Source organism: Colius striatus, chromosome 5 (genome assembly GCF_028858725.1).
Source record: "Colius striatus isolate bColStr4 chromosome 5, bColStr4.1.hap1, whole genome shotgun sequence".
NCBI classification, from domain to species: domain Eukaryota; kingdom Metazoa; phylum Chordata; class Aves; order Coliiformes; family Coliidae; genus Colius; species Colius striatus.
Genome location: NC_084763.1, coordinates 39,020,420 through 39,081,367, shown reverse-complemented (window position 1 = coordinate 39,081,367; position 60,948 = coordinate 39,020,420). Strand labels below are relative to the sequence as shown.

At 43.1% G+C, this 60,948-nt stretch overlaps 1 protein-coding gene across 1 annotated transcript; it reads left to right on the top strand.

The window, feature by feature from the left end:
* The first annotated feature begins 6,015 nt into the window (after positions 1–6,015).
* On the top strand, positions 6,016–28,101 carry EXOG (exo/endonuclease G). The gene is made up of 6 exons (XM_061996814.1): positions 6,016–6,189; positions 7,399–7,548; positions 10,413–10,552; positions 12,144–12,220; positions 15,437–15,551; positions 27,510–28,101. Exons 1-6 carry the CDS (start codon positions 6,042–6,044, stop codon positions 27,969–27,971), a joined length of 1,092 nt encoding a protein of 363 aa, XP_061852798.1. The 5' UTR covers positions 6,016–6,041; the 3' UTR covers positions 27,972–28,101.
* Positions 28,102–60,948: the final 32,847 nt, after the last annotated feature.

Below are 60,948 nucleotides of genomic sequence, written 5' to 3'. Positions count from 1 at the left end.
TTTTATTCCTCTTGTGCTACTTCCTAGGCAGACTGTCAGAACTTGCTCTGGTTTGCAGGGGAGAGATCTGGTTTCATTTAGTATGGAAGGAACTCGTATTGCAGAGGAAGGTGCTGGTTGCTAAGGTGATAGTGCTGTTGTTGCAGTCCTCTTCACGCCACACTCCACTTGAGAAGTTGCTAAGCAGGAAGTGTCCCGCAAGCTATTATCACTTTTACATACAGAATATTGTTTGGTAACATTGTAAATAAAATAGACTATATAATAGAGGAAAATAAGGACATTTTGACTTTTTTACTTTTGGAAAAAAATATATATATATATTTTAGTTACATATACAAACAAAAATTCTACATTGTGTGAGAATTCTTTTATACCACAAATTATTTTTGTAATGTCTAATGTGTTTCTGCAGGGAAAAGGGAGAAAGGTGTGTGTACACACAGCAAATAAATATATATATAAAAATGTTTAAATTAAGTGTGCACTACGTAAAAGTCTAGAGGATAGAAAAAGTTTAGCTTGAAACCAGTTTGAGGAACAAGTTTGGATGTACTTGGACATGCTTTGAGGATGGCACTGAGTATGGATTTAGGTTATCTTGCATGTCACATCCCTTCTGCTAAAGATACTTATTGCTTTTCGATGGCCATCTTCACTTTAACCAGGAAGAGTTTGTGTATTCATGCGAGTATCCATGTGTGAGCAGTGTGTCTTTTGGCATGTGCCGTGATGCTGCAGTGAGTTGTGAAGTCAGGATGTTAAGAATTTACTGAGACCAAATAGCCAGGCTGATCCCGCTTGCTGCTGTATCCATTTCTAGCAGCTGCATCTGCTGCATTGACAATATGATCTGTAAGGAGCTGTTGGCCAGTCAAGTCCTGATAAAAGCAATTCCTAGAAGTTCCTTCTTTTAAGTGACACAACTAATCAGGGCTTCACCAGAACATGCAGATACACACTCTGTGTTCCCAATGTCAAATTTTGTGTGCTGAGTTGGAGGCACTAAAGGAGCACTGTCATGTCCAAAGTCCTACTTAAGAAAACGAGCATTCCAAATTTGTGGAACCAATCCCATGTATTCTAAAAGTATTAAAGAAAAAAAAACAAAACCCAACACCCACAATTTTAAACAGATTCTTTTCACTTAAGCTAACTTTTCCCATTGGACCTAACAATCACTCTGGTCTTTTTGATTCCCTTCACCTTGACAGCACAGTGTCCGTGAAGTAAGAGTTACTAGGCAAAGCTTTAAACTGATCAGTGTATTGTGCTCTCTTGAAGCTGATTTGACAGTGTGCCTTTTGAAATTAGTGCCTGCGTGACTTCCAGCAGGCTCCTGCCACCGCCCAGTCCTAAACCTTTGTCTTTGGTGAAGTCCTGGCGCAGAGGAAGCCTGAGAGGGAAGCACTTGCCATCAATTCTGTGAGGCCATGAGTGTGCATGTGTTGCTGGAATGCTTCCTCAATGCGCCTGGTCCCTTACTTACATGGGATGTCTGTTTTAAAACTCTAGTTTTAGGGTGATATCCCGTTCCCTGACTAAAGTAGTAACCCATCGAGTAAGCAGCAATCTTTTTTGTCAGGACACTTCCACAGAAAGAGATCATACTTGTGTTCTCTCCATCCAGCTGTTCTGAACTGTAATGCTAGTCTGTTGTGCCTTTATTTTTCCATGTAAAAGCAACTGCTGTAAGCTATTTCTTTTCTTTAACTGGTTTTGAGTTGTTTTTTCTGTCTGAAAAAAACCCAGTTTTCATTGCCCAGCTGTTATTTCTGGATGCAGTCTAAGATCCAGGTATTTCAAGAACCAATTACCTCAAACTTCACATTAAACAGTGTTGCTATCTGGACTCTCCTTGATACTACAATATTGTAACATACACAAACAGGAACCTTGCTATATATGGGTGTTTATATATATGTATCATATACATATATCCACGTATAGATATGATATATATATGTAAATGGAAAGCGATCTCCAAGGACTGAAGGAAAAAAAAAAAGCAAAACTTTTGTGTTCCAACATTCAAACCAAAAGGGCTTCTCTGAAGCTCTGTAATGGCATTGTGCTGGATATCTATCAAGACAGTGTTTTTCTGAAAAGTGCTTCCTTTGTTAGCCTTTTATTTCAGTATTTTAATGGGGCAGATGATGTGATTAAAACACCATTTCTGCATTTTTTGGCCAATTTTGGAGCAGAGGCTTCTTAATCTTTCCAGTCATTAAAGAAGATTTTAAAAAACAACTCAGTGTACAGCATTCCAGTAAAGTTAGTATTGCAAAACTAAAGTATATTCTGGGAAGACTTCATGGCTTCTTTTTTTTTTTTTTTTTTTTTTTTTTTTTTTTTTTTTTTTTGTGGAAAGGAAGGCATTGGCCATACTTTATTCAGCTTTTCTAATGTTTTGAGGAACCAAAGTTTAACCAGTAACCTATCTTAATTCAGAAGTCACTGTCATCTCTGCATTGCTGTCCCTCTTAAAAACAAAACACCCAAAAAACCCTCCAAAAACACCCTACCCAAACCAAAAATCCAGCCATGACAGATGAGTATGTTGGAGCATTTCATAGCTCTAGAAGGTGGACTTAGCACCAGAGCAATTTCATGGATACTAAAAGAAGGTGTTGGCAAGACTTAGAACCTGTCTGGCTCTTTCCTTTTTCCAGCTACCTTCTCCCAAGTACCTTCTCATAAAATCAGACCTTCAATCAGAGTGACTTCTCTTTAATGGTACTTTGCAGAAGAGAATTCTGTTCAGGATATATTTTCTGGGGAAAAACAATGGTTAGACCATTCTTTTCATTAACTGTGCGTGTTCCCCTCCCAAATGTCTTGGTTTATAAAAAATACGTGTCCACATAGATGATGTAACATTACAATATGTATTTTACTTGGCCAAAATAGTAGCTTTCCAATCCAATGAATTTACTATTACTAGTAATTCCTATAATTAACTACTATGAAATTACTGGTATTAGGGAAAAGGAGGTGCTTCTCTTTCTCCATTTTTTTCCTCAAGTGTCAGACGTTTCTATAGCTATTGACGGTTTATGATTATCTTCGGTAAATCGTTTACAGAAGTACTGAAATCTCCCAGCAGGAGGTATTTTGCAATGCTGCTGGCCTTCCAATGGAATAACCAGGATGCAAAAGTCAATCTGTTGGTGGATGAGAATTGAAGGAGGTGGTTACTGCAAACTAAGTAACATTCTTAACCTCAATTCTATGCCATGAGTCCGCACAATGCCATTGTCAATCTGCTTAAGCTATCTGCTTATGAATTCTGCATGATCTTCATGATAGAGTTGAAAGCCTGATCTTTCACCTGTTAATATTTTCACATTTGCCCTTAAGTTTGACAAATTTTGTACTGTAAAGTTGACTTGAGTACAGTGATGTCAATTCTTGTGGAAAGAGCTTTCTGCATGTAACATTAGATGCATACAGTTAAACAACACAGCATAGTACAAAACTCACAAGAAAATGTTTTGGCACCAGCAGGAATAAATCTCAACCTAATCATTTGTCATTTTAAACCATCTTATCGTAAGTTTTACCAGCTACTTCTAAATTTGTGCTTTATTTAAAGAAAGAAAATAAAAATCCTAAGACTTGTCTAGCGTAGTGAAATATGTGTATATCAGTTTTAGGATAAATAGCTAAGTCTTATTACGCTGTGTTACTTAACTTGTATATATAGAATATACATAAGAGTTTGCAGTAACCTGTTTCTCCAGGATTTCCAGTTTGAATGGATTTAAACTCAAACTATGAGATTAAGTAAATGATTTAGAAGATTGCAGAATAAGTGTAAATTACAGGAAGCTCTATCAGATGGTGAAATAATTTTTAAAGAGTCTTTTGGTCCTTGGCTCAAATTCAATAAGTACTGTTTGTATACCAAGATATGTGAAATGTAAATGTTGTAGGTTATATTTCACTCTCGTAGCTATAAAAATGTAGAACAGAGATAGCTTGTACTACTGAGTTAACAAAAGTTATACTAAAATATCCTGTTAAAGAAAAAAGTATACAGAGAGTTAAGCTTGTTGCTGTAACCCCTTTTGGATTGAAGTGTGCTGATTTTTTATATATGTATGTTTTATATATATATATTCTGCAAAAGGGTATATATATAAAATGTATGTATAAAATGGCCTAATGCAGACATCCATTGTATTGCAGTTATGAAATGAAGACATTTTGGAAAGAACATTGTATCATAGTTCATGAATTTGCAGTGGATCTTTGTTCCTTTTTACTGTGGTATTTTAGAAATGAGTCTCAAGTTTGAAATTAGTTCTGCCAAGTTGGAGTTTTGCTGCTTCAGCTTTGCACTGGGTGTCTGAATAAACCAGTATGAATGTAGTATTTGCCCTGTGTGAAGCAGCTACACCCCAACAGATAGGAGGAAAAAAACTAGAAGGAACTATTTCAAGTTTATCTTTTTGTATATGAAAATAAACAGTAAATTACAAATAACTGCTTCTCTTGTTGGTGCGCCGTTAAAAGTCATTGTTTTTTTAATGTCTTTGGCATCTAGCTGGAATATTTCCTTTTTTAATAGGAAGTATGTTTTGGTGTTTTAATGGCGTCTCTGCTGTCCAGAATCCCCGTGGAGGCATAGCTAAGGCCTCTACTATCCATTGCTTGCGAATCCTCCAAAGGGATGATAGAGTTAGCCTGAATCGCTGTGTCCTTTTAAGTGCCTCTTGTAACACTGTGGTAACACTGATTATCATTCCCAGCAAAGAACCATTTTCACAGAGCGTTATGTGCATGTTAAGCTCTAGCAATAAAGTCCAGCATCATAGCTGCAACTGCCAGTGATGGAGGGTTTAAGCTAAATCCCAGGACCATGCTGTGAAGTGTCTGCCCTTTCTTTCCACCAGTTCTATCAGAGAAGCAGAGCAGGGAGCAAGGGACAAAGATGGCCTAAATGGTTCCAACCTGATTTACAAAAAGTTGCCCACTAATAGCTTAACAGTTGCTGGAAGTGAAAGTTACACTTAATGCTATTAGAGCCATGAACAGTACAAACCAGCATGCATCTTCATGGAATACCTGCAGCAACTGCACAGCCAAGACCTTGATGAGGACAGTTGGGTATTTCCTTGGTCAAGTGAGGCTGTTGGAAAACACACAGCATGTACAAGTGCTGCTGCAGGGTTCCCGGTCAGGAAAGTAACTTCAGTGTGATATACCTGCTGTCAGGGAAAGCATTTGGCCTGGGACTGAGATGCAGCTTCCATATACCATGGGATTTGGGTTTTTTTCCCCACTTCATCTGAGCACCAGACAAGCTTTAGTGAGGCATAGGGACTGGGCATGGAAAAAGCTCGAGATAAAATAATAAAAAGCCCAAGTTCCCTGAACTCATAGCAACTCAGTGAGTTCTGTAATCCCTACTGCATGACGCAAGATGTTCTCAGCCACAAACTGACACATGGCCAGACCTTTCTGGCCAAGCTGCCTGCAGTGCAATGATGGCGTGGTGATGAAGACATCATGTTTTGGTGTTTTCCATTGCTACATGCGTCCTCCTGAAAAAATGCCTCTTGCTTGGTGCTGGATTGAAAATGCTTACAGTGGACCCAGATGAGGCCAATATGAACACTAACAGGCACCTATGAGGGAAAAGTAGTAAAATTGGGGCTGCTGGTTTTACTGGCACCTATGAAGGAAAAGTAGTAAAATTGGGGTTGGTGGTTTTACTGACATAAAGCCTGATGTCAAGTTACGAAATGGTGACTAAACCCACCATGGGGCTGGAACCCAATGCCATCGGCCCTGGCCTTGTTGGCTGAGGTCTAGTTTAGCCATTCCTCTCAGGGCAGCCCCCGTAGTCTTTATAAGGGCGAGCATCGCGCCTTCGTTCTCCCATTTGCCCAGCTTTCGGGAAAATCCCCCTTCCCTCGTTCCTCCTCTGTGGCTTCCCGGCCACCACGCTGAAGCGATGCCGCCATGGCGACCGCGCGGGCGGGCCGCCAGGGGGCGCCGCGGAGTAGCGCCGCCAGCCTCCCCCACCCTCCGCCATGGCGGCCTTACCCCGCCACCGCCGCTTCCTCGGCGGTTTCGTCTGCGGGGCTGCAGCAGGGGCTGCAGCATCGTGCTGGGCAGCGTGGCGGCTGCTCCGTAGCCAGAGCCAGCCGGAGCCGGTCCCCGGACGAGCTCTTCTAGAGGGTAAGAACCGCGGGCAGAGGGGAGGCCGAGCGCGGCGGCCTCGTGGCTCTCGGAGGCGGGAGCGTGGGCGGCTCTACGAGGTACCGCTTCCCACAGCCGCCACTGCCCTTAAACCCGCTCCCTCGTTTAGAGAGACCTTCTCCTAGCTGCCTCCGTCCTGGGGAGGGCGGGGAGTGCCCCCAGTACCCTACTTCGGGCAGCGGGGGAGGGGCGGTTATTTGAGGATGCTGGGCCGCAGCTTCTCCTTGCTGCATCTGCTCACACCGAAATGAGGGTTACGGAGGCTGCAAACGGCCTGTGTCGCAGTGTGGGGCGCAGAGCACTTGTCCAGTGTGATTTGGTAACATCCACAGAATGTATATATGTTGTGTGTATATATATATAATTTTAATTCGTGTCAGGCCATAACTATATTTCAGCTTTTGCTTTCCCTGCATTTCCTGAGGAGACGAGGCCAGCTCGAGGGGTGGCTGAGGGCTTGGGAAAGCCCTGGCCTGGTCGCAGTGGGGGCTGGAGGGGATGCGAGGTGTGTGGAGAAAGCTATGGGGGTTGGGGAGTGTGCTAGGTGTGGAGGAAAGCCCAGGGGAACTTGGAAGTATGAGAGCATTGGAAAGGGCCTCTAAAAATACAAGTTGCTGTAAAACAGCTGGAGCATGAAGAAGTTAGCAAGATGGATGCAAATATTTCTCCATTAGATAAAAATCTTACTTGCAAAAAATAAATCTGCAAGTGCAGGTTTTATTCATTGGTCAGAGTGTGAGTGCTTCCAGTGAGGGCAGGACTTCTGCTTGCACCAAACTCAGTTTGTCTCAGTTTGTGAGGAGGAGTGTGATTTCTAGCTCTGAAATGTGTGTATTGATCTCCTGTGTCCCTAACTCCTTGTTGCCTGATTTGTCCCTAAATACCTGGTAGCTTTCTTTCTAAAGGCCAGCTCAGAGCAATTGCTGGGTAGATGTGTGTAGGCATTAGAGTGGATGAGTTCATCCTAGAGCACAGATCTTCATGTGAAGACGTGATGGAAAGTACCTTTTTGGTAGAAGAGAGGTTCATTGGATAGCTCTCCTAATGTTTGTTTAGATCTTAATTGTGACAGTAACCTCAAGTAACTCCTTGTACAGTGTGTTTACTTCCACAGGGGTGCTTTCCTTACTGTCTTGTTTAGGGTAATTTTTCATCTTTGAGTGGCTTTCTGTTTACTTTTCTCCCTAGAACCAGTGGAAGAGTCTCTACTGGAAAAATATGGATTCCCTGAAGCTGGAACAGAGACCAGATGTTACACGAATCATGCACTATCTTACGACCAGGCCAAACGGGTTCCTAGATGGGTGATTGAACATATTTCAAAACAGAAGACACTGGGTATGTAGGTGTTTGTTTGTTTAATTATATTTATGATGCCCAGAACCGGCTCGGCTGTTCACAGGAGAAAAATCATATAGTTGTCTCTAGGTATGGATCTTTTTTTTCACACATTCACAATCCCACTGGAAGCCGGAGGCCTCTCAGTGGATGTCAGCTTTGTGACAGTGTTAAGACTGATGCTGCCAGTGATTTTTAATTAAAAGAGATGCAGGTTGGCAGGCCTCTTCGTTATTCTTTGTCTTGTTTGGACTAGTCTGGTTTTGAAGAACTAGAGCTACCTTCTGTGAGAAACTGGCATTTATGAAAAAGTCTGTAAACACTGGGTCAATGTATCTGTGTCAGTGTAAACACTTAAGTCATGTTGCAGGAGGGAAGCTGAGCTTAATTATTTTAAATATGAATGTAAAGAAGATGAAACACTGAAAGTTAACCTTTCCTTACCTGATTCAGACTGTCACAGTGTTGTTAGTGGCCCAATTTTGTCAGTTGAGGTACTGGCACATGGGTGTGAATGGTTGTGGAGTTAACATCTTTAGCAGCCAAACTGATTCATCTACAGATATTTAAAAGATTTGTGCAGAGTGGCAAGAAAAGATGGATGTCCATTTGTGAGTTAAAAATGAGGCAAAGGACATCAGCATTTGTTGTTGTTCAAAGCTAGAGAGGGCATTACCTACTCACTGCAGCCATTATTTACTTTGATGCAATTCTGTTGTGTTTTCTGATCTGCATTATCTAATGCTCTCTGCCCTGTTCTTCATGCAAGTCAGAGGCTCAGTGATTTTTTTTGTTGTCAATGGTGAATGAAATACGAGTGGTATACAGTCACATAAATTAAGTTTATAGCATTAGTTCAGTTTTATAAGGCAAATTATTAGTAATGGAGATAACTGTATAATTGTAAAATGTTTTATGAAGGCAGTAGCCCTCTAAATATATCTTAATCACAGTCTCCTAATCACCTTTCAAAATTAAAAGTGTGATCCTGAAAATATTTATAACCAACCCCTAAGTAGCTTCATTGATTCCCCTTCTTTCTGAGAAGAAAGCAATAATTCCAAGCTTAGTTTTAAGTGGGCCTTAACAGATAAGTTGTTAAAATGTTTTCCAGGTGATCAGATGCAATAACCTGAGAGTTGAAATTAATGCCTTACGATGCTTCAGCTCTGATTTATGTCTGGTAGCTACTCTAATTGAGATTTGAGGTGGAACTGTGTCGTTCAAGGAAGGTCACAAAAAACTTCCATGTCCTAGAGTTTTGAAAGGACAGAATTAAAAAAAAAAAAAATTATTGATAAGTAAGAACTTAAACGTTTAAAAAACACAGTGGAAAGAAATTCGCTTTACATGTGAGATGTACAAAACTGGTTACAGAAAAAATTAGTTGTTTTTTATCGAATCAGTGAACACAGAATAAGTGAGGATACATTTTTTCCATTTTCCAGGTTTCCTTGGTAAATTACATTTTGACTTAGATTAAATACAATTTTTTTCAAAATAAGAATTCTGTTGTTTTGCACACTGACAAACTTGTCAGTGTTGCTTCTTAAGCATCAATCCTGTGTTAAAGGTGTCATGTGCTTTACCAAAAAAGAAAAGTGAAGCCCCTTCCTAAACTAAGTCTGAGGAATATTATCTCTGGTGTGTACAGGCCCTGATTCATGCTTAAATTAAAAAATACTATATAATGAACCTGCATATTGCATCTGTAAAATTACACCTAAGATGACACCCATTCAATATGCTGTAGATACATTGAATTACATTGTCATTTGGGAAAAAAACATATGGACAACAATGATGGTGCTGTAAAACAGTTAGTTTCCAGTTCTGTCCACCCATTGCACAGGCACAGCTGAGTGAGCTCTTGTGTGTGCCTCAGTGCTGTTCTGCAGCACTTTGTTTCACTATGGATGTTCTTGGGTCACAAGCCATTCACTAAGAAATATAGTGTCTTACTGGAGGGTGTTGGTGCCAAACTAATTCATGCAAGCCTCTTCTGGTCATCATTTTTCCAAGGAAGCGGTCTGTGTTTGGGATGAAGTGGTCTCAAAGTTGCAGCCTACTCTGAGTACTGTCTTTTCCAAGGAATTGGCTGGGACTCTACACAGTGCAAGGATGCAAATGTATGGCCACTGGGAAGAGGACACAGGCTCCTCAGCAAAGACAGCAGCTTGGAATGGACTGGCATCTCTGCAACAGCTAACTTAGCTCCCTCCACGGCCCTCCTCCCAAAATGTTTTTGTCTACCAGAAGAGTTCAGGCCTAGCCATTTTTCTGCAAAATTCCCAAATGTCTGGAAAGGCAGAAAGGGAATCTTGAAAAGGAATAGGGGAGAGCTACATTTCTTTCTGTGCCCGTGAAGAGCAAAACACTTAAGATTTCCTATTGGGTGGATTAATTGTTTTACCAAGTGTAACTTTTTCAAGGTATACCCAATCTGCTTCCAAGCTAAAAAAGAAATGCTTGTAGTGAATCAAACATAAAAATGGAACTGCAGCTGCTGAAGATCTCTGTATCTTCGTTGTCCTAAGAAGTGAATCACTACTAGTTTATACCTTTAGCAATCTTGCCTTTAACATTGATCTGATTTTATCATAAGACTAACATATTTTGCTTTGTTTTTTTGTCTATAAAACAATAAGCGTATTAGAGTTTCTACTGTGTAATGGAAATGAATTTACAACTGGAGAAGAGATATTTTCATTGAATTCCTCTCTTTTATGGTTGAGAAGAAAAATACTCATTTTCTTCTGAATCTCTAAGCACAGGTCGTTTGGCAAGATGTTACAGAGCCAGTTCTTTTTGTCTTGCTGTGATGATTTAATGATAACCTAACAATTTAGCATGTTATTCCTCAGGCAATGCAGACCGAAGACACTGTAAATTCAGACCAGATCCTAATATTCCTCTAATGTTTAGTGCTGTCAATGAAGACTACCTTGGAAGTGGATGGTCACGAGGACACATGGCACCAGCAGGAGATAACAAATTTTCAACTGTAAGATTTTATCCCTTTCTTTTTAATATGTCTTTTAGCAGTTGGAAAGGGTCAACAGACCCTTAAAAGTGATATGTAATGTTCCTTTTGCAGTTTATTTTGAGATGGAACATGATCTCATTATTGATGCACAGACCTGGGCTTGGATTTACAAGGTCTTTTCTGCCTGAATACTGGAGGATGCTCTCACAGTCTCCTTCAGGCATCTAAATCAGGTGCATCCTCTGGTGACATACTTCTGTCTTCATTAGATCACACCTTGATTAGCTTCTTTGCCAGAGATGATGTGAGTATGTGTTGTACAGCATAGTGTTAAGCAAGTGTTTTCAGCCTCTTTTACATCACATTGTCTACCTGTAAAATGAAGATGATGACCTTCAGCAAACAAGGCTCAAAAGTGTCTCCTGAGGCTCTGTTTAAAGGAGGCCAGGAACAATGACTTCATTCTGGCCAACAGGTGCTGGATGTTTAAGGCTAGGTTGAGCAAAGCAATGATGCTGTTAAGTACTGTTCTGTATAGCCAAGGGGATTGCCTGGGTGATTTAGAAGGCTTTTTCCTTTCTGGGAGTGTATATGAGGTAAATTAGAACCCTTTTTTGCCATAATTCTTTCAGTCTATAAAATATCTTCACCTGCTATTTATTTGAGCTGTAAGAAAGGCATGCCCTAATGCCTTGGCTGACTAACAAAGCAGCATTGGAATTATTGGATCGTCATGTGAAATGTGCCTAATGCAGCAATTTGTCAATTAAGGAGCAGTTTGAATTTGTATTTCTACCAGGCAAAATAGTTTGCAGTTGACAGAGCGGTGACATGTGATGGGTGAAAGAACCAGGCATTTCATTTCTACTGGGTGCGTCTTAACGTGATTTGGGATATCTGAGAACTTTTTGCTGGTGAACTACTTGTGCAGACATATCTTGGACCTGGCTTCAAATGCAGTGAGATGGTACAATCTTTCAAATACAGCATTACAAGAATTTAGTTTGACTGTTTAATTAGTGCAGGTAGTGTTTGCTCATCCTGAGGATTTCTGTTTAGCCCCTTCACTTTCAAGAAATAGTATGTTAAAAATATTGACAAATACAAGACCTGTGAAGTTTCCAAGTTAAGATCTTGGAATTCTGTGTTGCCTTTCATATGTGTAGTTTTTTGGTGACAGAAAGGTTTATGACACTTTTAAAAGGTAAAATGATCAAAAATCTATACATTTGACCATTATAGTCTCATAAATACCTTAATCACCAGCATGGTATGTATTTGTAAAATACTGATGAATATTTTTAATAAAATGTTTTCTTGGGAGCAAAAGAAAAAGCTTAACTATAAGACAGTCAAATGAATGTAAAGCATGGGTGAAAGCATCCTTCCAGTTCAAAATGAAGAGTAACTAGTTGTTTCCAAAAGCATAGTGAAACTGACTGGGTGACAGTAATTCCTGTGCCTCTGCAATTGGACATTGTGGTAGGTTTCTGGTAAAGAAAAATAAAGGTAGATACGGGGTAAACTAGAAGTGGATTCTGAGATAAAAACTTCTAAAGTGTATTTTCAGCTTGTCTCAATAGATTTGGGTTATTTTCTTTCTCTGCAGACAGCTATGGCCGAAACATTTTATCTCTCTAACATCGTGCCTCAGAATTATGAAAATAATGCTGGATTTTGGAACAGGTGAGAAATTACTTTTAAGTGAACTAAGTGAAAAGTAACAGTGGCACAAATGAAAAGTGCTGTATTTATAAATCCCCTTCACATCAAAATACGCTAAGAGTACTATAGCCTATAGAGATCATAGCAGCTTTCTCTGAAATGAAAGGTAACTCATTCCTCATATTGCAAGGACAGTATAATGACTACTTTAGTTCTTTATTCAATCAAACTGTAGAGGATATTAGAATAGATAAAATTACTTCTTCTGGCTGATATGGGTAAAGGTACCAGATTTAACATCTCTATCCTTAGGGAAAATTCAGTATAAGAAAGGAAAGGATTAGATCTTTGGGGATTTCATTAATATTTACAAATATCTAAATGGTGGGTGTCAGGAGGTTGGGGCAGCATTTTTTTCTGTTGTAGCTAGCAACGGGACAAGGGGTAATGGGATGAAGCTAGAACACAAAAAGTTCCGTTTAAATATAAGGAAAAAACTATTTCACTGTGAGGGTGGCAGAGCAGTGGAACAGGCTGCCCAGGGAGGGTGTGGAGTTTCCTTCCTTGGAGGTCTTCAAGACCTGCCTGGACATGTTCCTATGCGACCTGATCTAGGTGAACCTGCTTCTGCATGGAGATTGGAATAGATGATGTCTAAAGGTCCCTTCCAACCCTTACCATTCTATGATTCTATCTTGCTTTAACACCTCTTCCTCAGAAAAGTTCTTCCAGAGTGAGAGTATTCATATCTCTGTATGTGGACATGGGTTCAGTTTGAAATGGAGAACCAAGCACTCCCCACTGAGTCACGAATACTTCAAGTCTTGGGTGTTTCTTCAAGTGCTGGCTTCCAAGCGGCAGTCAGGCAGAGTGAGTGCTAGCTGGATTGGCTTTGAGGTGAAGTAGTTGATAGTTTAAAACTTTCTTCTTGTAGGATTTTTATTCTTTCCTTCTTTTGAGCAGAGAAGAACATTAATAAAAGTAGCGTTCATCCAGTGCTTCTTGCTTAGGACTTACAGAATGTTAAGAGTCATAAACAGGAGAGGAAAATTACAAATATCACAAGGTTTGCTCAAGGGAATGTTAGCAAAGTTGTGTTTAGTATGGTATTAGAAGTCCCATCAAAAATGTAACTACACACTGCTTTCCAGTTGTACAAGAATGCATATAAAATCATGACATTCAGTAAGGTTATAATGTTTCAGAGGCAAATAAAATGCTATGATACTTCAAGATTTTTTTTTTTAATTAATACATCAAGTATTTGAGCATAAAAGTGCCTTATACCAAAGTTAGGCATTTGTGCCGATTGAAGGCTGGAAACTCTCTTTTATTTCCCTTGAGCAGCATGTCTGGATAATCAGAAAATCCCATTAACCCCACAGTTTAAGCAACTATTATCACTTTCTCCCAAACTCAGCACCCTATCCCGACAGTTCAAATACACGAATAAGGTATTTGAGCAACTTGTTTTTATCAGCCACTTCAATGGTAGATAGTTAAGGATGCCATGTTTCACGTGTATCCCTTCCTGGCTTCAGTACTCTCTTCCTTTGTCTTTTTAAATGCTTGCTTTTTGAATTGTCCTCTGAGGTGTCCTATGTTAGTCAGCTTAACATTGTGTTGTTTTTCAAAGAGTATATGCCGTCCAGTCCCGTGTTTTTGCTGCTTTCCTAGTTCCAGCTCTGGTACTAGCCTGATTATGGCAAGTCACTTCCATTTGCTAACCCAGTTAAGCTGATTCACGTTTTGTTTTGCTAGGTTATATTTCTGACAGATTAGAAAATTGAATCAACTGGTGAAATCAGTGCCTGAGCCAACATGGAAGATAGAGTAGGAGTGTTCAGCTGGGGCAGACAAAGGGAGCAGTAGGAAAAGAGAGAGCAGGACTACATCTTTCAACAAGCTATTAGATAGTAAGCAATTGGATTGGTTCAGTGATGTGGTCTGACAGCACCATAGTATTTATTCTTCATTCTCTTCCCACCAACATGCATGTTTCTTTCATTCCCAAAGTTTAACTGTAATTTTCTGTCTTTTTCATGGTCACTGTAATCTGATCTCTGGCCATGTGCCAGCAAAAACGTTTTGTTGTGTTAGGTGGTTGTTAGTTTTGCTGTGCTGTGAGACAGCCTGGGGAGCTGAGGTGCTTGGAAGCTAAGCTGACAAGAGCAGGAAAAAAATCAGCTAGTGGTCAATGCTTTGGGTTATCACATGGCAGATCACTAATAACAGAGAAGAAAGGGCTTGTTTCTGCTAATTTGTCTTCTTGGTCCTCATTGCTGCTAATTCAGATTTGTGTGAGCTGATTGAACTCATTAACCCTGCACAGGAAAAAAAAAAGTGGTTTTATTCAGACTTATTGGTGGGTGAAGAATGCTGAAGGTGGCCCAGAGGTATGAGGAGCAGGGATGAGACAGAGGAGATGGTGAAACCTCCCCCTTTCAGAGGCAGTCAGATTAGCTGTCTCACGTTCTGCTCTGTTTGTTCATTTGAGGGAAGTGTAGCTTTGTCTTTAGTAAAGGGCCAGTGGGTGCTCACTGCAACACTTGGGGTGTTAGATCAAAAACAGGATGTAATCTCATGTTTGATATAAAATAGGCATGATCCAGAAACCATCACATTTGGAGAAATACGCTGTAAATTGAGTCAATTGGTTTAAAAAGCAAAAATTATGTTAGTATTTCTGGAGTTATTACTTTATTTTTAACCAGTTTTAATATAAAACCTAATATAGTGGGAATGGCACATAGAAACTTTCCTAAATACTCGGAGCTGTGGGAATAGCTGTCTGTTGCAGGATATTCACTGCTTGGGAAGGAACATATAAATCCAGTATTGTGGTAAAACCTTTTGAAGTAAGAATATCACAACCTGCTGTTTAAAACAAGTATTTTGCTAAACCCAAGTGACTATCAACAGTGTCTTTGGAGTGTCAAGTGTGGAAGTAAGAAAGAATTCAGATTTTCAGGACAGATAGTAAGGCTACAGGAACCACTTTCAAATGTATTTGATAACTTGAAAGGTTTACTGAAATGTGTGTGATAAGTGAACCTGGGACAAGTGGGAAGTGTGACTTGGGCCTCCATTTTATCTTTTTTTTGCTTATCGGTCAGTCACATAAATTTAGAGAAATGCCCCCAAACTGGCAGTGGTTCATCTTGCCCTTCACACTATCTTTCAAAGTTTATTATGTTAAATTTTTCCAGCTGACTTTATCTGACCAATATGTTCTAGAATGGAAATGTATTGTCGGGAGTTGACTGAGAGATTTGAGGATGTTTGGGTAGTTTCTGGACCACTGACCTTACCTCAAACGAATGATGATGGAAGGAAGAGTGTTACTTACCAGGTATGTAAATATGTTGCTGGGTTAGCAACAGTAGTACTTTAAAAATGATATTGTAGCTTGGTAAAACAAAGTTAAATGTCCTAGTACATGCAAAATGTGTGAAATACCCAATACTTGTTGGGACAAGGTCAGTAGTGATGTTCTGTTGTGCCTGTGCATGAAAAAGTATAGTTTTAAAAGAATTTTTTTGTTTACAAAGAAAAATCTTTTAAATATCTATTTGTGGTTGGCAGTAAAAGTGTTCTCTGACTTCTGTAATTCATGACAGTACCTAAGCAGACCATTAGTGGGTTTTGCTGGTGTGGGTTTTGCTGGTGTGGGTTTTGCTGGTGTGGGTTTTGCTGGTGTGGGTTTTGCTGGTGTGGGTTTTGCTGGTGTGGGTTTTGCTGGTGTGGGTTTTGCTGGTGTGTAGGCATCTATTCAATCATTTATTGGTATATTTTGGAAAGAGTGCAGTATGAAGGTAGTGTGGATTTCTCAAAACTATATAGGGATTGCAATACTTGTGCCTAGGTAATTTCACAAACAGTTGTTTGCTAATATCCCATATGTATCACTTAGATGAAGCCTTACAGCTGAGATTCTGAGCATATCAAAGGCAGTTTAAAAGCCTTCACTCAAGCTCAGCAAGTGAATGCAGTGTGATCACTGGTCCCTGGTACTGACACCCCCACTTCTTTCAGTTTCACATTTTTATTACCTGCTTAAATACTGTGAAGGTTTAGGATTGATAATACGTAGTCTCTAGAAGCAGTCACTAAGAGTCAGACAGAAAAGGCTACGAAGATGAAAAGACATCAATTTAAGAGGTAAATTTGTTATTGCCTATCCTGACTTATTCTTTGTAAGCATATGTTGAGACATCTGTAGGATCTGAACGCAGTAAGGTATTCAAGGGATGGAGTTTTACCTTCTGCCCCTGCTGTAATGAGATGTTATTGCTGTTTTCAGTTGCTAGATGAAAGCTTGCATAATGCAAATAATAAGTTCTGTATTTTATGCCTCTTGAAAAAACACTTCTCTGTGAAAATAAGTACTCAGATCAAATGCAGCTTCAGCTTGTGAGTGATTCATCTGCCCAGCCAGTTCTGTGAATGAGTTTGCTATAACAAACCTCTGTTTCAGAAGCGTAGGGGAGCTACAAAGAGAGGCATGTTCAGCTTCCAACACTGGTTTGCTTGACGATGAGATTTAGGCAGTACTTCTCCATTATAAATACACAGCTGCTTTCCAGTTGATTGAACTTGCCAACTCAGTCATGATAGAATGTAACTTTTCCTGTTCACTTTTACCTTTTTACTTCTTGGAAAACTGTCTCATATATCCCACCTGCATATATCTGTAACCTTGTCTGTGATGAACTGGCTGAACATGAGCCAGTAGTGTGCCCAGGTGGCCAAGAAGGCCAATGGCATCCTGACATGTGTCAGGAACAGTGTTGTCAGCAGGAGGAAGGAGGTGATCATTCCTCTGTACTCAGCTTTGGTGGGGCTGCATCTCGAATACTGTATTCAGTTTTGGGCCCCCCTCTACAGGAAGGACACTGAGGTGCTGGAGAGGATCCAGAGGTAAGCTACCAAGCTAGTAAAGGATTTGGAGCACATCTCATATAAAGAATGGCTGAGGGATCTGGGGCTGTTTAGCCTGGAGAAAAGAAGGCTCAGGGGAGACGACGTCACTCTCTACAACTACCTGAAATGAAGTTGTAGTGAGGTGGGAGTCGGTCTGTTCACCCTAGTACCAAGCAATAGAACAAGAAGAAGCAGCCTCAGGTTGCACACGGGGAGATTCAGGCTGGATATGAGGAGGAATTTCTTTACTTAAAGGGTTGTTGGAACGGCTGCCCAGGGAGATAGTGGAGTCACCATCCCTGAATGTGTTTAGGAGACAGGTGGATGTTGCACTTAGGGTAGTTGTCTAGTGGTTGATAGGGCTGATACAAAGGCTGGACTCAGTGATCTTAAAGGTCTCTTCCAGCTGAAATAATTCTGTGATTCTGTGAAATCACAGCCTTGTGTTTTGGTTTGTCATTATTTTCTTTCCAGTCACATGGTTTGCATATGAAAAGGTAGTAGTAATAATAATAAGTAAAAATCTCTTTTCATGCTTAGTGGCAGTTCCAAACTTCGTCTCTCACCATGTCTTTGTGAGGAAGATTATGAATACTTATTTTCAAGTGGATAAATAAACTGTGGCTAATGGAAATGACCAAGGCTACATTCTAAGTTAGTGGCAAAGCCAGCTTTAGTCTGACAATGGTTCCTTGCCACCCAAAGGGAGAACAGGAAAGTGCTGACTGCCAGCTATACTTTACAGTCCTTTCCCTTGTCTGCCAGCACTGATGACTGTCAGATCCTTCCCACAAGATGTGTAATTACCCAGTGCAAAATAAAACTCTCATACTGGATGCTTTATTTGCTTACTGGACTTATTTTCTACCACCATAGAAAGGCAGAGGTGGCAGCATGAGATATGTCCAAAAAACACGTAGCTGGGAGCAGGGGGAAGATGTTCCCTTTCAGCAGTCCGAGCTTAGCGTTTGGCTTGTTGAATGTTTGGTACAATGCAGAATGGTACTGTAAGAGTTCTCCAGGCTTGAACATAGCTTGCTGCAATTTGCCTCCTTGTAGCTGTCAGATTATTGCATTTATGTTTTTCCCTCCTAAAAAGATATCTTCATCTTACATAGCAAAGAATTAAAAATCCTGAGCTGACTCGGACATTTAATAACTGGAAGTGATTTTCCAGGAAGCAATTGATTTGTCTGTCAACTGTATCATTCAACTGCTTCACTTTCATCTTGGTCATCTTTTTCTAGTGTTTTTTTTTTTTTTTCCCTGGAGAATGTATTTACTTGGAAGAAGAGAAAGATTACATTTCTGAAAGATGATCATGTGTCTCTATTTTGGTTTGGAAATGTAAATTTTAGCATTCCACAGGTGAAAATCAGGCACTGCATCTTAACTGCTTTCATTCAAAATAACTTGTTACCAGGATATGGTGGTAGAATAATAGTGGTACTACATGTCCATGCTGCTTTGATTATCATATCATTCTGTTCTTGTCTGTTGCCAAGATGGCTTCATCATCTTTGAGTTTGATGACAACTCTGGTCTTTTATGAATGTTCTGTCAGTTTTGTCCTTCATGTTTTCATTTCACCGTTTGGCCACATTCATAAATCCTTGACTCAGCTTCCTGTGGTGAGGTTCATTATATAAATTGATTTGTATTTAAGCTGTATTTAAGACAGATAATGCTATCTACAGGTGGGAAAAGTGAAATGTTGATTGGAGGTGATGATGTTTTGTTTTAAATGCCAAATTATTCCATTTGTGTCCTCTTTTGGCTACACTCCTGTGTGTAAATAAATACAGGCTGAGAACTTTTTTGTTACTTTCAAATCTCTTTACTGCGTAAGTTCATGGGCTTGCTATCGAAGTTGTCCTTTGGGGAGAGAGACTTCAGAGTGGAGTAAAGTGTATTGGTTGGTTTTGGTTGTTTTGTCTTTTGGATTTTTTTCTTCTTACATCAACACATACACTTAGAAGAGGGAACACAACCTGTCAAAACACTGGAGAGTAGTTCTTTCAAACAGATTCCTTGGATATAATTGCAGTCATTGCAGTTGATTTTGGTAGTCTGGCATTCTGCCCCTAAATCAAGAACACTTAACAGTTGGCAGCTGAACAAGAAGGGAAGGTACCTCTTAGCTGTCTTTCAGAGTGAGCTCTGCTAGGTTCAAACAAGTGACTTAGAAATGAAAGGCTTTTAGTCGTCATTATTTGGGCTGATGTGAGAAGATGTCCTTTTTCCTTCCTGTGTGCTGTTTAAGGAGAAGCGCTGTAGCATGCACAACAGTGCTGAAACTCACAACCTATAATCTGGTGATGTGACTATTAAGACTGAGCTCCTCACTAATGGTTTTTCTTCTCTGAGACTGTGGAAAAAAAGAGAACACAGAAGTACTACAGTGAACATAGCTGCATTGATTCTTTTCGTATCCTCTCTTCAATCTTAGTTTCCTTGTTTTTGACTAAAGGAGTGGTGAAATATGTATCCATGGCTTTACAGGCTGGTGTTTTTCTCATCAGACATCCAAAAAGGTTATTTTTAGATCACTGTAGAGGAAAAACAGAGCATCGGTCATGGCTTTGTTCCCAGTTCCTGCTTGGACTCTGGTACCATTTGCCGTTTAATTCCAGAAAGGGAATTAACCTTGAACTCCTTAGATGCCAGCATTGTTCTATCTATTGGCTGAACTTGCTGTATCCTCAGATATGTTCTGTCATGTCATCTGTCTCCAGTGGAGGGGTTTTATTGCACAGAGTAGATTGATGACTATGCATGCTTGGTATCTGAAAAAAACAGATTTTGAGTATAGAATGGCACCAGTAAAAATCTCTTCTGTTGTCATTGTAGAGGCAGATGCAGGTTTTTCATCTTTATCCAGATCTATCTGAAATGACATTGTCCTGTTTTACACATCACTGTTCTCCTGTGGCTGTCACTATCATGATTTTCATTTGTCAGCAGATATGGAGTTTGAAATACAAATGTTGCAGTAATTCCACTGTGTCTCAGTGCACTTCCCTTCTTGTTCCTAATGCCACCTGGAATCATGGCTGCTGTTTAATTTCAAATTTGATTGACTACACCGGTCCAGAGAGGCACAATAACTGTACCAGAAGATTTACTTGTTGTCTAGTTCTGTGGCAGATAAGTCCCAAGGAAACAAATCACACATCTGAAATATAAGGTGATACTTTATGGTTTTCGCAAGTTAGCTTTCAGTAGTAGTAGAGGTTTTCTTCTAGACAAGATACTATAGAGGAAGGAAACCTGGAGACTATTACTAGTTGTTGACTGCTCCAGAAGGGCTTAATGCTGCACAGGTAACAAATGGATCCAGGCCCATTATTCATGTGCACTTACATGCAAAGAGCTGTATTTTAGATGAGCTGGTGTAAATGGGTAGAGTTCTGTCAGCCCTAAATTTAGACATGATGTACAGATAAAAATAATAGACACTGGATTAAGATGGGAGGAAAAGAAATACCAAAGGTGCAGGATATGGAGTTGCTTTTATTGAGCACTGTATCCACCCTGAAGGTTCTTTCATTATAGGAGTAGTGGTGTAAAGTCTGTGTAGGATTCAAAGTTAAGTAATATAAATGGATTCTCTGGAAGTAGTAAGCTGTCATCATGTAAATATACTACTGTAATGCATGTACACTTCCTCTTTCTTTAGAAAAATGAGAGTTGGCATGTGTCTTTTAATGCTATAACTATGTATTTAGGCACAGCTTTTTTTTTACTATCCTTTTTTTTTCTTTCTGTCTTTTTAAGATTGCCAAATGATTTGGCAACAGCAACCAGACCAGTTGTAACAAATTAAATCTTCCTGAAGTACAATCTTCCTGAAGCATTTTGGAGTGCTTGGCTCTGCAATGTTTTTTTTTCAGATTGTTACTGTGATTCTGGTCTGTAGTATTTTCTGTTTTCTTTATTGCTAGATCTGCCTTCACACCCCTCAGTTCTTTTCATTGCCATTTGATGAAATTCTCTCAAATACTAGGAGAAAAAAGTCACCATCAACAGAATCTGTGCTTCCTGACACAAATCCTAGAGGAGCTGGAGTGAAGGCAGTTAACGCCAACACAATGCTCAAGTAAATAAAGTTCCACTGGTAGCAAAGGGAATTTTTTTATACTGCCAAAAACTGTGTTTTGATACAGAATTTAGTATCAAAGTATAATAAAGCTTGATTTTGTCAAACCTGGGACAATATCAGCAGGAATTATATTATCTACGAGAAAACATCCGATGGTCCTGGTCAGTATTATGCTTCAGGTTCCATCTAAAGCAAATCAAATGCCTATTCAGTCTTACTTGGAGTGACAGGAATGACGTCCTTGTGAATTCTGTACATCAAGAAACGTGACAGAAGTCTTAATTTTGATACTGCCAGATGTAGGCGGAAGTAAAGTTAAGCAGAGAATTGTGTTTGTGCTTGTTTTCAATCAGTTCTGGTTGGGAGTATGGCTTAGTTCTCAACTCTGCTTATTAGAGAAAGAGATGAAATGCTTACTGGAGTGCAGCGGGAATTTCTGGAGATATCATTTTCATGTATTTTATGATCATAGCCTCTGATGCAAGGACTCTTCAGTGTGTGCTGGCAGTTAAGGCATGATTGAATGTGATTTCTGTTTACCAGCTTCTAAGAAAACCTCAGATAATGGGCAGCTCAATCTGTCTCTTGCTGATGAAAGGCTAGCCCCTTCTGCCGTCTCTTGGCGGTTGATTTTCATTTTCTGGTCACTAGGTGGCAAAATACTACTTTTAGATTCACAATTATTTCTTTTAACATTTTTCCCTGGCCTTTCAGAAGAGAATTTTCGTACCACTCTGGCAGCTGTTAACAAGTCCTGTATAAAATTAAAATACAATTATATTGTATGTGTTCTAAAATTTCTAGTAAGGGCAACACTGTTTTCTTCTCATATAAATCTCAGGTGTTCTGCCTTTACACCTTCTATATTGCTTTTCTCCTGTTTATGTAAGAATGGAGTTTTCTATCTCATCAACTCAAAACTGTCATTTTTAGAGTGTGCTTTGCTCCGTATTTTACTACTGCTGTGAGGGTGACATTAATTAATGCCATATGCTTAAACTTACCCTAGATGCATTTAGCAAACATCTTCTTTATTTATTCAGATAGTTCAGCACTCCACAGATATTACCAAATTTTTTTTTCCTCCAATTTTAAAAAGTACGACCAAGAACAGTAACGATTTGGCCAAAATGGTGAGGAAAGCCAAGCTGAAGAGAAATTCCCATACAGTGACTTAAATATGAGACTGAATTTATCAAAGCTCACTGAGTTCTCTCTGTTTTAAGAAATCATGTTACTTCTGCCCTTATCTTTATCTCTCCCTGTGAGCTCTTTAAGTTTGTATAACTGCTTACCAACGCGTTGGTTGTTTTAGCAATATGTAAACATCTCTAAATGTCAGGGATTGCACACATTTTAATGACCCGTCCTCATGACAGCTGTCCACATTTAATTGGGCATCGAGGAGGATAACAAATTATACACACTTGCGGAATGTCAATACCAATGTCAGGAATAATAAAAACCAATAAACACTATGCTGAAAATGACATTATCATACTGCTGCATTATTAGCCGACACCATTTCAGTCATAGGGCTTCAGCTGGCACCAGATCACCAAAGAAAACAAGAGAGTAGCAAAAGGAATATAAGCAGCTGCAAAAACTTAGGGCAATGAACATTTTTATGTTGGGCTGGTACAGACAGCAAAGGGAAATTGTAGCTGAAGTTTCACACTGGTTTCCCAATATATTCCATGCTATAAAAATTATAAAAATACATTTAATACTATAAGAAGGCTTTCAGTTTGACTGCTTGTTTTGTTAGGAAGCACTGAAAATTTCAAAGATTAAACAAAATTTTATAAGAAAATGGACATTTTCAAAGGATTACACTCACACAAAAAAATCACCTTGTGGCTTGTTATCAACATAGTGTAAAAGAAAGCACATGGGACAGCAGTGGTTTTCAACACACCATTGTGTGACCTACTCCAGGAGGTCCTGCTCTGGCAAGGAAGTTGGACTAGGTGATATTTTGAGGTCCCTTCCAACCCTTAAGATCCTGTAATTCTGTGATTTTTCTCGCTTGTATCAGTGTATGAGATTTTTAAAATTTGTTTTGAAAATCACAGATACTGTTTAAAACTGTTGCTCTTCTCCAGCTGGGACAGATAGCTGTTTCGGGCATTGATTGCTGAAAGATCATCTGCTGCCTGTGGATAGACAAGCACAAATCAAAGTCAACATCTGTGCATGGATAATCTTAACCCATTTTCTATCCTGTTAAAATAGGAACATATGCTATCTGCCTCTGCTAGGCATGCATTGAGATAAATGGGATGGTGCAGACTGGAATAGCAGTTCAGGCTTCTGTGTTTTGGTGAGAAGAGCCTCTAGGTGGCAATAAGGACTGAATTGTTGAGTTTGTTTTTCCTACCTATTGCTCCTGTTACAAAATTTACTTCTGTAGAATCACACACTTCTTTCCCTGGCTAGTGAGCTCTGTGTGTAAGGGAATCTCTGAAGAGATATTTAGGTGCAGCTTCTGTATCAAGTCCCGTAGAAAAGCAAATGGAGGTGTATTTCAGAGCATAGTAGTAGAAATATGGTGTGCTCCAGAACTGAGTTTCCTTTTTTAACAGAAATCCCTGAGTCACATTGTCTGCTTTAATTACTGATGCATGGTTTACATAAGTGGTCAACTGCAGAAAAAAAAATCCATACGTTCTTTGTCATGTATATTTATGCTCTGTCAGAGAAATGGGTGCCCTCCTTTGATGGTGTTCTCCTCCTGCAGAATGAGCTGAGGAGGGAACTTGATGCCCCGTTTCATGTAAGGAAGGGACACTTGTGACCTCTGGTCGTTTGACAGGCCTAAGTTTGTTTTAATCCCTTTAACGGTATTAGAACTCAGCAAAGGTATTACAGAAGTAGTTTTCTGCTATTCAGAAGACTGGTCTAAAACCTGTGCACTACTTAAATTTGATTTAAATCTTTAAAAGAGAGCTTATGGTCAACTTAAGTGGTACATAAATGTATAGCCATTGCCTGTATAGAGTCCAGTTGTGTTTGGAACTATACTTCTCAAACAGCCAACCCTTCCTTCATTTTGAACTTATCCTCTCTTTCCTTCTTTTCTTCCCTCCTCCGTAGGTGCATGTACTATGCATAAATGTGCATTATTTTGCATAGAATGTATATATATTTGCGTGATATTACATAAGCACAGGGTCTGTTTTCCCTTAACACCCACTTGACGCATTCAGCATTTCCATTTCATACCTAACTATTCTATGTGTAGCTCTGTTCATTCCCTAGCCTTTCTATCCACCCACTCAGTCCTCAGACTCAATCCCTTGTTCCCAGTGCTAGCTCACTCTACATGTATTCACCTGTTTGTTTTACATATGCCATATTCCCCCCCTCTAATTGGAGGTACTTGGTAGCAGCTCCACCTCTGTGTTCACCCTTCCTATTGTCTTTTTGTACAGCAAACAGAGGGTGCTGATACGCGTTTGTGTGGGGTAGGTGTTGAGAAGGAGAGGGAGCCAAGCTAAGGAGGGTCTAGTATGTATACATGTATTTATAGTGGATTAAAAGTATGTGAAGAGACCTGGAAAAGACAGGGCAGGTTGTACTGCACCAGAATGCTGCGGGTCAGGTGGCTGTTGGCCCAGGGAGAATCTGCAGAACAGCGTTTAGTCTTGCTGCTGCCTTCTCTTGAGGAGGCTGCAGCTGTTTCAGGGTGCAGTGCAGATGTGCACAGCCTCTTACTTTTCCACCCTGCCCTAGGAGTGTGCAGGAGGTAAAATTGCAGTGCAGGCTTTGCAAGCTCCCTGCCACAGGGGGAGAAAAGGAACTCCAACCATCTGCCTTCAACAGAGTCGACTGTCTGTGCGTGGCTAAATAGGGAAACGTGAACCCCCTCCTCTCCCCCTCAGGCCTTTTCGTGCTTGGCTCCCTCCCTCTCACCACCAATACATTGCATGTGCTCCTCAGTTTGAGTACCACCTATCTTAACCATCCCTGTGATAATTTAGTTTCAAACCACCAGTACTTTCAGCGTATTTTAAAATTACCTGTGCATCAGTCAGTTTTGATTATTTATGCAGTTGATTCCGAGGAGCTGTAACTCTGATTTCACCCACACTGACTGCTAAATGCAAAGTGCTTTGACACTCAGGAGCTCTAATTTCCCTATTACAACAAGACGTCTGTCATCGTTGAAATGGAAATCTGATTTGGCATAAGGCATTTATTTATTGCTTACCAGTTTCAGTGACTTTTAGGTGTCTAGGCAGAGTTTTATTTAGGAGAAGGTTGGGGGCATAAGCAAGATCATTTTTGTAAAAAAAATCAAAACTGCCCACCAAAAAAACACACTAAAAAAAGGTTAAACTAAAAGAAAGCTGTTAAATAGCCTAATTTGGGGAAGTGAGGGGAGAGATAGTCTGTAACAAAGTAAAGAAATATAAAAGCATAGAAGCACAGAGACAGTAGTACTGATACTTCTACATCATTGTACGAGGCATGAAAAAGCTTTATCAGAGCTTTCCTTTTCTCCTACGGGGACTTTCTCTGGTTTGGTCTAACCAGTAAGACTTAAAAACTGGCAACAGAGGTAGAAGAACACACTTGAAGCACTGAAATGATTCCTAACTGAAATCAGTTAACTGTTGAAATAGACCAATGTGAACCTGGACTTGGTAGCCCCAGGAAAAGTTTAGTTTTAGAGATGTCTTTTCTTTTGCAGAAGTGCTGAATACTCTCAGAATGAAACATGCGTAGGAAGTGTGTCTTTAGTGATTGAGTTACAGTGAATATATGAATGGACAAAGCATGTCTGAACTGATACACTGGATTAGTCTGTAAAATAGTTTAATGTCATTGGTGTAGCAGGGAAATAAATCCCTGCTATGTCTCAAATTGTATTTGAACTGTTTCTGACAAAAGCTGTCAACAAATGAAAACAATCAGGTGTTGCAGATACTGGAAATAGTACCAAATTACTGGATTTTATATCTAAAAGGAGGTGCTTCTGGGGTTTGCATCTTTTTCTTCTCTCTCTGTGAGAATGAAAGTACAAATTTTAGAAAGGTGATTGCACAAAGGGGTTATGCAAAACTCAGAATTTCCATGTTTGAGCCTGTTCTGCTTTGTTGGCATGGCAGATTCAGTTCAATATTGAAGCAAATACAACGCAAGTGCGTACATAGACATCACTTTTTGAATACAGGAGAGATGATGTTTTTCATCAATAGGTATACTCCCTTAGACTTACTCCTGACACTACTGTAAAACATGAGTGTGTGAGCTTTTTAATAGTTTTCTTGTGAATTCAAGGTCCTGACCTGTCTGGTGCTTCAGTTAAATTCCTGGATCCTGGTCTGAGTGACACAGCAGGAAACCCAAGGTGTACAAGTTCTTAAGTTGGTTTATTGTGAATTTATAGAGAAAATAGGTACAATTTCTTTGGATAGACTTCCAAAATACTGAATCGTGGAATGCACTTCTTTATATCCAAGTCCCCTCAGGAAAAAAAACATGTAGATAACGTAGTTTTTAATTACAGCCTGTGTATGTCTATGCAATAGAGATACACAAAGTAACTAACAGAAGGTAAGAGTTGATTTGAAATGCATATTAAAAACCCTGTGGTTTGAAACTGTCAGGTCAGGAACTTGGTGTAGAGCTGCTGTTACTGAAAACAACTTTCCAAGCATTAACACTGTGATGCAGTATGAGAAAGGAGCTTTACCATCTCTTCAAGTTACACTGACAGACCTGCACCAAGTTTAGGGAGCTGAGGTCTTGGCTGACTCCTTGTTTCCAGTCATGTTTTTCAGATTTGGTTTGAGTTGGGTTTCACTTGTAACTGAAGTTGCATCTACTTGAGAGATTTGAGTTCATTCCACCAGAGCAGCTTGTTGCAGATCTTTACAAATGTTTATGCAATTACTGACTAATCTTTTGACCTTTTGTCTGCATCGTTGTCCTTAATAGTACAACAACAGTATATTATAGAGTCAGTGGTTTTATAGAGAAAGGCAGAGAACCTTCTGAGAAAGCCTTCTACCAACAGTGGCTGAATAACCCTGGAGTGAAGTGTTCTTTTTCTTGTTTGAGAGACTGAAGCATCAAATAGCCAGCTCATTCCTGACCAGCTATATAAGGAGTTGCAGTGAAATGCCATTTTTCTACCTCAGTGTCTAGATTTTGGTGTGTAGTTACATGCTGTGGCTTCTATTTGAAGGTAGTAGGATTAGTCTCACATCTTTTTATTTGTTATTTTTTTTTCCCCCTCAACTGGTAAGATGTGTAATGTAACTTTTCTTTTGGCAGGTCATTGGAAAGGATGATGTGGCCGTCCCATCCCACCTGTACAAGGTGATCCTTGCGAGGCGAAGCAGAACATCTGCAGAGCCCTTGGTACTGGGGGCTTTCGTGGTGCCAAATGATCCCATAGGCTTCAGTCACCAGCTGACTGAGTTCCAAGTAAATATAGAAGATCTGGAGAAAATGTCAGGTTTAGTTTTCTTCCCCCAGGTGGACAAAACCAAAGATGTTAAAAATATCTGTGAGGTGGATACCTGTAAACTGATGGGCTTCAAGGAATTTACCTTATACATCACTGCTCGAAAAGTGCAGAGCGCCCGCACGCTGCACCGCCTGGAGAAAGCTATGGCCGAGCTCAGGGAGGCAGGAATTGAGCCTGATGAGTATCTTGAGCAGCTTCACAAGAAGAAGAAAGAAGAACTGCTGCAGGAAAAACAAATGGGAACTAGAGAGGGGAAAGCTGGCTGAGTAATCCTTCAGGAAGGTGTTTGGGGTTTCGTGCTTTGAAAGGGGAGCTGAAAGCAAACCCTAAGACAAGGGCTCTGTGAATTACCCTTTTTTGGATTGTGGAAACAATAAAGAAGCATTTGGAAGCCGATGGGTTTGGAATGACGTCCGTTCTTGTGTAACATGATGCGCACACGTGGTTTTGCGGCAGTGCTTAGATATGGGCAAGGAAAATGACCCCTTTCTGACATTAATAGATTACTGGCCCTTCAGAAAAGGCATTGTGCTATTTTCCAAGCGAGACGTCAGACTTGGGGTTTGTGTGGAATCCCTTCTAGGAAGATTATAAAAATAGACAGTAGACACCTTGGGAGTGCAACTGGAACATGCTTAAATGTGATTCTGCCTGTAGATGTCTTTCAGCAGGGTGCTGTGGAAGCAATGACACTTTCTGGGATTTTTTTAAATGAGGTTAATTTAGAAATATTTCATTTTACACTTTTAATGGAGACCCATAAGATGTAGTGGGAATCCCTTACAGTCTTTACTTGGTTGTGTTAACCAAACCAGATTGTCTCTTACCTCTCCTGACCTTGTGTGCTTCAGTGTAGCTGTCAGCTGTTGTCATTTGCTGCAGACTTCTTCCATTCACCTAGAATTCTGCAGTATTTTGTTTTTTAAATGATAGAAGCAGAGTTTGCACAAGTTGCTATGGGTGTAGATTGGATTTTCATAAATTAATGTAAGCTTAATATTTCAATTTCTCTTCTAAGTGTGAATAAATGTGTTTTCTTGCATGTTTGACTTGCGAGGGGAACACTGCTTGGTTTTTGCTTCACTGGCTTTTTTTTTTTTCCTACTATGAGTCTTTGGTCTATAAACTTTGCAACAACACTTCATGTGAAAGCAGAAGATTGACTAAAAATTCCTTTCCAGTTCTGTTTCAACAGCAGCTGAAGTTGTTCAGATTAAATCAGTGTGACTTGTTTCCTCGGAGTTTTTATCTGGAAAGGAGAGAAACTGGAGATAGGGTTTTTTGCTTTGGTGTTTTTTTTCTTTGTTTTTTTGTTTTTTTTTTTTAAATGGTAAGAATCTGTGTAGATTTGGGATTGTTCCATAAAAAACACCTTCAGTAGTTTCAACATGAGAGTTCTTAGTCTCTGAGAAGGATTATGTAGTGCCAGGCTGAATTGGACTCTTTCCATAAAGGATGTATCAGGAGCATTTTCAATGGTATCTAGCAACAGGACAAGGGGTAATGGGGTGAAGCTGGAACACAAAAAGTTCCATTTAAACATAAGAAAAAAACTCACAGGCTGCCCAGAGGGGTTGTGGAGTCTCCTTCCTTGGAGGTCTTCAAGAACTGCCTGGACACGTTCCTGTGTGACCTGATCTATGTTGAACTGCTTCTGCAGGGGAGTTGGACCAGATGATCTGTAAGTCCCTTCCAACCACTACTGTTCTATGATTATTTTGATGTTGTGAATAATCAGCTGGATGTTCTGAATACTGTAGTTTCCTTCACTACAGTTGCAGTATCCAAAAACAGATCACTTCACAAACCAGTTAGGGTTCCCATGGCACTTTTGTGTTTGCCAAGAACATGTTTACAAAATCCATACATTTAAAACCAGAGAACTGTGGCTAGCTAAGGACATCATAAAAGCTTATTGCCCACATAAATTGGAGAGACGTTGGGTGAAATTCTGACAAAACGTTTAACTCATTTCACTATTAGCCCAGAATTTTGGTTGTCAGTCCTATCACGTCACAGAAACAGTAAATCACACAAGAAGCCACCTCTGCCTTTTCAGTACATGGAAGATGTGTGTTGCTTGGAATTACAAAGTGCCAGATGCTTTGTGTGCCTCTTGATGGTCTTGTGTGTGCTTACTGGAGTCCAGGCAGGCTTCTGGCATTGCGATGGTGCCACCCTTCGGAAGAGGCACCTGCTCATTGTCCTTTGCATTGTTTTTTGCTTTTCCTTGTTACGTGATTTATTCATGGTTTTTAAGTCAGCCTGCCTTCTTCATTCTCTTGATCCTTTCAGACGAGAGGTTAGAGATCTCCCGTGCAGTGTTTTCTACAGACAGGTGATACAGATCTCAGTGCAGCAGATACATGTCCATCCCTAGGGAAAGACCTGTGTTGGGACAGCACCAGTTGGATGCTCAGAGCTCCAAGTATCTTCCCTTTCTGTGGACAGTTCACCATTATGGCAGCCGCAGCAGTGTTGTGTGACTCTCCTGCCCTGGAGACCAGCTGCACCCTAACTCAGTACTTCCTCAGGCCTTATGTGCCCCCTTGAATTCCTGCAAGTGCCAGTTACCATCATTTTTGTGCCGCATTGCGTAGACTGGACTCCCAGTATTATTTTCAACTCTATTTGAGCCTGGTTGGTGTTTCTCAGCTCCCCTTGGAAGGTGGCAGCAGGTGCTAAATGGTGAAACCACTTCCAGTGCTGGTCTTTGCCAAAGAGTGCATTCACTTGCTTGGGGGCTGCTGGTTTCCTCATCTGAAGAAACTGGAATCCAGCATGTTGCAAAAAAAAAAAAAAAGTACTTAATGAATTATAGGACAAATAGTCATCCAGTAATGAATGATGAGACATGTTATCAATGCACAACTTGTGCCAGGGGAGGTTTAGATTGACAATTAGGAAGAACTTCCCTGAGAGGGTTGTCAGACGCTGTCCCAGGCTGCCCAGGGAGGTGGTGGAGCCCCCATCCCTGAAGATACTGAAAAGGTGTGTGGCTGAGGTGCTGAGGGCCATGCGATAGTGGTGGGCTTGGCAGTGTGAGGGGAGGGGTTGGATTTTATAATCTTAAAGGTCTTTTCTAACCAATATGATTAGTAGCAAGACAGTGAGGCTTTACACACTTGTTGGAGCCACCTTTCAAGATCTTTTCTGAGAACTGTGCTCATGTCTGTGTCTGTTATTCCTGTTACATGCTCAGTAGCTTCCCTGTGTGCATTTGTAGGCACAATTTGAACCTCTGTGATGCAGCTAAGCAGCAAGAGTCCTGCAAATGGAGAAGCCTATCCTCTGTTCCTCCACTGGTTTAATATGTTTTTTTATAGGGCTGTGTGCAGAAAATCACTATAGAGTGATTTTCTGGTATTCCCTTGATTCCCTACTCTTGATTGGTACTGCTAGTCTTGAATGAGGGTGAAAGTGATGGTAAATAGGAGGCAAATGGGAAGGGAGTGCAGGGAAGATGAGCTCAAGAGCTCTGGGCTGCATGCTATCCTGCACTTTTGGTATTTGGCCTTTTGAGGGCAGACTTTCTACAGTGGCAGCCTCGGTGGCCAAAAATGATTGGGGATATGAATCAAGTGTCTCTGGCCCATAAGAACTGTCTTCTTTGCTTGTGATACCAAGGTACCCATTAATTGTTTTGAGAGTTATATTGACAGCAGTGCAGTATGAAGCTAATGATTTTTCATAGATAAGTGTTTTTACAGTAATGTTTGAAAGTGCTTTTAGATAGACCTCCCAGGTTGTGTATCTGCTCCAGAGACAATTATGACTCCAGCTTCTTCATGAATCTCATTCTAGGTGAGGAATTACCCCTGCCTGGTGCCTTGCAATGTTGTTGTTTGGTATCAGTTACCACAATTTGAGAGGAAGGGGAAGAATTTAAAGTTCAGCATTTTATTTGTGTGTGGTTGGTTCACTTAGAGCACCATTTTGTGATTTTCAGTTTGTCCAGTAGTAGTAAAGATGGGTCTGTAGCTAGTTGTGCCAAGTGCTGCACTAATAAGAAACAGTCACCATCCTGAAAAAGTAACACTTAGTAGAGCAAGTGAAGATATGCACCCAAAAAATCTGAGGTTTTCTTTCATCAGAGAGCTTCAGAGGTGCTTCAGCACCCAACTTTAAGTGCCCTTAATAGGAAATCATCACCCTGACAGAAGCACTCAGGTGTTCTGTAAAATAAATGGAGGCAAGTAGTTAACAAACTCCAGGATCTGTAGAAGCTGCTAATCTGGGCAGCAGTGATTGCTGGAGAGGGGAACTGGATTTCCCTGGGTGTTTCAGTCATGAGCCTGTTTTCTGGGGTTGACCAGACAAGCTAAAGCTGTTGTGGAAAACTATTAAACAGATGAACCAGTAAATAGAGAAGAGTGTCTGGAAAGTTGCCTGTAGGAAAAGACTCTGGGGGTGTTGGTCAAGAGCTGGCAGAACATGAGCCAGCAGCATGCCCAGGTGGCCAAGGCCAATGGCATCCTGGCTTGTATCAGAAAGTGTGGCCAGCAGGCCCAGGGCAGTGATTGTTCCTCTGTGCTGGGCCCTGGTGAGGCTGCAGCTCGAGTGTTGTGTTCAGTGTTGGGCCCCTCACTCCCAGAGGGACACTGAGGGGCTGCAGCATGTCCAGAGCCAGGCACCAGAGCTGGGGAAGAGGCTGGAGAACAAGTGTGATGGGGAGCAGCTGAGGGAGCTGGGGGTGCTTAGTCTGGAGAAGAGGAGGCTGAGGGGAGACATGAGCACTCTCTGTGACTCCCTGCCAGGAGGTTGTGGCCAGGGGTGATCTCTTCTCCCAAGTTACGAATGGTAAGAAGAAACAGTCTCAAGTTGCGCCAGGGCAGAGTTAGAGTGGAGGTTTGAAAAATTTCTTCCCTGAGAGGGTTGTCAGACACTGTCCCAGGCTGCCCAGGGACGTGGTGGAGTCCCCATCCCTGGAGGGTTTTCAAAACCATGACGGACATGAGTTAGTGGTGGCTGCGGCAGTGGTGGTGAACAGTTGAACTCAATGACCTTAAAGGTCTTTTCCTTTCTGAACCATTCTGTGATCGTGTCCATACACCACCTGGTTTAGTGAGATGTCCAAGCAGATATGCCTTCCCAAACTTCTTTGATTTGGCTCGTCACCTTGAAGCCACTGTTCTTTTTAGCAGAAACTTCCAGTCTGTACAAAAGACACCAAAGTGGCCAGCTGGGGTCTTGCTGTCCTCAGGGTTCATTCCTAGAGGGCAGCTATGTCAGCCCCAGAGCATTTGAAGAACATCTCCTGCTTCCCAGGCACTTGCATCACCTGTGGCAGTGGGTGGAATGGGCTGATGAAATACAACAGCCTTGCTTCAACTGGTTTGAGTGGAAGGTGTTTGTGGTGAAGGAGCTCCAAACATGGCTCCCAGGGAGGGCCAAACAGGTGGGTAAAGCTGTGCTACTGAAAGATGGGACAGCAGAGGAATGGGGAGGGTTTTTTTGGTGGTAGTTTGCCAAGAAGTGGGCATCTCTGACATGGCAGTACCCAAGTCTCTACGTATTTAACCTGTGCCAGCCTGTGTGAAGAAAACCCCCAACCCTCCTGTACCTATCCAGGTATGTGTGTTTGTTGCCCAGCAGTGAAAACTACGGAGGAACTGTGTATTAACTCCAAGTGCTCTTGTGAGTAGCCTGGCTCAGTGGGGAAGTGGGGAGCAATTTTGCTGTTATTTTTGAATGACTGTCTTCTGCAGTCACACAGGAAAAGCTTTTCTCACCATGCAGCAAAGCAAATGTAGGAAATGTTCCTTTTTCTGTTTGGGTTTTGGGTTGGGTTTTTTTTGAATCGGGTCCATCTGATCAGCTCCACCTACACACCAGTGGTGCAGCCAGTTCTCACGCGCTTCCTAATAGCCATCTGTGCAATTAATGGCTTGTCTACTTTGGAGGAAAAGACTGAACAAGAGCTTTGAGTATCTGCTTAAAATATCTGAAGTGTCTGTGTGGAGGCTCTGAGGTGGATACTCGGCACTGGCTACACACAGCCCCCGCTTCATGTGCTGTAAATGTTACAGAGCAACTGGCCTTTTCCATTGTACCCTTCAAACAGGACAGGATTTCCAGCTGCCGTGGGAGAAATTAACAGCTGTGGCAACATAATATTGCCCAAATCCTCCCTTCCAAGAGCTTTTGATGTCTGTTGGAGAGGGCTGATGGTGACATCCTGGTGTTCAGCAGGTGGGGAAGGAGGGATGCAGAGAACTCTTCTTAAGAAACAGTATGGAGACATTTAGGAGATCACAGAAGTAGATTTGGTTTGTATCAATATTTTCCGAGATAAGAAATAAAGACTCGTGGAAGTTTTCCCCAGCAGCTTGCCACAGGTGATGGGGCAGAGTGTGAGGAGGGAATGGCTGCACCTGCCAAGCTGCTGCTGCTCAATGGTCCTGTCCCATCTTTGCATGGATGTGTCCATCTGGAGGAAGAGCAGCCTGTCTCCCTGGCAGCCTCCTTTTACTCCCGTGTGTTACGAAAAGTCTGTATTCCTCCTCCCATGGCTGTTTTGTGACCAAGGTGATGCTGCTTGATGCTTCAGTGCCTGTAGCAGCAGGGTGGCTGTGCCTGAGCTTCTGGGGAGCCTCCTTGTGACACAAAGCATGAAGTGAATTCATAGCTGGGTTGGACAGACTGGATTGAGCTTGGATTTGATTACCAGTGTCATAGAACTGTTTTGGTTAGAAAAGACCTTTAAGATCATCAAGTTCGACCACTCCCCTCAAACTGCCAAGCCCACCACTAACCCCTGGCCCTCAGCTACACGGCTTTGCAGTAGCTCCAGGGATGGGGACTCCACCACGTCCCTGGGCAGCCTGGGACAGGGTCTGACAACCCTCTCAGAGAAAGAGTTCTTCAGTTCTTTATATCTCCAATCTAAACCTCCCCTGGTGCAACTGGAGCCCATTTCCTCTTGTCATGCCACTCGTTACTTGGGGGAAGAGCTCGACTCCCACCTCATTTCAACCTTTCAGGTAGCTGTAGAGAGTGCTCATGTCGCCCCTCAGCCTCCTCCAGACTAAACACCCCCAGCTCCCTCAGCTGCTCCCCATCACACTTGTTCTACAGCCCCTTCCCCAGCTCTGGTGCCCAGCTCTGGACATGCTCCAGCCCCTCAGTGTCCCTCTGGGAGTGAGGGGCCCAACACTGAACACAACACTCGAGCTGCAGCCTCACCAGGGCCCAGCACAGGGGGACATTCACTGCCCTGGGCCTGCTGGCCACACTGTTTCTGATACAAACCAGGATGCTATTGGCCTTCAAGGCTGGCTGGGCACACTGCTGGCTCACATTCATCTGTCTTGTCAATCAACACCCCCAGGTACTATCCCTCATCCCCAATCCTGTGGTGTCACCCAGGGGTGATTTGGCCCAAGTGCAGGACCCAGCATTTGGCCTTGTTCAAGCTGTGTTGTAAGTTGTGAGGTAAGCTAAAGGATGTGAAAGCAAGGCTAGGAAGCTGACCTGTCAGTGGTGCTGGAATAAAGATACCAGATTATTCCTCAGACATGCCAGATGTTCCTCAGATACCAGATGTTCCTCAGACATCAGTGCGTCCCTTGGGTTGAACCTGAGGAGCTGTAGTGGCAGCAGAAGGGCTTTGTGGTGCTGCTCTGTGAGGAGGATGGATAGGGTTATCACTTTCTGCCTCTGTATCTAGATACAGATGGTAGTCCCAAAAGGAGATGGACAGGAAATGTTAGGCTTGCTACAAGCACTGCATCTCTGATACAGAGTCTTTTTCCTTTCATCACACTTGGCTTTGTTTTTCAGTCTCCTTCAGCTCTGGATACTGAGGCTTCATCCTTTGCATATCTTTAACTTATCTACACATTCAAAGGCTGAATTTCATTGTCTGCAAGGAGACACCACTCTTCTCCCATTCCTACAGAGGAGGGAAGGGGAGAGAAGATGACTACTATCCTGTTTACCTTTTTGGGACATAGCACCACAGCTAACTGAGCTCACCTCAAGATGTGATGTGCAGCAGCTGCAGCTCCAGAGAAAGGTGCTGGGATTCACCTAACTGATTCAACTGCACTTTGAAGACAACTGTACTGCTATTCCTATTGCCACACTGTTACTAACTGTATTGTTACATTATTGGTATGTCAGACTCTCCTTTTCAGTCAAGGGAAATCTAATCAGAGGGAGGATCCAGTAGTGCTCACTTAGGACTTCACAGCAAGAGATGTGCTGGTGACAGGGCTGCCTTTCCCCACTGCCACCCCCTACCTGGGGACACTTCAGACCCCTTCCAGATACCTGCCAGGGTTAAAGAACAAGTAGAGTGATTGCTTGGTGTGTCACAGCCTGGGAGACATCTTAACCTTTCCTTGTTGTTTTTGTCACGGGCATCCTGTAACATCCTGTCAGGCAGGTGTAACGGGGAGAAGCTGTGCAGAAACAGTGTAAGGTTACAGGAAAATTCCCCCATCCTCTCTTGTCCCAGCTCCAGTCTTCACATGTTTTAATGTGTGGGGAGATTCCCATGTGTGGAAATAAAAAATGTATATTTGGGCTGAGTTAGGATTGGTGTGTGGCTGTGTGGGAGAGAAGTTTTAGCCCCAGGGTTATGTTTTTATCACATGAGATTTGTGCCGTAGTGAGTAGGAGATTTCAGGAAAGAAATTGTTGTTCCTGTCATCAGAATGGGTCCCATCAGTACCCTCACCATCTCTGGGCTTGCCTGGCCTACGTCCTTGCCAGCAGTTAGGTGTGTAAGGCAAAAGCCCTGTCTATGGAAAGCAGAAGCACATACTGGAGACACTGGAGACCAATATTTAAACACTCCTGCACGCAATTTGCCCTGGGGATTACACCAGGTTCCCATTACCACGGGAGACACATTCACCATAGGGGTATAGGAAGAAGTGGGATATGAACTCTCCTGCTAAAGCATCTCTACTGTCCCTAAATTGCTCAGAAGCTTTGGCTGTTGTTGGGCCAAGTAGGGAGGATGCAGACTCACTGCAGAGCTTGTTGGTGGTACAGTATGAATCTCTCAGGAGTGTGTTTAGGGGCTTCCACAGAGCAGCCCCTCCAGGACTGCCAGCATGAACAGGAGCCCCAGGGAGGTCTGAGGTTGTCTGTGTCCTTAGGAGTACTGAATTAAAACCAGAGACACTCCCATTATACCTCTGTTATCAGACTTCAGAGGCTCAAGGATTAAGCCAAGTGATATTTCTTTTAATGCAACATGCACAAAGCACATAAAATATTAAGTCCAGCCAGTCCCATGCTCTTATGCATGACAAACTCTCCTGAGCATGACCTTCCTCACTCCCATGGCTCTCCTCATCCACAGGTACTCTTTCAAAGCAGTAACTCCTCTTTGTTCTGGTCCTTTTGTACTCCTCCTCTGTCGAAAGCAGCCATCACCAAAGTCAGTGCCTTGCTCTTACTAATAGCAAAGTAATCAGTTTCAGTCACTGTATACATTAGTAATGGCCATGTAATTCTAGTGCAAATTAGGTTTGGGCGGGCTGCGAAGCCCGAGACATCTTGTCTTCCTGAGCAGAGCTTGGATTTACTGTCCTCTGGGGAAGGCCACAGTGAAACACCCCCCTGCCTACCTCACAAATCCTTCCTTGATTGGATACAGTATGGTCTGCTGATTAAAATTGTGCAGTGGTTCAGAAAATGATTTTCAGCCAGTGCTTCACAGTAAATTACTTCCCCCCCTTCCCCCCAAGACAATGAATACAGCTGGACACTGAAATTAAAAGCTCAAGAAAACCAAATGCCAGCAAGGCAAAGACAAGGGGCAGGGGAGCTGGGACATGCTGCCACAGGCTGTCCCCAGCATGCACATGTACACCTCTCATGAGCTCAAAGCCTGGCACTCACTCCCATGGTGATGCTGCCCACTTAGCACCCAGATCCCTTGTGTTACTTGAGTCAGGAGACCCCTTGCAAGATTTGCCCATGGAGAGCATCTCCTGTGTGTAAATACCATGGTACCTACCACTGCACCCCCATGTGGGATGTCCCCTTCTTGATGTGCCATGTTTGTACCTGCTTAGGGAGGTAGATGGGAGGAGCAGAGCACGTGTCCCACCTAGAATCATACAATCATTGAATCATTTCGGTTGGAAAAGATCTTTAAGATCAAGTCCACCCACTCCCCTCACACTGCCAGACCCATCACTAAACCATGTCCGTCAACACCTCAGCTATGCATCTTTTAAATATCTCCAGGGATGATGACTCCACCACCTCTCTAGGCAGCCCGTTCCAATGCTTAACAACCCTCTCTGAAAAATTTCTTCTTAAGAACCTCCTGCCATCATCTCCTCTACCCCAAGTCACTGCTGCCCCTGGAGTGAGAAAAGCCCCAGCACTACATACCCACCAGTGCCAGCTAGGCAGCATTTTCCAGTGCTAGATGTTAAAACCACTCACTTCATGTTGAATAGTCAAGGAAGGAAATGCACAATTTTTCCTCAGTCCATGGAATGAGATCTCCTGTTTTCCATGTGAGCATCCCAATGACACCTGGAGACCTAGTGCCTGATCCTTCACTGACTCATTCATCCAAAACATTGATCACAGAATCACAGAATGTTAGGGGTTTTAAGGGACCTATAAAGATCATCTAGTCCAACTCCCTGGTAAAACAGGAACGCCTTTCAAACAAAACCAGATGGGTTTGGAAATCTCCAGTGGAGGCTCCACACCCTCCCTGGGCAGCCTGTGCCAGAGCTCTGTCACCCTTACAGTAAAAAAAGTTGTCCTTAAGTGGAACTTTTTGTGTTCCAGCTTCTTTCCATTACACCTGGTCCTATCACTGGACACTACAGAAAAAAGTGTTGTCCCATCCTCTTGACATCCACCTTTCAAATACTTGTAAGTACTAATGAGGTAGCCCCTCAGTCTCCTCCAGGCTGAACAGCCCCAGTTTTCACAGCCTTTCCTTGTAAGGAAGATGCTCCTGTCCCCCAATCATTGTGATGGCCCTGTGTTGGACTCTCTCCAGCACTTCCCCGTCCCTCTTTTGAGCCAGGGAGCCCAGAACTGCACACAGGACTCTAGATGAGAACAAAACTCCTGATGATGCTCTTCTGCACAAGGAGAGCTGCCCACTCCCTTCCATCTTTGAACAAGGGTTTGGCAGGGAAGAATGCATGTTCCAAAATGAGTCCAAGATGAATCTTCTGTTCCTTGAGTTGCCCAAAGGAGGGTCAGGAGGTGCTCCACCTTGACAGAGTTACTAAACCATCTGAAGCATCTGCTTGCATGTCTTTGGTTGTAACTCTGATGCTGACAATACCAAATCAAATATCAAGGAGAAGTGAGATTTAAGCATGCAGCAATCAGCTCTTCTTGCTGGACTTTAATGGACCTAATTGGTGCCCATCCTGTGCACTGGGTGCTGGGAGGGATCTCCATGTGTGGGTCACCCAGAGGTGAGTACATCTGGAATTGAGCCTGACTGCAAGCAGCCTCACCGCGTGACAGGGGGCTGTGTCTGTGTAAGGAGGTAGGATAAGGAATTACAAAGAAAAACAACGTAAAATTCTATGTAAATGCTGCAGCAAATGTGTACCTCAAAATGTGTGGCTGGTGGTGGGAAAAACAATTTAGAGTTTTTAAATTAGAGATGGATCATTTGTTGGCTGCAGTGTCACATGTCCATGTGCCTGTGTGTCATTTGAAATGTCTTTCAGCAAGAGATGGCTGTACACTGAGCTGAAGGTCTGAATTTATCACCCTTTTTATTTGTTTTCCTCGAGGTTCTGTGCCAGCCAGGGGGAGTGGATAACAACAGGCAGTAACCAGCTTTATGTAGTCTGTATTTAAAATCCGTTTGCATTCAAAGAAATGTAAATCTGATTTCCTCTCTTGAGGACAAAACCAAAAGATAAAAGCTAACTGGAAGTCTGTTGATGGCAATGAAACCACCTGAGTCTTCAGCAAGCCTGGAAGGAGAAGAATATTTCCACATGGGGCAAAATAGTAAGGAATATTCTGCCCTGGTGAGGCCTCATCTGGAGTCCTTTGTCCAGTTCTGGACTCCTTAGCTTAAGAGGGACAGAGAACTGGAGAGAGTCCAGTGCAGGGCCACCAAGATGATCAGGGGACTGGAACATCTTTCATATGAGGAAAGGCTGCGGGAACTGGGGCTGTTTAGTCTGGAGGAGACTGAGGGGATATCTTATTAACATTTACACATATCTAAATGGTGGGTGTCAGGAGGTTGGGTTATCCCTTTTTTCTATAGTAGCTAGTAACAGGACAAGGGGTAATGGGAGGAAGCTGGAACACAAAAAGATCCACAAACATAAGAAAAAATTATTGCACTGTTCAGATGAGGGAGCCCTGGCACAGGCTGCCCAGAGGGGTTGTGGAATCTCCTTCCTTGGAGGTCTTCAAAACCCACCTGGACATGTTCCTATGCAACCTGATCTGAATGGAACTGCTTCTGCAGGGGGTTTGGACTAGATGATCTCTAAAGGTCCCTTCCAACCCCTACCATTCTATGATTCTATGAATCTTTGTCACGGAATCACAAAATCTTAAGGGTTGGAAGGGACCTTGAAAGATCATCCAGTCCAACTGCCCTGCCAGAGCAAGATCACCTAGAGTACGTCACACAGGAACTCGTCCAGGTGGGTTTGAAATGTCTCCAGAGAAGGAGACTCCACAACCCATCTGGGCAGCCTGTTCCAGTGCTCCCTCACCCTCACAGGGAAGAAATTCTTCCAAGTGTTTCTTTGGAACCTTTTATGTTCCAGCTGGTACCCATTGCCCCTTGTCCTATCATTGGACATCACTGAGAAGAGCCTGGCTCCATCCTCCTGACACCTGCCTTTATGTATTTGTAAACGTTAATGAGGTCACGCATCAGTCTCCTCCAAGCTCAAGAGTCCCAGCTCCCTCAGCCTTTCATCAGAACGGAGATGCTCTACTCCATCATCTATGTGGCCCTGTACTGAACTCTGTCCAACAGCTCCCTGTCCTTGAACTCAGAGGCCCAGAACTGGACACAATATTCCAGATGTGGTCTCTCCAGGGCAGAGTAGAGGGGGAGGGGGAGGAACCTCTCTCGACCTACTGCCCACAGCCCTTCTAATAGACCCCAGGATGCCATTTGCTTTCTTGGCCATGAGGGCTCATTGCTGGCTCATGCTCATCCTGCTGTCCACCAGCATTCCCAGGTCCCTTTTCCCTACAGCACTCTCTAACAGTTCATTCCCCAACCTGTACTGGTACATGGGGTTCTTCTTTCTCACTTGCCTTTGTTGAATTTCATTAGAATTTCATTAGATTGTCACAACCCAACTTCCCATCTTTGGCTGCAACACAGAGTCTCTCCCCTTTGTACTTGCTTCCTGAGAAGTGAGTGGTGTGGGGGAAGGGAAGCATTGTTTATTAAATTAAAAGCAGACGTTTCTCAGCATCTTGGCACTTGAGACTGGAAAGGAAGAGCTCGGTTGCCCACTCCCTCTCCTGGTCCCTGCAGGACCATTCCTCACTGGGGATGATTAGTGCCTTCGTCCAGCCAGTTTGAAATGTCACATTTCCTCCTGCAATTAGAAGGAGCTTTTATCCACGGGATGTATGTATGTGTGTCTGAGGGGGTGTTTTCATTCCCTCCAGGTGAATGTTTTAGTAAGCAACGTCCAACATGTAACACAAATACTTGAAAAGGAACATTTTACTATTACTAAACACTGTTATTGCAGCTTTCATGACCTTTCAGAGATCCCTGGGAACTTGAAAGCAGGAGTCGACTTATAAAAGGAAGTGAGATCTTGTTTTTAAGCTGTGACATGGGAGAGAAGTAGTTTCAGCACGCTTAGTTCCCAAAGGGAGCTTCTCTTACCCTTGCAGGGCTCACCAGTGCCAGACACTGAGTCTCCTCCTGTCAGCCCCTCCTGAGACCACCTTCAGACAGCAAGCAGCAAGCAGCAAGGATCCATCACGTTTTGGGAGAGATGAGGTAAAGATACCAAAGGACTCATGGCAGAGGTGGAATGCACTGTGGTAATACCATCACTCTGTGCCCTGCTTGGAGGATGCTCAACATCTCTTTACTTAGGGAGCTTAAGCCTAGGCAGTGGGGCTGCCTGAGCTGGGCAGTGGAGCTGGAGAAGCTGTATCTGGGGACTCCAAGGCAGCAGAAAGCATGCTAGGAAAATACACAGTCCAAGACTACGGCTTGGGTATGAGGCTGGCAGCATCTGGGCTGTGTAACATTTGGCACAGTTCCTACCACAGACTTGGCCCATGCTGTCTAGCACTCTTTCTTGAGGCTGATGGCAAGGGCTGGGGTTTTTTCTCCATGAGATAGATAAAAGCTGCCATTTTGGGTCAGGGGAGAGACACATTAATGCAAGCCACTCTATTGTTTGTAGTAACCAAGCCTCACACTATTTAATGTACTAGTACAGACCTATCTGAACCTGCTTTGAGAGTGATGGAAGAATGATCCTGCTCAAGGATTTCATTCTAAAGATGAAGACTCTCTGGTTCTGATTTGACAATGTGTCTGCAAATGTGGGATGAAATTTTCAGTTCTCTTAGCTATTGAGCTGAACCACTCTTTATAATGGAGCAGAGCACAGTTCCATGAGCCAACACAGTGGAACAGTGTTCATGACTGTGACATTTAATTTAACAGGACTATGTTTTTGTTTCCTGCATTGTGTGTGCATGAGAAGATGAGATTCCTACTCAAATGACTTGAGCATTTTCAGATATGATCCTACAGACCCTTATTCACACAAACAGTCTCAGTTACTTCAAAGGGGGCTCATCAAAAGAAGGAAATTTGCCCCTTTAGAGTAGGGAAGGTAGAATATGAGAACATTGAGTGAGTCACAGTGCACTACCCATATAATTTAGGGTATACATTTAAGAATATAAGCACTAATATTTGGGCTTGGTGGCCAAGACATTCAAAATTAGAGCCTTAATAGATCTCTTCAACTCTGTTTGGGATGCAAAAAGCCCTGAGACATCAGGATATACAAACAGATATCTAACTTTGGGTATATGAGGGGGTTGTTGACCTTCAGAACATTATTTGGGGTGAAAGTTCAGTATTCTGTGAAAGGGAGGTCTGAGAAAGTGTTCTCATTTTTACAACTATAGTACTTCAGGCTGCTGTTGATCTTTTGGGCATTTACACATTGAAGAACTTTTAACCAGGTAAAGTAAATCTACACTCACAGCTAATTTTGCTGGCTCCTTGGCCCACCTTACCTTCTTTATGAGTTCTGTCTCCACCTCCATCCAGATGGTGCTACATCTCTTCCAAGCTGGTTTTCAGCTGCTGGCACCATCCTGATTTTGGATCCTGTTAGTGCTGTCTTTAGCAGGCACTGCAAAACAGGGGTGTAGGAACAGAGCAGGACCAACACGTAGTCTCAACTTGAGTTATTGTTTTGATGTTTCAGTCTCCAGAGCTCTCATCATCCAACTTCTAATGTCAAAATGATGTCTCACTGATAAAACATCATTGTGGTCTTCTGTTGTGTCACACATCTCAGGGTTGCCTAAACAGCCTGGGTGTTGTGAAAAATTTGGCAATTACTCCTGCTCATTCGTGGCCTTTCCACAGCATTACCTGCATCAGGAAGGTCAGAAACCTTGTACACAGAAGACCTATCCTGGGCTTGAGTTAGATGCTGTTGGACTAGCAGGGAAAAAGTGCACTTGCTGTAGGAGTGTCTGTGCTGCTGCTGCACATGGTCTGAGAACAGTGCTGTGATCCCCAGCTCAGTTAAAGTCTAAATGTGAAGCCTTCCAAGAGAAGTCTTAAAAGCCACGTGGTACACTGAGATAAATACCCCAATCTGACTTTCAGGAGGCACTCTGGGAGATCAGGTCCTCACTTAGCTACCTCAGGCACGAAACAATTAGAAGCACCTTATGTAGAATGCATTAGTTTATCATCAGTCTTGGTGATAATGGAGACTGAAGTGCTTCTCCTATTGACCTGATATCTATTTTAAAATCTGCTTATGACTTCATTTTAAGCAGTAACACAGAAAAATCCTGCCCTTGGTTTCCAGAAGAAAGTCAGAGACAAAGATGATGAAGAATCATAGAATCATAGAACGGTAGGGGTTGGAAGGGACCTTTAGAGATCATCTAGTCCAACCCCCCTGCAGAAGCAGGTTCACCTAGATCAGGTCGCATAGGAACATGTCCAGGCGGGTCTTGACATGGAGACTTGGCTTGACAAGGAAGGAGACTCCACACCCTCCCTGCGCAGCCTGTGCCAGGGCTCCCTCACCCTCACAGTGAAATAGTTTTTTCTTATGTTTGTGGATCTTTTTGTGTTCCAGCTTCATCTCATTACCCCTTGTCCTGTTGCTAGCTACTATAGAAAAGAAGGGATGTCCCAACTTCCTGACACCCACCATTTAGGTATTTGTAAATGTTAAGAAGATCTTCTCTCAGTCTCCTCCAGTTTAAACAGCCCCAGTTCCCGCAGCCTTCCCACATATGAAAGATGTTCCCGTCCCTTGATCATCCTGCTGGCCCTGCGCTGGACTCTCTCCCAAAGTTCCCTGTCCTTCTTGAGCTGAGGAGCCCAGAACTGGACACAGGACTCCACATGAGGCCTCACCAGGGCAGAGTAGAGAGGGAGCAGAACCTCCCTTGACCTGCTGGACACACTCTTCTTGATGCATCCCAGGATGCCATTGGCCTTCTTGGCCACTAGGGCACATTGCTGGCTCATGGTTAGTTTATTATCAATCAGGACTCCCAGGTCTCTCTCTGCAGAGCTGCTCTTCAGCAGGTCTCCCCCAGCCTGTACTGGTGCAGAGGGTTGTTCCTCCCCAGGTGCAGGACTCTGCACTTGTCCTTGTTGAACCTCATGAGGTTCCTCTCTGCCCAGCTCTCAAGCCAATCGAGATCCTGCTGAATGGCAGCACAGCCTTCTGGGGAATCAGCCAGTCCTCCCAGTTTGGTGTCCTCAGGGAACTTGCTGAGGGTACACTCTGTCCCCTCATCCAGGTCGTTGATGATGTTGAACAAGACTGGCCCCAGAACCGATCCCTGAGGAACTTCACTGGCCACAGGCCTCCAACTCAACTCTGTGCCATTGATCACCACCCTCTGGGCTCTGTCATTCAACCAGCTCTTGATCCACCGCACTGTCCGCTGATCTGAGCGACACTACCTGAGCTTTCTGATAAGGATGTTGTGGGAGGCAGTGTCAAAAGCCTTGCTGAAGTCAAAGTAGATGACATCCATTGCTCTCCCCTCATCTAGCCAGCTGGTTATGCACTCATAGAAGGATATCAGGTTGGTCAAACAGGATTTCCTCTTGGTGAATCCATGTTGACTCCCTCTGATAACCATCTTTTCCTTCATATGTTCAGTGATAACATTCAGGCTGAGTTGTTCCATCAACTTTCCAGGGGTGGAGGTGAGGCTGACCGGCCTGTAGTTTCCTGGGTCGTCCTTCCTGCCCTTTTTGAAGACTGGAGTAACATCGGCCTTTCTCCAGTCCTCAGGCACCTCACCTGTTCTCCATGATTGTTCAAAAATGATGGAGAAAGGCTTAGCAATCACATCAACCAGCTCCCTCAGCACTCTAGGATGCATCCCATCAGGACCCATTGACTTATGAGCCTTAAGCTTGGCCAACAAGTCTTTAACCTCTTCCTCTTCCACCCAGGACAAGTCCTCTGCTGTCCTGGCCATCCTGTTATCCTTGCCGGATTGGGCTTCCTGGGGGCCAGCCTTGGCCATAAAGATTGAAGCAAAGAAAACATTCAGTACTTCAGCCTTCTCTGCATCCTCAGACACCAGGGCACCCTCTGTGTTTAACGGCAGGCCCACATTACCCCTCATCATCCTTCTGCTGCTGATGTACTTGAAAAATGCCTTATTACTGTCCTTAACATCCCTGGCTAAATTTAATTCTAGAAGGGCTCTAGCCTTCCTAGTTGCACCCCTGCATGCCCTGGCAATGTTCCTATACTCTTCCCAAGCAGCCAGCCCCTGTTTCCACCTCTCATAGATGGCTGCTTTCTGCCTGAGTTGTCCCAGCAGATCCTTGCTCATCCTTGCTCATCCACCTCCTTTCCCTCCTTTCTTGTGCATTGGGACACACTGATCCTGGGTTTGGAGGAAGTGGTGCTTGAAGATTGACCAGCTCTCATGGGCACTTCTGTCTTCTATAATCATATGCCATGAGATCCGTCCAAGTAGATCTTTGAAGAGTGAAAGTCAGCTCACCTGAAATCCAGGGTCACAGTCCTGCTTTGTGTCCTGCCTCTTCTACACAGGATCTTGAACTCTGTCATCTCATGGTCACTGCAGCCGAGGTTGCCTCCAACCTTCACGTCCCCAGCCAGACCCTCCTTATTCATCAGTACCAGGTCCAGCAGCACACCCCTCCTCGTTGGTTCCTTGATCATCTGTGACAGATTGTTGTCAACAATCTGTAGGAATCTCCTGGACTGCGTGTGCTTGGCTGTGTGGCTATCCCAGCAAATATCAGGGTGGTTGAAGTCCCCCATAAGGACCAGGGACTGTGACTGTGAGGCAGCTCTCAGCTGTTTGTAGAAGGCCTCATCCACATCCTCCTTCTGATCAGGTGGCCTGTAGCAAACTCCTACAACAATATCACCTGCCTTGCCCTGCCCATTAATTTTTACCCATAAGCACTCTACCCACTCCTCATCTCCACCCAGGCACAGTTCAGTACACATTAATTGCTCCCTCACATAGAGAGCAACTCCACCTCCATGCCTTGTCAGTCTGTCTTTCCTGAACAATCCATAGCCCTCCATGGCTGTGCTCCAGTCATGGCAGCTGTCCCACCACGTCTCTGTGACCACAATGAGGTCGTAGCCCCACATCCACACCCACATCTCCAGTTCCTCCTGCTTATTCCCCAGGCTGCTTGCATTGGTGTAGAAGCAGCGCAGGGGCTTACTCAAACACACAGGTTTCCCTGGATGGGTGCAGGAGGTTCCTCCCCGGTTTGGCTCTTTCTCAGGGTGGTCAGCCTTCCACATCTCAGCCCAGTGTGCAGATGAAGGGCACTTATCATTGCATTCCCTGTCCTGCCCTGTTTCCCAGCTAGAGGGGACAGCTTCTTCTATTTTGCTTCTCGCCCCACCCCCCAAGTCCCTTAGATTAAAGACCTCTTTATTAAGTTTGCTAGCCTACTCCCAAATATTCCAGTGCCCTTACAGGAGAGATGAATCCCATCCTGTCCTATCAAGCTGTAGTGCCCAAGGAAGGATCCATTGTCAAAGAACCCAAAGCCTTCCTGCCGGCACCAGCCTCTCAGCCAGGAGTTCACTTGGCTGATTTTCCTATTACAGACTCCCCCTTTATCTCTAGTGAATAGGATAGAGGAGAAAATAACCTCAGCCCCTGTAACTTTTACCTGCTCCCCCGAGGATTTAAAATTTATCTGAATCCTGGAGATGTCATGCCTCATGACATCATTCATACCTACATTGAACACAAGTAAGGGGTAGTAGCCTGCACCCCTGACAAGCTGTGGCACTCTCAGCCACATCCCTGATCTTGGCTCCTGGCAGGCAGCGCACCTCTCTTGACTCTCTACCTGCTTGGTAGAAGAATATAACGAGCAAGGAAATCTGTGAGGACTCACAGGTGCAGATTTCATGAGTCTACCAGCAGTTCTAACTTGCCTTTTAGCCACTTCAAAGCACAGGATGAGAGCTCAGAGCTCAAAAGAAGATTTTTGTGTCCAAATTCACATCTTTCCTAAAGCACTGTTAGTCCTTGTTAACTAGTGTATGTCCATGTGTCCTACTACATGTGTTCTGTGTGTTCTACTACAGGTTTCCTCACATCATGATGGGGGTGGTGGGAAGTGTTGTCCTTTTGCTTTTGGGGTGACTTTGACAGGCCTCAAACAAAGCATCAGACGATGACCCAGGATGCTTATGGCTTGCAGGTGGTCCTTCCTCTCACTTCTCTCTCTACCTTTCTGTTTTTCATGTACTTTTTCCTCTTTCAGTTTCATTTGACATACCTTCCCTCGCTCTCTGGTGTTCTGGCACTGCCTTCACCTTACAGTTCACAAGGTTTTGTCCACTTCAGACAGAGCCGATCTGCAGGGCAAAACAGATGGATTTTGACTACACAAAAGAAAAAGCTTGATGTCCAAAGTGTTAGTAAGGGGCAAGTTTTAATTACCTAGCTATTATTGCATTACTCCAGAGTAGAGAAAATATGACTAATGCTGTGTCTGTGCTGCTGGCACACAACTGCTGTCAAATTCAATAAGGACTTATTAAACATCACAGAGGTGTGACTAAAGAAAATTATGAGCCGAATATGGAAAACAGCAATCACAGTCCTATTGTGTGTGCTATGAATTTCTAACCTGGGATGGGGAGGAATGTCTGTGGGGGAAGAGCAGCAAGAAATTGTCATGTTTTACCATCACAGAAAATCAAAGCTAGGCATCGGGGAAAGCCATTCTAACTATGAAGTGATCCTCTGGCCTAGGTAACCCCAGGGTGCTCCTGAATCTTCTGTCATGCCCTTCCTGGTAGCTTTAGTCATGACTTACACCCCTTACATGAGACAGTCATTCACTGGAAAATTCAGGAATGATCCTGAGAGCAGAGACTAGAGCCCTCCTGTGTGTGTTTACCACTAAGGGGTAATGGTCTCATTTTCCATATCTCTGGACCAGCTGTGATGCATCTTGGGCATCTCATCACCAACTCCAGAGCTGGACACAGAGAATGTCTTTCTCTTGGAATACCTACAGACTGTAGGAGGCCTGAAATAGAGGAGCTGTAGGTTGGAGCCTGTTCTTTCTTCTTGGAAAATCAGTCTCCCACCTGTCCACCCCCCAGGGCACCCAGTGCCAAAATACATCCATCCTGCACAGTCTGGGTGATGGCACATTCACTAGGAGTGTTTTGGAGAGCAGGAGCTCTACTTTTATGATGCAAGAAAGTGCAAAGTGGCTGAAGACGTATGATAGGAGATTCAAGCTCCAGGAAAGGCAGGAATACAGGTACGTCTCTGCCTGGTGCCTCCTACCAACTCCTGACTCCTGTTGTCTTCCCAACAGCTTCTGGCTTCATCCTTCAGAGGGACATCTCCTCCTGCTGAAGACACAGAGAGTTCCTTGATTTAGGCAATCTGGATCATCCTAACATAGCAGGATGTGCAATATTTTTGCTGACACTCTTCACAGATTAATCACCTAAGCAGCTCATCCAAATTTTGTTTAAAGCCTCCTAAGTCAAACTCTTTTGAGAGGCATTTAATGTAGGAATCAGCACCTAAGTCTGCTCTGGAGAGTCAGGGCGTGCTATCAAACAGATAATTCTCTCCTTGGAAGAGGTACAATTGTAGAGCCAGATATGCTGCTCATGTAAAAACTGCCCAAATCGTGCTCACCTCATCAGGCCCATCCCATCCCATATCAGTGGCAGTTAGCCCTGTCCTTCCCCCTGTCTCCTCTCACACTACTGGCTCCGCCTTTAAAACAAAGATGTAATTATCAAGTGTTGGCCACTTCTTGTGCATTAAACAATTAGAGCAGCAAACACAGAGGATTTACACCACTTCTCCTTCCAATAGCTAACATTCGTAGCTTCCTCTTCAATTAATTTTTAACAGCTATCTTGTTTGAAATGGCAAGACAGCACCATTAACAGCTTTCCAGAACAGGTATTACCTTTAAGTAGAGCATTACAGGGCTGAGTACCATTTATTTCAGGGATGCAATTAGGTAGGTGATGGAGCGTGATGCCTGGTCAGGTAATTGATCACATGCTGGTCAGCTACTGCCCCATCTTAATAGTAAGATCAATAGTGATGATCCCAGTTTAGTAAAAGAAACAGAAATGAAGGATCAATGGTGTCTGAATCAGGTGCTCACTGGGTTTAACATTGCTATGTGCTAATGAAGACAGAGAAAATAAAAACTTGATCTGAGCTCTGGTTACTCACTAACCTGACTTCTGCTGCAGAGCTGCCTCATCCAAACACTACACCTGTAGCAACAATACAGGATTAGGGCAGAGTGCCTGGAAAGCTGTCTGGAGGAAAGGACCTGGGGGTGTTGGTCAAGAGCTGGCTGAACATGAGCCAGCAGTGTGCCCAGATGGCCAAGAAGGTGGCCAATGGCATCCTGGCTTGTATCAGAAACAGTGTGACCAGCAGGCCCAGGGCAGTGATTGTCCCCCGGTGCTGGGCCCTGGTGAGGCTGCAGCTCGAGTGCTGTGTTCAGTGTTGGGCCCCTCACTCCCAGAGGGACACTGAGGGGCTGGAGTGTGTCCAGACCTGGGCACCAGAGCTGGGGAAGGGGCTGGAGAACAAGTGTGATGGGGAGCAGCTGAGGGAGCTGGGGGTGTTTAGTCTGGAGAAGAGGAGGCTGAGGGGAGACATGAGCATTCTCTGCAGCTACCTGAAAGGTTGAAGTGAGGTGGGAGTCAAGCTCTTCCCCCAAGTAATGAATGGCATGACAAGAGGAAATGGGCTCCAGTTGCAACAGGGGAGGTTTAGATTGGAGATATAAAGAACTGAAGAACTTTCCCTGAGAGGGTTTTCAGACACTGTCTCAGACTGCTCGGGGCAGTGGTGATACTGCAAAGCTGTGTAGCTGAGGTGCTGAGGGCCATGGGTTAGTGACGGTAGTTTGAGGGGAGGGGTTGGACTTGATCATTTTAAAGGCTTTTCCAAACAAAATCATTCCATGATTCTTTGAAATATGCCTCATGCCTGGGAGAGAGTGGGGTTGCATATCATAGTGTGAGGATGTCCTGGTGGGCTATCTAGCCTGAATCTTCTGGAAGCTCTTCCAAGGAGAGAAGAAACCCTGATCTCTGCTGAGAGGTACCCTGAACACAATTTGTCATCAGTGGAGAGATATGTGTGCATCTTGTCCTTTACACACCCTTTTTAGGGTGGGTTGAGTAGCATTTTATGCCTCACTGCCTCTTCTCGTGATTTCCCTGTAAACAATGCTACAAACTCTATTTGTGATGTGCAGGGAGGTACCAGTCATCAGAGGCTCTTTGTAGACCTCCTAGGCAGGATTGCAAGTTTGTAGAACATCTGTAATGTGGGTTGCAATTGCACAAACAAATGAACGGATAGACACAGCTGTCTTAAGGTCAAATGTGGAGTCACTGAAACCCAGAAATCCTGGCCCCATTATGGCGGCGTAGCCACTTGATTAAATTATTATACCCTTTCTTTTCCTGTTGTAATGTTATTTTTGCCTGCTTAATAAACTGCACATATTAATTATCTTCTAGAGAAAAAAAACCTAAAAAAATAGGAATTTCAATCTCTTGAAACTTTAACCAAAAACCTAAAAGCAAAATCTTACAGACACAAATTCCAGCATAACCAAAGTTCTCAAAGCCTTAACTCAGCTGCTGTCTAATCCATTAAGTGCCCCAAGGGTCTAAGTTACTTTTGGTCTACATTTATCCCCTCTTTTTGAGTTTATATTGAACAAGATCTATTGCTCTAGCCTATATTAGAAAAAAAAAATCTATATAGCTAAATATCGTATTTTAGATGGTTTCATATACAGCATCACAATTGATCTGCAACTGTCCTCATCGGCATATGGGTGACTCAGATGTGAAAGAACCCATCGAGTCTCTGTTTTGCTTGTATTATCAATGCTGATCAGTGACAGCTCATGTCAAAAGAGACTGATAGTGGGCTCTAAAGCCATTGTAAAAGTTCCAAGAATCAGCAAAAAACCCCGTTAAATTTCTTTCAAGTAAAGCCAGGCAATGCATTACACCCTGCTGTAAGGATTAAGTGCATTGGCTGAATCATTAGCATCACAGTGTCCACAGTGAGACTCTTCTTTCAGATATTAATCTTTTCTGCCAGCCACACACTGTAAGTATGTCAGAGAAAGGGAGAGCAACAGCACAAACCTCAGCTCTGGAAAACATTTTCTTGTATGGTAGCAACTGTGTTTCTATGACATTGTGTGCATTTAACTGAATTATATGGGTGGAAAGGGGATGAAGCAGGCACATGTACCAAGAGGAAAATGAGAACTACAAGAACCCATAGCTGGGGTTTGTGGCTGAGTCATGGGAACAGGTTATAGATCAACAAAACAATTTTCAGAGGTATAAGAGACATCCATCCATATACTGTGCTTCCCTCTTAAAGTATCTTGCTTGCGAGTCTGTTGAATTATTTCTGATTGGGGAATAAATGCGATAACATCTTCCTATCTTATATATTTTGTACAGTTTGTGAAAAATTTGGACCTAATCCTTGCTTGTCATTGTCCTGTGCTGCTTATGGGGAACCAACACAACTTTACACTCCTTTTCTTGTTTCTAGGCCTAAGTTTCCTTTATAACCAATTTAAAGATCTTTAACAATGATCGAGTATTAAAAAAGAGATCTTAGCAGCAAGCTAAACGATGAAGTCCCTCATCTGCTGCCTGTTTAAGAGATCTTAAGGTTTCAGGATCTGATGTGTTCAGGTAAAAAGTGAAGCAAAATAGTTTTAACTTTATGTTATAGATCAAGAGCTGTTAATGAAGGAAGCCAATACATTAGCAGAGATTCACAAAGCTTGAAATACTCAGGACTCCATCTGTGAACAACCTTGTGCAGGGAAAGAGGTTGTGATGGAGAAGTTTCCTCCAGCTCTGAGAGTTTCACATGGCTCTGGTCCAAACAAAAAGCAGATACCCTCAATTTTGGTCCAGAGTACATGTTTGGAGGAGAAAGGGAACATCTTTATGTGCTGTTACCTGAGGCTTTGTCTGCGGCCTCCGGGAAATTCTGGCAGCATTCTTGGAGCACCATTCCCACGACAGAGTGAAGGACAAAGACTGCTGGGCTTTTCCAGCTTAGGTCTGCATGTGCTTCTGATGATTGACTCAACACTCTAGGATGGAGGCAGCCTGGTGCTTGGTACTATTTTACTTTCTCCTACTTTTTCTATGTGTTTCTCAACATTCTTCATGCTTATCTACATACATACATACAGTTCTGTCCTTTCACAGAGCAAGGGGACTCTCGTGGCTTGTTATGAGGTTTTTTAGCAACTGGGACTTTTCCCAGGGGCCCTCTTGATAGTGCACTGAAAAATTAATGGTTGAAATCCCTCACAATAAAACGTGAGATGAAAATGTCAGTGCCCTGTGTCTTTCTGTCTTACAAATATCCCCTGACTTCCAGCTTTGTGGAGAGAAGCAAAACAAGCTACTTGCTGGACTGACCCTCCTCACACTTCAGACATCAGTTGACAGTCTTTCCCTTGACTTGAGGAGAAGCCTGAGAAGGGAAGAGAGATTTCTGAAGTGAAAAGTGCCCTGTGATGAGATACTGGAGCTAAAGACACATAAACTACTCCTGGACTTCCAGCCTGTGGATAAGAAACTTTAACTGACACTTATGAGTGAGTGGGTAAAAGATGCATTTAAACCCATGTGATACTTATATAACTTCAGGCCTGGGATGTTTTTCTTACAAAGGAAAGACAAGTATTTCCAGCGGCAGCTTTCATGATAAGAGTAAGCCAATAACCTCTGAAAATGGAGAGCTGCTAAAAAGGCAAGCCTTCAGGGGAAGCCAGGATGTTCCACATCAGGCTTGTGTCTTTCTTGACTGTAGCAGGGCAGGGAGCTTAGACAGCTGCTGGTGACTCCTAAAACTGGCATAAGCCAAAGACTTGTGATGAATAAGTTTTGCGATGATACAAGAGAAAGGCAAAAAGGATTTCTTGGTGTGGGGAGATCCTGGAGAGTAGGGGTACACAAAAAGGAGGAGAGGAAGGTGCTGTGTGCAGAACTGGGGACTTGATTCCTCACCTTTGTAGCAAGGAAGATCTCACTTTGTTTGGTTAGGTGGGCCCAAGGTAGTCTTTTTTTTTCTGGAGGCTTCTTAAAACCAGCAGATCCTCCTTATTCCTTGCAAACCCTTCAGTCACACCCAAGAAGCAGAGAAGAAAGCACAATAAACCTGGAGCAGATTTACTTCCTGAGGTCCTTTCCAACCTGAGTTTTGCTCTGAACTTTTAAGGATGGCATAAAGAAGCTTAGCAGCCACCATTAATATTACAAATTTGTAGATGAAAAATATATGAGAAAGACAAGGAAGAGAGATGGGGAAGTGATCATGGGCCACCTTTGAATGCAGACCTGTTCACAGGTCTTTTCACAGAATCACCAAATCACAGAATCTCAAGGGCTGGAAGGGACTTTGAAAGATCATCCAGTCCAACCCCTCTAGGGCCACTTAGAGTAGGTCACGCAGGAACTCATCCAGGTGGGTTTGGGATGTCACTAGAGAAGGAGACTCCACAGCCCATCTGGGCAGCCTGTTCCAGTGCTCCCTCACCCTCACAGGGTGAAATTCTTCCTTGCGTTTCTTTGGAACCTCTTATGTTCCCGCTTGGATCCATTGCCCCTTGTCCTATCATTGGGCATCACTGAGAGCAGCCTGACTCCATCCTCCTGACACTTGTGCTTTATGTATTTGTAAATGTTAATGAGATCACCCCTCAGTCTCCTCCAAGCTGAAGAGCCCCAGCTCCCTCAGCCTTTCATCAGAACAAGATGCTCCACTTCATCGTCATCTCTGTGACCCTGCACTGAACTCTCTCCAGCAGCTCCCTGTCCTTCTTGAACTGAGGGGCCCAGAACTGGACACAATATTCCAGATGTGGTCTCACCAGGGCAGAGTAGAGGGGAAGGAGAACCTCTCTTGACCTACTGCCCACAGCCCTTCTAATGCACCCCAGGATACCATTGACCTTCTTGGCCATGAGGGCACATTGCTGGCTCATGCTCATCTTGCTGTCCACCAAGACCCCCAGGTCCCTTTCCCCTACACTACTCTCTAACAGTTCATTCCCCAACCTGTACTAGTACATGAAGTTATTCTTTCCCAAATGCAAGACTCTACACTTACCCTGTTGAATTTCATTAGATTTCTCTCTGCCCAACTCTCCAGCCTGTCCAGGTCTCATTGAATGGCAGCACAGCCTTCTGGTGTGTCAGCCACTGCCCCCAGTTTAGGATCATCGGCAAACTTGCTGACAGTGCCTCTGTTCCCTCAGCAAGGTCATTAATGAATATATCGAACAGTACCAGTCCCAGCACTGACCCCTGAGGGACTCCACTAAATCACTATTTATGTGCACTAGAGAGGTATCTGGAGGGAAAACATGTAGTTGCAGAAGCTAACAGGATAAAAAAGAATGGGCCTTTATGCTTTCAGTACGTGTCCCGCACAAATACTTGTCTGAGGTTTTATCTACTGATATTAAACACTACCGGATACCAACTTGCTTCAGGGAAAAAGACTCCCAGTGCAAAGAGGCTATAGAGGACTTGGCTGAGTCTCATCCAGCTCGTAGGTCTTACCTCAAAGATACATTTCAATGTCAGTGTTGGAGCCCAATGCATATGCTTTTTGCTGTCTTGCAATTGCTTTCCTGCCCGTGCATGGTGTCCTTTTTGCAAACCGATACAAGGCAGCAGGAGAGCGTGTATCCCGAGTGTCTCCTCTGCAGCGACAGCTCTCTTCCTTTGTGAGCTACCCCCTGAAAAGTCAAAGCTGCCTGACCCTGGCGTCTGCATTTGAATCACTGTCCTCTTCCTCCTCTAAATCCCCACCTGAGGTCAAGCTTTGAAAGAAAGGTCAGTTCTATTTGAAGGCTATTTGAGAGAGAGACTGAATCACTTAATGATGAGTCATGTGAAAATTAAATTGATGCAAATGTTCACTTGACAACCTCAAAGTCTGTAGAGAGTTCCAGACAGACCACAGGCTTTATACTATTGCAGCTGTGCTTCCACGGGCCTGGAGGAGGATTTGCAGCAGGTAAACACAGGATGGGAGAGATGTCCCCGTGCCAGAATTATCTTTTCTTCTGAGAGTCTGACTCATCTCGCAGGAGGGGAATCTCTGCAAAGAGCCTGTATCATCACTGTAGCACCGTCTGGCAGCACTCCTGATTAGTGGCCCTGATTCTGGCCTGTTGAATTTTTTGTTATCAGCATCCAAGGTGCTAGATACAGCACTGCTGGCTGACTTGCAGGGCGGCCAAACACTTCCAGCTCTCCTAATGAATCATTAACTGCTCCAGAACCATCACTGAAGTGTACAAGGAAATAAGCAATTACCTCCTGCCCTAGAGGAGCATATCCTGTCGAAAACAAGAAAGTATCTGGGGATAATAATATTACCAGAATAATTGAATACTCTTTTATGTTTGTTAAACTCGGTAGTCTATTAATAATTTTACCCTCTCCCTCCTCATCAATGTAGAGAGTGATTAACTTTGGGGTCTGACCAACCTTCACATAACTTATGTGAGCACAATCACAACATTTTGCACTTGCAAATGTCAGGAAAAGGAGAAATAGGATCTGTATTTACCACATACAAAGGTCTTAAAGTTATGCAGCCAAAGTTACACAAGCATGGAAGTGCCAGAATTCAGATTGTCTCTGTGGTGCTTGCAGCAGACCACCAAAAGGTTGCTGCGACCGTTTCAAACTTTTAAGTCTAGTTAAAGATAAGCTCCTTCCCAAAATACAATCATGTCAGAGAGCTACATCAAGTGACATTTGAAATGCCCTTTATTTTCAGATTAGGATTTAATGCAGAAACAGGATGACTTGCTTTGTCAAAAATTGAGGCCACTTGGACAACTTGAATGCTTTCTATCTTTAGAAGTGACTACTAAACCTTGGGAGCTCTCTCTGCTCTTTTTGTCAAAAGGAAAGCTCTGGCCTGCTACAGTTTGAGTGGATTTTTCCTTCTTTTTGGTTTTTTTTAGATTTTTTTAGTTGTCTCATAACTCAGGAAGCTGTCAGAAATTACTTTTAAATAAGATTTGTCGTGTTACTTGTATACCTAATCAGGCAATTGCTATACTTTTCTTCATTGTGTATATCACTTGATTTATTTCAACACTGTCTCAACAGTTTAAATGCCATTTGTGGGCATCATGAGAGTGAACAAAAGTTTAGAGAACTTTAATGGGTAACATTTGAAATGAAACATTAGAAACATGCGATGATAAACAGTGTCTTTATATATGTAAAGTTTGTATTTATAGATATAAATAACAATGCTTCATCAATAAAGAGCCTCACCAAAGCTCCACAGATTTCTTACATCCTCATTTTCTACCCTTTCTGACTCATGTGGGCTGTATCTAACTGTATTATTATTTCATTTAACTGGGTAACTGGTAACTGGTAACTGGGTGCAAATTAAACACAAGCAGTTATAAACTTTGGCCCAAGAGGTAAGCAATATTTCTGGAATCTCTCCTGTCTGTTTGACTTCTGCAAGCTGATTTATTTGCTCCAGAGCAGGCTGTACTCACAGTATTTTCTGACTGAAGCAGAAGTCCTGGCATTCCCACGGGGGAGATTGAACTCAACATACTTTCAAGCCAAGAAATATTCAAGACAAATAATTTGGACAAAGATGGAAGGAAGTACTAAGATAGAACTGAAATCTTTGATAATCAGCCAAGGGCAGGGGAAGTGTAAAATACCGAGGGACGAGTTCTGCTCTTTTATTCAGCATCATCTCTCTGCAAATAGCACAGTAACATTCCTGCAGGCAAGCATGCTGGACATGACTAAAATTTAAAATGTTTTATTTGCTTTAGCAGGAAAACAGGAAGGAACAAAGTTTCTCAATGTAAATATAGATTTCATGTCTGTCAGGTTGATTTTATCCCAGAGAAAAAGAACCAACTAGACAAAGTACACCAATGGGATAAAATATCAGAACCACAGAAGCAAAATTTTCCAGGCTCATTTGCCACACTGCCAGCTATTATGAATCTGGCTGCACGTTGCAAAATAACCTGATGTTTAACTTGGTGCTCCCAGGACCAGTGACATGACAGAGCAGAGTCTACCTTTCAGTACAAGGTCTTACCCTAGATAAAGCCCAGCTGCTGTGGCTGAGGTGAAAGTGTGAGAAAGTCCAGCTGTCCTGAAACTTAAAATCTCATCAGCTAGGGATCAAAGAGCTAAAAATTAATCAGGAAAGAAAAGAAAAAAATAAATACATGCAGTCTTAGCAATGGGATCTTGGTTCTTCAGGCTTTTCTTCAGTGAAGTGTGGAGGGGTAGGGTTGTGAGGCAAGTATCAGCCTTAGGGTTGGGAGCATCATCCCTGGGAGGAGCCTCAGGGGAACGCGCGAGTGCTAAGTGCAGTATGCATCATTCCAAATCTATCTGGCAGTGGGTATACCTCCCCCATGGGACTCCCATTTATTGACACAGATGAAGGCTTAGCTGGCTCATGTAGGCTGAGGATGAGGATGAGAGAAAGCTCAATGACAAGTCTGCTGTCCTTGCAGTACCCATGGCCCAAGAGTGCGGATACAGCACAGCCTGAATCACAGAGCAGAGTGCAAAGCAACTGACATCCAGCACCGTGGTCATCTGTCACTTGTTGTCACTTTCTTCTTTTTATAACTGAAGGGATTTTTATTTATTTATTTTGTTTTTATATTTATTTTGATCATGGGATCTTGATGAGCCTTTGTAAGAGAAAGGAAATGTACGTGGGAGGAGCAAGGGGTAGGTTGTGGCATGGCTGTTGTTAGAAACAGGTCTAACAGCCCAGAGATTTGATAAATAATTCCATTTAATTTAAGCCTTGAGAGTTTCTAATCAAATTGCATCACTTGTGGTTCTACTGCTTTCTTCCAGGCCAGAGGGAGGGAAGGAAAAAGCAGCCCATCAGAAAATCTCTTCCTTTGCTCCAACCAGCTGTGTATGGAGGCTTTCCAAACCTGAGCAAGCAGGGTGAAGTTAAAGAGAAGCATGTTCTCTCTAATAGCCTTTTCCCCTGGAGAGCTGAGGGGATGGATACTGCAACCAAGGCAACACGTGAGGAGTCTGGGCAGCTGGCAAAGCCATCTTGGGTTCCAAGTCAGCCAGATACACTGGAGGGGACATAGAGCAGCCTCAGTGGCAAGGCAGCCAGCACATAGTAGCCCAAAAAGCTCATCCCAAAGTCAACAACCAGCTTTCACATTTGCTTCCGTCAGCTCATGAGTAAAACCTGAGGGTGAAAGGGAGAGAATATGTCTGTATGCTGCTGATCTCAAGGCACTGTAATATAGATGGGGCAATAATAGCCCATCCTAGAGTGATGAGGGGAATAGAATATCTGATTTTAATAGCTGTTGGTGTTTTAAAAGGAAAAAGAGATTTTTTTAACCAAAACACTGACTTTTAAAAGGTTTTCTTCTTTATATAGCTTAAAACTAGAGCGTGTGTCCTAGAAATTGCATCTGCCTTGCTGCAATATTTTTAAAATACCTGGGTTCTAAGGCTTGGAAAGCAAAGCCTTGGAGAAGGCTGCTGATGACCTGGAAGATGGATATTTATTCCCACTGAATTTGCAGTAAATTTGAAAGGCATCTTAATTTTTAATACAAATCCTTAAGATTTCTAGCCCCACAAGCATAGGGTTAGATCCCTGCTGTGCAGATTGTACTGGGTACACTTTTTTTTTGAGTTCTCAGTCCTGCATGCACAACTCCACTCAGGTGAGGAGCAGTGAGAGCAGCTGAGAGGTCCCAGAAGCAGATGCTGCTGCACAGCAGCCTTTGTCGCTTCTGCTCATGCTATTCATCACGCTTCTATCTCTGCTACTGCTGAGAAGTGGCTCAGATGTATCTGGGAGCAAAACAAGCTGCAAGCAGCATAAACTGAAGCAGAGGAAGGCAACCTTATTTTGGGTTATGAAAATAAAAAAAGGGAAAAAATCTGCAGAGGGATTTAACTCTAGAGGGATCATGCAAAGAGAAATTGTCATGTGTTTTGGCCAGAGCTTCAAAATCTGGTAAAGCTAGACAGAGTGAAAGGAACAATGTGGTAAATGCAGAGGGAATGTGTGGGAAAGGGAACAGATTTGCAGAGATGACTGTGTGTCAAGGGGGCAAAGAAACCCAGAGAAGGGCTAAGAGCAGTCATGGCAAAGGAAATTCACTGCTGACTGGGAGAACAGTGCATGAGATACACCTCTTGGGGCACAGGAATAAAAACCATCAGGAATTACAGCACGTAGTATGCTTTTGTGAGCTCACCCTTTGTTGAGCACCCATGGACTCAGAGTCATCTCTGTGGCCCTGAGGAGGGACAGGTGGAGAAACACAGGCTGTGGGCATAAAAAGGGCAAGAAAGATACAGCAGCAGAGACCTCATGGCTGCTGTGAAGCACCTGCAGAAGCTGAGCTGGAAATACACATCCCATCCATAGAAATAAGATGGAGCAGAAATAAATCTGGTGGGTCATCTGAGTTGCCCTGCGAGCACAAAGTCACGAAACTACTGTTTAGGTCACCCTAACTCATGCTCTCCTGTTAGGGCAGGGCTCTCACTGGGAAACAATGGGTGCCCGAAGCAAAGACTGAGGCACAGTTGTGTTATGTGCATGGGTGAAGCTTGCACAGAATCAGCCCAGGGCTCATGTTGAGTCCCCTCACTTCAGACTCATTTTGAAGGATGTATGTTTTTTTCTTTTTAGACCAAGGACCAGGCCAGCCCTTAAACACAACCCTGTCCCATGCAGCTCCACAGACAGCTGTCTCCTGCAATCAGATCAGGACAGGCAAAACCTCCCATCCACACTGTGCTGCATGGGCTTTTTAAGATGCCATGTGAGAGCAGGCACTTGCCTTCGGGAACCAATCGCAGGGTGAGGAACAGGGTGACTTTTATTTTAGCAAGGATAAGAGTAAGAAGAGACCATGGCACTCATCTGATTTGCCTTTCTGCATGATGAAGGAAGGTCACAAGAATGTGCCCAGTGATTCCTACAGCCATCCCAGGCTTTTTGGGTGAGGTAATGGGCACATCAGCTGCAACATTTGTAATTAACATGCCCCCTCCCCAGGTGACTACCTACCCATAGCTCCAGGAAACAAGATGTGAATGCAGGTTTCAGAAGGATACTATAATAATGATAATCACACTAGAGCTGTAACGGTACATAGATCTGTTTGGGAGGTATGTGTCATCATCTGGAGGGATCAAGTACATACTCTTGCAATATTGACCCTGTCATTTTCCTGCCACTGATTTTTAAAGGAAGAATTAAATTAAAATCCCATTTAGCCTGGCTAAGAAGGAGTCTGTACTATTCAACTGCTAAAGGGAAGATAAGGCTTCAGAAGCTTCCCATGTGTTACAGGACTCACTGCTGAAATCCATACTAGGACAGAAATACTCCTGGAACTCTGTTTTACTTGGATTAAACACTATTATATTCCCT

What these genes read in the sequence shown, in the direction of transcription:
- EXOG (XM_061996814.1), top strand. Translation starts at nt 6,042, where the DNA reads ATGGCGGCCTTACCCCGCCACCGCCGCTTCCTCGGCGGTTTCGTCTGC. An exon ending in GAGATAACAAATTTTCAACT is followed by an intron (nt 10,553 to 12,143) that starts GTAAGATTTTAT and finishes CTTTCTCTGCAG; the next exon opens with ACAGCTATGGCCGAAACATT. An exon ending in GGAAGAGTGTTACTTACCAG is followed by an intron (nt 15,552 to 27,509) that starts GTATGTAAATAT and finishes TTCTTTTGGCAG; the next exon opens with GTCATTGGAAAGGATGATGT.